The sequence below is a fragment of the Schistocerca cancellata genome, chromosome 11 (genome assembly GCF_023864275.1).
Source record: "Schistocerca cancellata isolate TAMUIC-IGC-003103 chromosome 11, iqSchCanc2.1, whole genome shotgun sequence".
Lineage (NCBI taxonomy): Eukaryota > Metazoa > Arthropoda > Insecta > Orthoptera > Acrididae > Schistocerca > Schistocerca cancellata.
In genome coordinates this window covers 56,913,611-56,985,699 of record NC_064636.1, presented here as the reverse complement: position 1 = coordinate 56,985,699, position 72,089 = coordinate 56,913,611, and the positions used below count along the sequence as shown (strand labels likewise).

Here is a 72,089-nt window from a genome sequence, read left to right as displayed (position 1 = left end):
GCTTCTCTGTTCATGTACAGTAATCATATTAAGAAACGCAAGTAAGACTACAACATTTTAAATAAAAAAAGGCGTAGAGTGACAGTTATTAGACATGTATATAAATTTGATGCAGGTATAATTGCAAGCAATCTGTTTGACATATCACTGATAGTGTAATGGTGAACGGGAAGCATCGTAAATTCATAGTAACGGTTCGAAACGCCTTGAAACACAAATTTTTTTCTGTTATGTTTTGTTATTTATTCGAATTATTTGCGTTATTTGTGAGTCTATAGTGTGCATGGAAATTAGCAGGATGGGTATATTAGCCATACTAATGGAATGTGGTAATCCCAGTAGCATATCTGTTGTTTCTGCAGTTTGCTCCCACCTCCAGTTCCGTTCGTGGTGGTTCTTCTGTCTTCAGCTAAGGCTTTCCTCAGCCAATTGAAAAGTATGAAAGTCACATGACACAAAAGCAGCGCATTTGCTGCAGGAAATACGAAACTGCCAAGACGCCCAAGTGATAGTTTCATACTTTCTGCGATATGATTAGCGCTCTCGCACCTCATTTGTGTTTATATGGACATACTTATACAGTTTACATTCAAGATGATAAAATGTGTAGGTTTATTAGATAACAAAACAAACTGTTTCACTGTTTCGAAACACCGTATCGAAACATTACATTGTACTGTTTCATTTGTTTCGAAACATTTACGTGTTTCAGTTTGCCCATCTCTATTACAGATTAAAAGTTCTTGGCGAAATATCTTTGTCAAAGATTTTGTTAAACTTCTTTGACCAAAGTAGTTCACTGGAATTATGACATTATCATAAAAGTTTTCGTCATAGTTGCTTGGGAATGGAAACTGAACAGTTAATCCTCTATACAACACCATTTAATGTGATGCTGGTGGCGAGTGCATTGCTTGAAAATAAAGAGAAGTGGAAACAGTTGCGTATGATATGCAGATAGCGAGAGGAAATGCTCAAGCTGTTCACCATAATCTGCTTCATTACCCCACATACACTGCAAGAACGTAACTATGAAAACTGTTTGATAATGCGCGACCAAATATTTCAACTGTCCTTATGAAAGTACACCTCATATTTACAAACAAGGTATTTAAGAAATGCCATTTCTTAATTTCATTCATGACAATCGATATAGGTAGACATTTTTCCATACTGAATCTGACGTTTTCAAGAATCTGTTATGATTATCGAGAGTAAATATTTACATAGATGTTTTATTTGATCTTTTGCAGTTAATAGAGGTCTTTCCAGGAAGTATCTGGTTGCAACTAAAAATTCATAATATGAAACCAATGTGGGCGAAACTGTAATAAACAAATCAGTTAGGTATTAGCAGACAAAGCCTCAAGGATGATAAATTTACATCTCTTTATGATAAAATTTTCGGCAAAATTTCTGCTTTACGACATTCGTAATTAGGTTAATAATCCAGAGCTTACTTCATAAGACCCCCGCCAGTAAAAGTGGCTTTGAAGAGCGTACAAGAAGTAGATGCTAGTTCAAAAGGGCACTCAATACATTTTGAAATTATGTTCCTCAATTACTGAACCCCAGATTATCCTTTAACTCAAAAGCTTCCTAAAGGCATGGGAATGAGTTTCTACTTTGTCACTTTGTTTGGTCTGAGTACAAAACAATATGGTTCATTACTTCTTTTACAATATAATGTGTGGAAAGCATAGATATTCTTGTTGCTGTACCAAATTTCTTGAAGAGAGAACGTTTTTAGTTTAGACTTTCAGGGACAGCAGCTGTTAAACATTTCATTTCGTGTACTATGCTCCTGTAAATTCATAAAATGTTTGCGTGATCATACATTTTCGAATTTGTCGCCCTTATCCCCCCTACTCCCTTGTGTCCGCCTCTGCTTGCAACCAGCTAGAAACTTTAGATGCAACACGTGCAGTCTAACAGAGCAGCACCTACCAGACTGACATGATAAAACTATGTCGTCTGATTTTCCACATCACTACCAGATGAATGTGTCATGCTGCACTTTGTCATGCCACACATCTGTTACATATAATGAAAGTTTACAAGACTCTCTCCTTTTGTTTTCAAATTGTCTGTGTATGATTCTGAGGTCAATATTCTTTCTGTTGATCTTGTGGAATATCTACTTACGACAGCAATGTTGAATAGAGAAGCAGGAATGCAGAACATAAAAAGTGAGAAATGGTCGCAAGTGAAATATCAGAGACAGATATATTGTTCTAAATAAATTTATATCGTAAAAATGAGATATAGCACTAAACAGACACATGCAACATGGTTTCCTATGCCCAGATTTTCAGCACTAACACACTGAGAGAACATATGTTAATGGCCTATGGGGAAATGACCTCATTATGCGTTTTGTCAGAACAAAATCTTGATACGCAGCAAAATAAGAAAATGTTCAGTCTTCTTGTGGCTAAGGCATAGAATTCAGAAGAGGGAGCTCACCTCTAACAAGGGAACCTCCCCATCGCACTCCCCTCAGATTTAGTTATAAGTTGGCACAGTGGATAGGCCTTGAAAAACTGAACACAGATCAATCGAGAAAACAGGAAGAAGTTGTGTGGAACCATGAAAAAATAAGCAAAATATACAAAATGAGTAGTCCATGCGCAAGATAGGCAACACCAAGGCTGATGTTAGCTCAGGAGCGCCGTGGTTCCGTGGTTAGCGTAAGCAGCTGCGGAACGAGAGGTCCTACGTTCAAGTCGCCCTTGGAGCGAGAAGTTTACTTTCTTTATTTTCGCAAAGTTATGATCTGTCCGTTCGTGCATTGACGTCTCTGTTCACTGTAATAAGTTTAGTGTCTGTGTTTTGCGACCGCACCGTAAAACCGTGCGATTAGTAGACGAAAGGACGTGCCTCTCCAATGGGAACCGAAAACATTTGATCGCAAGGTCGTAGGTCAACCGTTTCCTCCACAAGAAAACACGTCTGATATATTCTATACGACACTGGTGACGGCATGTGCGTTACATGACAGGAATATGTTGTCCACCCACCTAACTTGTACACTTGGCGAATGGGTAAAAAGATTCTTCTACTCTGCCCGATTTAGGTTTTCTTGTGGATGTGATAATCACTCCCAAAAAAGTGATGAAAACATAAAAGGTTGTCACATAAACTGAAAATAAAAAATTAAAATTTTCACACGAGGGAGGATTTGAACCGAGGACTTCTTGCGGCGCAGCTGCTCACGCTAACCACAGGACCAGAGTACTCGGGAACTCATCTTGTCCTTGTGTTGCCTCACATGGACTACTCAGTTTGTATATTTTGCTTATTTTTTCATAGTTCCACACAACTTCTTCCTGGTTTCTCGATTGATCTGTGTTCAGTTTTTCAAGATCTATCCACTGTGCCAACTTATAACTAAATCTGAGGGGGGTGCGATGGGGAGGTTCCCTTGTAAGCAACATCTTGCCAATATAACTTTGTCTGTATGCAGCACAAGACACACCAGTTGTCCACATGTGTGATGTATTTAATCTCTTCTTTTGGGAGATATGATTCCATACAATGTCATAATACTTTTAAGAACTTAATAATGGGACAATGTGTTCCCAAAACATGTTGTGTTTTTAAATTACACACACATGACACATTTGGTCAACTGATGCATCATATTTTCTGAACTGATACTATAACACAAATGTACCATGGCTTCACAACAGATTTCTTTTAATACTATCCATCACTGTTGCAGCCACACTCCCCAACATCAATTAAATAATGTACCCAATATCATATTTTGAACAACTGCTAAGTAATGTTAATTATGCTGGCTAAAACAAAGAAATTTTCGTCATCCAAAGAAGATGTAATGCCACATGCCACATTACTAATTATTCTCACGTCTGTTAGTGTCTCACATCACTCGCTTGTCATGCCACATATTTTAGATGCATGACAGTTCCATGTACTGCTTGTCCAGCACTTGGTGGTGATCTCTGTGTGTTGACACTTGAAGCGAGCACTGGCCTTGAGCTTCTGTGTACATGCGCACAGCATCTAATAGGTAACAAGTGATATTCATGCAGTTTGCCATGCAGATGCAGTGCAATGATTCATACTGTCCATCCCATCACATCAGTTCGCTTATGCCAGTACTGAACTGTGGAAGTGAAGCTACAATAGCCATCCATGATACAGAAAGTCGGATTGTAGTCTTGGAAATGAAGAACAAGCAGTGATAAAATTTATTAATGGTCAAAGCAAACTTCGTAGCGTATGTTCTTGATCAATATTGTGTTATTAAAGTGGTGAGAAGTGAAACACAATTTCGTAACATCGACATTTAGCTACTAGTGAAAATATATACATACCTATACATAAAACAATATTGATAAAAACATAAATAGAGCTTTTTTATCTTATCCAAGTTGTCGTGGAACATTTGCAATTAGCCAAGAATACAAAGTACAGTAATAAAATAACGATTAAGAAAACACGCAAATGTCAAATCCACTACTATAACATGAGACAGCATGGCGAAAATAGCATAACTTTCGACGTTAGCCACTGTCGAAGCTTTTTTCCCGAGGAACCTAGATGTGACGTGACTGCTAGTTAACAGTCTACGTGGCTCTGAGCACTATGGGACTCAACATCTTAGGTCATAAGTCCCCTAGAACTTAGAACTAATTAAACCTAACTAACCTAAGGACATCACACACACCCATGCCCGAGGCAGGATTCGAACCTGCGACCGTAGCAGTCCCGCGGTTCCGGACTGCAGCGCCAGAACCGCTAGACCACCGCGGCCGGCAACAGTCTACATGAATGCCACAATTGAAATGCACTTTGGAATCTTTTGGGGATAAATTCTAGTGTCTAGGTTCGTTTGAGCAGTTACCAGACAGCGCCACACTACAGGCTGTACTGCGCATGTGTAGCTATGATGACATAGGCAGCCCGTGCTTGGTGCTTGCTCTGCTCATACGCTTTTCGTCACATTTCTGGTGGAATTTTGTGCGTGGTGGGGCATCACGTGACCATGTGCAGCCCTGTGGCATGTTGTTGAGAGGACATACAGAGGTGTACTTAGACCAATTGTTTTATCATATCCCACCAGATAAAGAATGCAAATAAGGTCGCAGATCTTGGCAAAATATCATTTCAAAATTAGCTCGAAGTACCATAACATTTCGCTCTGGGGTGACTTTGACAGATGCTTTTTTTAATTCGTACTCTGCAATGTTGTTATATAGCGTTTCCAACAGGTTTACATCTACACAGCACTGCTTGTAGGATGGAATACAAATTTCTTGGAAAAAACAATTTCTTGTGTAGCTTACACAATAAGGGACAATAAACTTCATGTCTATTTCAAAGTGTGTAAAAAATTAACAAGGTTGTCTGTGAGGCAAAGAAATTATACAACTGCCAGTTTATATTCTAGTCTAGCATTAAATATGAAGCCATGTGGGGTGTTAAAACGATAAAACACGGTATGCTGTCAATCTACAATTTAGCATAGAATGGCATCCTCTAAATTTAAGACGTAAACACAAATTAAGAAATAACTTCAGGCCTGGAAGAAGTACTAGACAAGTGCCTTGTGATGGAAAACCAGTTTTACAGAAGGCAGATTTGTAAAATTCTGCTACAGCTGTCATTATATTTAAAACAAAATATTTAGTTCAGAACTACTGACCAAATTTGCTTACTTAATCATCTTCAAGTCAATATTTACAGTCTGGATGATTGACTGATGTGGCCTTGTAACAATAACCAAAACGGTCTTGCTGTGCGGGTGCTGCGAACGGCTGAAAGCAAGGGGAAACTACGCCCGAAATTTTCCCTGATGGCATGCAGCTTTACTGTATGATTAAATGATGATGGCGTCCTCTTGGGTAAAATATTCCGGAGGTAAAATAGTCCCCCATTCGGATCTCCGGGTGGGGACTACTCAAGAGGATGTCGTTATAAGGAGAAAGAAAACTGGCGTTCTACGGATCGGAGCGTGGAATGTCAGATCCTTTAATCGGGCAGGTAGGTTAGAAAATTTAAAAAGGGAGATGGATAGGTTAAAGTTAGATATAGTGGGAATTAGTGAAGTTCGGTGGCAGGAGGAACAAGACTTCTGGTCAGGTGTCTACAGGGTTATAAACACAAAGTCAAATAGGAGTAATGCAGGAGTAGGTTTAATAATGAATAGGAAAATAGGAATGCGGGTAAGCTACTACAAACAGCATAGTGAACGCATTATTGTGTCCAAGATAGATACGAAGCCCACACCTACTACAGTAGTACAAGTTTATACGCCAACTAGCTCTGCAGATGACGAAGAAATTGAAGAAATGTCTGATGAGATAAAAAAAATTATTCAGATAGTGAAGGGTGACGAAAATTTAATAGTCATGGGTGACTGGAATTCGAGTGTAGGAAAAGGGAGAGAAGGAAACGTAGCAGGTGAATATGGATTGGGGCTAAGAAATGAAAGAGGAAGCCGCCTGGTAGAATTTTGCACAGAGCACAACTTAATCATAGCTAACACTTGGTTTAAGAATCATGATAGAATGTTGTATACATGGAAGAACCCTGGAGATACTAAAAGGTATCAGATAGATTATGTAATGGTACGACAGAGATTTAGGAACCAGGTTTTAAATTGTAAGACATTTCCAGGGGCACATGTGGACTCTGACCACAATCTATTGGTTATGACCTGTAGATTAAAACTGAAGAAACTGCAAAAAGGTGGGAATTTAAGGAGATGGGACCTGGATAAACTTAAAGAACCAGAGTTTGTACAGAGTTTCAGGGAGAGCATAAGGGAACAATTGACAGGAATGGGGGAAAGAAATACAGTAGAAGAAGAATGAGTAGCTTTGAGGGGTGGAGTAGTGAAGGCAGCAGAGCATCAACTAGGTACAAAGACGAGGGCTAGTAGAAATCCTTGGGTAACAAAAGAAATATTGAATTTAATTGATGAAAGGAGAAAATATAAAAATGCAGTAAATGAAGCAGGCAAAAAGGAATACAATCGTCTCAAAAATGAGATTGACAGGAAGTGCAAAATGGCTAAGCAGGGATGGCTAGAGGACAAATGTAAGGATGTAGAGGCTTACCTCACTAGGGGTAAGATAGATACTGCCTACAGGAAAATTAAAGAGACCTTTGGAGATAAGAGAACCACTTGTATGAACATCAAGAGCTCAGATGGAAACCCAGTTCTAAGCAAAGAAGGGAAAGCAGAAAGGTGGAAGGAGTATATAGAGGGTCTATACAAGGGCGATGCACTTTGAGGACAATGTTATGGAAATGGAAGTGGATGTAGATGAAGATGAAATGGGAGATACAATACTACGTGAAGAGTTTGACAGAGCACTGAAAGACCTGAGTTGAAACAAGGCCACCGGAGTAGACAACATTCCATTAGAACTACTGACGGCCTTGGGAGAGCCAGTCCTGACAAAACTCTACCATCTGGTGAGCAAGATGTATGAAACAGGCGAAATACCCTCAGACTTCAAGAAGAATATAATAATTCCAATCCCAAAGAAAGCAGGTGTTAACAGATGTGAAAATTACCGAACAATCAGTTTAATAAGCCACAGCTGCAAAATACTAACATGAATTCTTTACAGACGAATGGAAAAACTAGTAGAAGCCGACCTCGGGGAAGATCAGTTTTGGATTCCGTAGAAGTACTGGAACACGTGAGGCAATACTGACCTTACGACTTATCTTAGAAGAAAGACTAAGGTAAGGCAAACCTACGTTCCTAACATTTGTAGACTTAGAGAAAGCTTTTGACAATCTTGACTGGAATACTCTCTTTCAAATTCTAAAGGTGGCAGGGGTAAAATACAGGGAGCGAAAGGCTATTTACAATTTGTACAGAAACCAGATGGCAGTTATGAGAGTCGAGGGACATGAAAGGGAAGCAGTGGTTGGGAAGGGAGTAATACAGGATTGTTGCCTCTCCCCGATGTTATTCAATCTGTATATTGAGCAAGCAGTAAAGGAAACAAAAGAAAAATTCGGAGTAGGTATTAAAATCCATGGAGAAGAAATAAAAACGTTGAGGTTCGCCGATGACTTTGTAATTCTGTCAGAGACGGCAAAGGACTTGGAAGAGCAGTTGAACGGAATGGATGGTGTCTTGAAGGGAGGATATAAGATGAATATCAACAAAAGCAAAACGACGATAATGGAATGTAGTCGAATTAAGTCGGGTGATGTTGATGGTATTAGATTAGGAAATGAGACACTTAAAGTAGTAAAGGAGTTTTGCTATTTGGGGAGCAAAATAACTGATGATGGTCGAAGTAGAGAGGATATAAAATGTAGACTGGCAATGGCAAGGAAAGCGTTTCTGAAGAAGAGAAATTTGTTAATATCGAGTATAGATTTAAGTGTTAGGAAGTCATTTCTGAAAGTATTTGTATGGAGTGTAGCCATGTATGGAAGTGAAACATGGACGGTAAATAGTTTGGACAAGAAGAGAATAGAAGCTTTCGAAATGTGGTGCTACAGAAGAATGCTGAAGATTAGATGGGTAGATCACATAACTAATGAGGAAGTATTGAATAGGATTGGGGAGAAGAGAAGTTTGTGGCACAACTTGACCAGAAGAAGGGATCGGTCGGTAGGACATGTTCTGAGGCATCAAGGGATCACCAATTTAGTATTGGAGGGCAGCGTGGAGGGTAAAAATCGTAGGGGGAGACCAAGAGATGAATACACTAAGCAGCTTCAGAAGGATGTAGGTTGCAGTAGGTACTGGGAGATGAAGAAACTTGCACAGGATAGAGTAGCATGGAGAGCTGCATCAAACCAGTCTCAGGACTGAAGACCACAACAACAACATATGTATATAGCATTAAGAGATCTTACAGTGTCATAAAAGGAACAGGACGTCAGAGACTACTCCAGCAGCATCGGAATTTCATAAACCATATTGAAATGCTTCCTTCCGCTCTAATTGCACATTTCTCTGTCCAGATGCACTCCGAAGTACCTGATATTCAGCTCTTCATGTGGTTTTCGTGATCCAATTTTCTTGGAGGTCCAGTACTGTATTCTCATGTTTGGTTCTTTACTATGATATAATTTCATTCATCCCAGAAAATGAAAATTTGCACTTGACATTGAACGAAGTTGAATGTAGCCAACAGTGCGGAATGAAACACTTTGTTTCAAATAAACTAACTGCCTCAGCGAAAGAAAATTAATAGAAGCAAATTTCTCCATAAAACATACAGAAATAGCTTCATTAGGACATTAATGGTTGATTGCTAATAAGGTGGAAATAATATAAAAACAGGAAATTGAAACTACAGCTTTATTTTGGTCTTTCATGGTTACGAGAATATATATTAATTCACTTGATGGCTCCCAGCCACAGAAATCTGTTTTGATTTCATTTGATGTGGGAACTGTAAACGAAGAGCCAGCAATATTACGAAGACACATATATATGGGTCAGTTGGGGAAGGACCCCCCCACCCCCCCCCTATAACTCAGCTTGCTCTGTGCATGCGCGAAACTGGCAGCTTGGGCGCACTGGAAAAATTTTTCTGTGTAGCATCTGGCTACTTGCTGCTACTGCTCATAGGGCAAACAGCTATGTTTCAAGTAGCCAGAAGCGGGAAGAAGGCACTGCTCATACGCAAATTCAGCTCTGTGCATGTGGACGAGCCCGCTGGCAACTGCTCATACGAACCTTCTGATTCCACTCGTTAGGTTTGTGCAAAGACGTCATACCTAAGGCAAAGACGCTACACATAGGCAGTCAATGAAAGCAGCAGATCAGACATGTAAAGAAATGAATGTAGCATTCGATAAAATTACAATAACATTTCATTCAGTTGTTTATTGTGAATTATATCGAAATTAATTGCAGATAACGAAAATAATTAAGAACAAGTATTAAAAATAAATTTTCATGTCTCATAAGAATTATTCTCGTACTTTAAAGCACGGAAAACCTTTAAATTACATTACATTAAAGTGATGGTGAAGTCATAATATTATAAAATAGCATTAATTGTATTCTAATAGATTCTAGCGGGAGAAGCGCTGGAAAGTTGGGATCTTGGATGGTTAGAAACTAATATTTAACAGAAAAACGGGAAAATGAAATGAATGACAACAAATATGAAACAGGAGTATGAAATGTTGAAGAAGAGAAACAGTAAATTCTAGAAGAAAATCCAGTATGCAGACAACGAAAAGCCACAAAAAGTAACGAATATTGGAATTGATAACTTGAATTAACCTATATAGGCAAATTCCTGTTACCGAGTCCAACCATTCAATGATTCAAATGTAAATTATATTTGCACCAGTTGTATGTTCTGAAACTTAATAGCATTTATTCTTCTTTTATTGCTCTCTCTGTAGCTATTGTGGTGAAATAACAAAAAATTGGAGACGGTAACCGGAATTGACTTTGTAGATCAATTCTATTTAACAATTCGAATAATAACAACTTTTTGCAGTAGTTCAGAGAACAATTACAAGTGCATAAATCCAATTAGACCACATTTTAGTGCACATGGATGGTGAAAAAACTATCTAATTAATGAACAATTGAATGGATGGAATCGGTAATTAGAATTGACCTATACAGGAGGAAAATTCTAGCTACCGATTCCGACTATTCGATGGTTCATAATTTTCGACGTTTTGAGGTAAATCTGTGGACTAGATTTTTGTAGGATTTCTAGATTTCTCATTGACCTCGGAAGTAATAAGAAAAAGTAACAAATATTGTAGGTACAGATTTTAATTTTTTTCTGTAGTAATAAAGAGAGTAATACCAACTGTAAAAATCCTGTAACACTACAGTTCACATGCTTGTTGTTCAAATGTTCATAATAACAAACAGTGGAATGGTTTGAATCGGTAACTACAATTAACCTATATAGGTCATTTCTAGTTACCGATTCCAGTATTCTTTAGACCCTACTTTTTGCGAATTTTCGTTACTTGTGTGCTAGTCCCCCTAGAGTCAATAATTATTATTAAAATGTAACGCTATTTCACAATGTTATGACTTCATCAAGTTATTTTCATTACCTTCACTTCTTTTCGATATAATTTGTGGCTAAGTAATTAATCACGTAAACTTCCTTTCATAACCTTATCATATGCTATGTTGATTTGCTTTCAAAGAATGTTTCTGTGTAGCATCTCTGCTTATGTACGAAGTCATTCCTCAAAGCCAACGAGTGGAATCGGACACTACAATTAACCCTGCTTTGTCATGATATCACATTGTGGCCTGTGTGAATTGGTCTTAACGACCATCCACAAGTAACACTGTTTCTGCGCAAATGTCTGTACATGGAATATATTGGTGCATCTGTGGTATGTTCACACAGCTCAAGTTCCAATCTACTGCTCGCCCTTCACCTGTTAGATGGAGAAAAGCAGTTTCAGCAGCAAGCAACTAAGCTCTTGTAACCTCAATGTTTACTTCATGGAGGAAATTCTATTATTCTGTATTTGCAAACTGTGTTGCAAACAAAATACTAACAAAATATGAAAATAAAGACCAATCAAGATAGTTTCAGCAGTGGCTGCTTACACAAAGGCAGTTTTGCACATAAATTTACTTCACGAGTTGCAGGAAGAACCTGACAACTGGCGTAATTATTTGAGGATGGTCTTGGAAACATACAATCAATTTTTGAAGCCCACTGCGAAGCTATTATGCTGCCCTGAAGGACGATATCATGAAGACAAATAAAGTACTCACCTCAATTCTGTCAAGTTACATATAATATTTTTACATTTTTGTACGTGTTTGAAATGCATTATATTCTTGGAAAATATATACCTGGCCACTGAGATGTAATGGTTTATGGGTTACATATGGAAAAGAATAAATGTAAGATTGTTTCTGGAATGTTTCATTTCCAAAAAATATGACAATCGATGGCTGCATGAAAAGTTACCTAGGCATTTAGAATTAATACTTAAATCATTGTAAACTGTTATTTTGATAGAGGGCATGCTGGTGTAAAACATTGTTTTAAATACTTCAGCACCAAGTCATGATAAATAACTACAGTCATCATGTTAAATATTATGTGATGTCTGTAATTGTGTCTGACAGAAAGTCACAGAGCGAAATACGGTAAATTGGAGTAAAAATAACTTATTGCTCCCTTCTTTAATGGAGCCAAAAGTTACACCATGTCCATAACAACAAAACAAAAAAATAAAGATATAATTTTATAATGTCATGGATTAAGGCCACACAGAATGAATGTAAATATCTGGTGCACTCACACCACAAAAACTAAAAATGAAATCAATAAAAAACACTCAATACAACAAGCTCACTGCTGTCAACAGTCCCACTCTTGTATAATTAATTTTCTTTTGAGATCATTGACAGAGCAGTTCAGTTTGATACGAATTTGTCTCTAGTTAAGGGTTTTGTGAATAAGTGTGCCAACTTTATCAGAATAAGCATAATAAACATCAATCTCATTATTTTCAACATGTTCACGGATCTAATGGTATTTAATGTCAATGTGCTTGGTATGTTTGTGGAGTTCTGTGTTTTTAATCAGGCAAACATTACTTTGATTATCAAGATGTAGTGCTGTTGGTTTGTCTAACTGAAAACCAAATTCACTGAGAAAACGACACAAGTAAACAACTTCAGTAGCAGCATCTGAACCTTTTATGTATTCGTCCTCTGTTGTTGATCTGCTTACACATTTCTGCTGACGTGAACACTATGTCAAGGCCGATCTGCTAATAAGCTCAAACAGCCTTTTGTTGACCAACGAGTCTCACAGTCACCAGCAAAGTAGGTATCTGAGTAAACCACCAGTCCAGTAGATTCAGCTTTGTACCTTATGGTCAGGTCCATGGTCCTCTGCAGGCACTTTATAATCCTTTTAACAGCATGCCAATGATTGAGACCTGGATTATGTAAAAACTAACTCACCATTCTCACAGCAAATATGATGTCAGACTGTGGGACAGTTACTGGAGACATTAAGCGGCTGACTGCCTGCGGATAAGATTTGCTTTCCATGTCCTTTACCTCATGTTGGTTTGCAGCAGACTGCTCATGTGCAACATGGTTCCAACATGAAAAAGGGACCGATGACCTCAGCATTTTGGTCCCCTAAGACCTTACCTACCACAACATGAAAAGCAGTGGAGTTCGGTTTTGAATCACACATGTTGAACTTCTGAAGTAAACAACTGATGTATCTTTGCTGGTCTATATAAATGTCTTTTGTAGACGGACTTTGTTTAATTTCCAAATGACAGAAGTGTTTTCCATTGCCCATAGTAATTTTAAACATTGATCCCTGTGGTGTCAAAACATTTTCCAGTATTTCTGTTGACTTACAAATAAGCAAGCCATCATCCATTTAAAGTGCCAGGTAAACATCAGTGTCATCCGTTAAAGCACGTCAAACACATTTGTTTGCATTCAGTTGCACAAAGCCAAACATTGTCAGAAACTGTACAAATTTTTGATTACAACAACATGGTGATTGATTGAGTCCATACAGACTCTTCTTCAGTTTGCAAACATTATTTGAGTCTTCTACAACAAAACCTTTTGTTTGCCCCATGTAAACTTCTTCTTTCAAATTCCCATTCACGAATGCAGTCTTAACATCAAACTGCCTAATTGTTAAGCTACTATGGCCGGCCGGCGTGGCCGTGCGGTTCTGGGCGCTACAGTCTGGAGCCGAGCGACCGCTCCGGTCGCAGGTTCGATTCCTGCTTCGGGCATGGATGTGTGTGATGTCCTTAGGTTAGTTAGGTTTAATTAGTTCTAAGTTCTAGGCGACTGATGACCTCAGAAGTTGAGTCGCATAGTGCTCAGAGCCATTTGAACCATTTGAAGCTACTATGGCTAATAACACTCTGATTGAATCATATTGGACCACAGGAGAGAATGTCTCTTCATAATCTATGCCTTCTCATTGTGAATAACCTTTTGCACATAATCTAGCTTTAAAGTGGTCAGTTTTTCCCTCAGAATTCTGCTTCACATGATAGACCCACTTACATCCAACTGCCTTGCTGTTGTATGGTAATGGTACTAGATCTCTAGTTTTTCCATCTTCAAGGATGTCATTTCCTCTTCCATTGCTTGCTTGCACTTTGATGACTCTTTTGGTGCCATTGCTTCTTCAAAAGTTTGATGTTCAAAGATAATGACAGAACAAGCTGTATCTTGGTCTCACAAACGAGCAGGTGCTTTGCAGATGAGACTGATCTCTCAGATTCATCCTTTGATTTTTCTTTCATTTGTTCATCAGTATCATCTTCTTCAGATTCCTCTCAAACATCTTTTTGTTTTTCTTTCATTTGTTCACCAGTACCATCCTCTTCAGATTCCTCTTCAACATCTTCTGGAGCATAGTCTCCCAGCTAAAATTCAGTATAGCTTTGTTCTATATTTAAGCTATGGGTTTGTTCATCATTGTAAGAGACATTGAAGGAGATTGTAATTTTCTTTTACTTAAGATTGTAGAATCGATAATTGGTACTATATCCATCGTAGGCAACCATGATCAATCTCTTTGATTTGGTATCCCATTTTGATATAAATTTATAAGGAATATGTACATAGGCTGCTGATCCAAACTTCCCCATGCGTCCTTAAGAAGGAGGTTTTACAAACCATTTTTTATACAGTGTAACATTGTTGTTTTCTTTACATGGTCGGTGATTTAAGATATATGAAGCACAGTTTACTGCCTCTGCCCACAATTTGTGAGGCAAGTCAATGCTTAACAACTTAGTGTGTGCCCACTCAGCAATGGACCTGTTTTCTCGTTCAAATTTGGCCCTTCTGCTGTGGTGTATATGGACTTGTTTTCTCATATATTGCAACATTTTGCTTGAAATAATCTTCAAATTGCTTATTTATGAGTTCGATTCCCCTGTCACTTCTCAGAACTTTGATTTTGTTTCCAGTTTGTCTTTCAATAAGCTATGAAATTCCAAAACCGCACGGAAAATATCGTGGTTACTTTTCAGAAAATACAGGAACATGTATGAAGTGCAATCATCCTTGAAAACTATGTAGAAATATGCACCTCCAAGAGACGGTTTTCTCATCCATCCACTCAAATCTAAGTGAATAAATTCGCCAGGAAGTTTCGACCTTGATTGCAAATTTGGATTAAAAGATTTTCTTTTCCTCTTGCCATACTGACACGGTTCACAATGAAGATTTTTAACTTTCTTCATAGTGAAACTAGATATTAAGTTCAGATCAGTCATATACTTGCGAGCACTGAAATTAATGTACCAGAGTCTCTCATGGCAGCTCATGGTGGAATTCAGGGAAGCAGGATTTGCCTCAAGGACATCTGGACATTTAAACAACATTTGATAACACTGATTGTCCATCTTAATTCCTGCTACAATTAGACCTGAACTGCGAATTTCTATTCTCTTGTTGTCAAAAATAACTTTCATTCCTCTTTTTGTGACTGCACCCGCTGAAAATAAATCTTTCTTCTGCTTAAGAGTATATAATGTCTTTCCCAAAGTGCAAGGTGGCCATTTGCCCTCAACTAATGACAATACTTCAATTTATCCAATGCCATCTTCACTGACGATCGAGTTGTCTCCTGTTGGAACAGATGAGTCATCTGACTGAACTTTGTTAAATGTGTTGAACCATTCTTTGTGTGATGTCATATATTTTGATGCAGCACTCTCAGCTAACGAAATGTTTTCGCAACCTGGAGCCAAAATATACCCATGTTCTGCACTCAAAGCTTTGTGTTCAGACGTATCAGTTTCCGTATTAAATTTTGCTAAAAGTTTTATGTACTCAGATTTAAAATGTCTCTTTTTGTGACAGTAATAATATTCAACGTCTTTTCTAATAACCATGTTAGACGCACTGTTCTTACCGGTATTTGAGCTGAACTTGCGTGTTTTTCCCACATTATCTGCTGCAAAGACTGTTGACTGTTGCGTTTTCATCACATTGTAAAAGCTTTTGTTCTACTTTCAGTAACCTTAAAGGCATATTATAGAACCTTTGCTGATCTTCAGCTCACGAGTCCGAGGAAGTTGAAAATATTGCAAACTTTGCTGGCAGATTTCCCAAAATTTTAGCCATTTTGTCAACTTCTGTAACAGGTTCCCCAGTATCAGCTAATGCTTGTACCAAGTACTCAACTTCACTGACGTGCTGTGAGCTTGTGTCTGTTGGCGACATTCTGTAATAAAAAAATTTCTCCTTCAAGGCCATTTTATTAACTGCAGATCACTGTTCATGAACAGTCTTTAGTCTGGCCCATATTTCCACTGCAACTGTGCACGTCATATCAGATTGCAGTTCCATCGCAGTATATAGAATGAGAATCGCCTTCGCATTTAAGTCGTCCCAAGCGTTTTGGCTCTCACCAGCTTCATTTGGCTTCAGTTTCTCCTTGTCGATATCGAGCACTTTTTCAACACGAAAAATAATTTGCAACTAATATTTCCACAGGTTGAAATTTTTACCGTCGAATTTCTGGATACTGTACGTTTTCTATTTATCCATCTTCGTGTAGGCTGAATGTAAGTCAGACTTATAATACTCAGTTCAAAATGAAAACGAAAGATTTCCACAATATATCAGCGGAATACGACAGTCCCAGAACTTGAGTGCCACGGTTCACGTGAATGAAACTCCAATCAAAAGCAATGAATTCATAGAACAGAGACACACACCGTATGTATGCATTTGACTGGACCCATAACGTGATGTTTTTAATTATGTTTGACAGAAAAACACAGAACGAAATACGGTACATTGGAGAAAAAATAACTTATTGCACCTTTCTTTATTGCAGCCAAAAGTTTCACCGTAACCGTAACCACAAAACAAAAAGACAAAGATACAATTTTATAATGTCACGGAACACGGCTGCACACAGAATAAAGATAAATATCTGGCGCACTGACACCACTAAAACAGAAAATGAAGCCACTAAAAAAAAGAAAGAAAGAAATCCCAATACAACAAGCTCACTGCTGTCAATATTATGCCCTTTAATTATGATTTTTTTCCATTTCGTTGGACTTGTTTCCGAGTAGTATATACAAGCCCACCGTTTCCAGTTTTGCGCATATCCTATTTGTGTGGGAAATGCAAATCCTCTCCTCACACACAACGATGTATAGACGTGTTAGTAATGTGTGCTGTTTTTGCGCAACATAGCGTTGCGGTGTGGATTACAGAACGGTCCCTCAGACTGTTTGAAAATATAATTGAACGTGTGAGGGCCATTAAAACCATCCTTTATGCATTGTAAAAAATATCAACCAAAGGTTATTAAACAGAACAGAGGGTTTCAGAAAGACAGATGACTTGTTCACATTTTCGATTGCAGCCAGTTCGTCTTTGCAAGACATTCTTTGGCTTCCCGCGGAGAACTGCGCCATGTTCACTTGCATTTACAACCGACATCGGAAGTGTTTACCGCGTGGTTGATTGGAGTAAAATGCGATTTTTGTGGGTGAGTTGATATTTTCCACACAACTGGAATGTGGTGCTATATAGAATGTGTGATGAGCACGGGAATAAGAAAGGAATTGTGCTGTTTTTAACCAATTCCGCCTGTTTGAGTATTTGAATGTTAAGGGCTAAGAACAATTAAGTATTATCTTACAAATCAAATCGTATCAGTTTACAGGGGATGTACATGAAATTGTAAAAAAGAGAACATTTCATTTGTAGGTATATTCCATTAATTTTTCACGTTGTAGGTTGCACGGGGTCACGTGTCTTATCCTGTTACCAAATTTACCGCTTCCTTTTTGTTTGTTAATCAGTTTGTTGTGTATTTGTTTTTATACCATATGTTTTAATTTTTTGTATCCTGTATATAGTCCTTTTTTCAATGATAACTTTTTTGAGTTCGCTTTTGTTACAGTATGTTATTAACTGATCATTTCACCTCTCAGGGTATTTTAAGATGTTTGTTATTCGTTGAAGCATACACATGTTTGATTATGCCTGTTGTTTTTGGGCATGTTTATTTCTTCATTACTCCTTAACTGATATGCTTCCTTGGTGATTTAGATTTCTTCGCTCGCGACTGGTATAACAATTTTTCTAATTTCATAAGCTTTGATGACTGCTGAGTGGCGTCTGATTTCACTATCAGCATACGATATGTATGCTTTTTTGTTGCAGATATTTTTGTCTTATTCCATGTTGTGCTATATCTGTTTGTTGATTATTGTGATGTGTTAATTGTAGTGCTGAGATATAAAATTCACACACTACCTATCAGTACCAATAAAAGCGATTCTGAAAAAGGCCGGCTCTCTCTCTCTCTCTCTCTCTCTCTCTCTGAATTGGATGGGAAGGTCATAAGTGTAATGAAGAGAGACTGAATGGAATTGGGTGGAGTTTTCTTTATTTGTGTGTGCAGTGGGAGAAAGTGGGGTAGGCAAAAATTGTTGAGACAAACCACAGATTGAGTGCTGTAAGCAGTTTACAAGGGATGTAGATGGTGGTAGAGAAACTACACTTTGTGATAAATGTGAAAAGTTACATCAAACCTTTCTTTTGAAAATGTTATTCCAATGTGTGATTCATGTACATTGTAAAACGGAAATTTCTCACTTCTTCATAAAGATCTAAATTTCCTGTCATATGATGCAAACATTGGACACTTGGCACATAAATGTTTAGTTAAATTTAGTAAGCTGTTTTGATGGTTAAAATTGTTTGCATATATGTAGCTAAAGTATTTTTAACATTTGTAAAAGCTGTTCCAGTTACCTTGTAGTTTTGAAATTCATTTCAGTTATAGTGCCCAAACTGAGGCAATGTCATACATAATGGCATATTATAAAAGTCAGCATTATGAATGTCTTTATCAGGAGATGGAGTGAAACATTGAAAGATACAATAGTAGTCTTAATTTTTCAGGTGGCTAACCGTACTACAGATAAAGGCTTAACTTTAGACTAGTCGGATGTTCTGCTGACAATGGGTTGTGTGAATAAACATTGTCCAGAGAATATTCTCAGAGCAAAAGAACATTTTCTGATAGTTGTCAAATTCATATGAATAAAAAATTTAAAGCATAGTCCCTGACATGGGAATTCCTTCTCCCTACCTCCCCTCCTCCTTGAAGAATTTCTTTGAGTTTTTTTCCACATCTGGCACAGAACGCACTAGTTATGTTAACATTAGATTCAGCTCGCTGTAATAAGCGAACTGTTTAGTAACTAAATACAGATCTGGCATCAGTGTTTTGTGGAAGAGTTGCACTAAGTTTAGATTTTACTTTCATGTACAGCAACGATTATGGGCGATTTACATAAATGCATTTTCTGGACGGCCTTGGGAGAGCCAGTCCTGACAAAACTCTACCATCTGGTGAGCAAGATGTATGAAACAGGCAAAATACCCTCAGACTTCTAGAAGAATATAATAATACCAATCCCAAAGAAAGCAGGTGTGGACAGATGTGAAAATTACCGAACAATCAGTTTAATAAGCCACAGCTGCAAAATACTAACACGAATTCTTTACAGACGAATGGAAAAACTAGTAGAAGCCGACCTCGGGGAAGATCAGTTTGGATTCCGTAGAAATACTGGAACACGTGAGGCAATACTGACCTTAAGACTTATCTTAGAAGAAAGATTAAGGAAAGGCAAACCTACGTTCCTGGCATTTGTAGACTTAGAGAAAGCTTTTGACAATGTTGACTGGAATACTCTCTTTCAAATTCTAAAAGTGGCAGGGGTAAAATACAGGGAGCGAAAGGCTATTTACAATTTGTATAGAAACCAGATGGCAGTTATGAGTCGAGGGGCATGAAAGAGAAGCAGTGGTTGGGAAGGGAGTAAGACAGGGTTGTAGCCTCTCCCCGATGCTATTCAATCTGTATATTGAGCAAGCAGTAAAGGAAACAAAAGAAAAATTCGGAGTAGGTATTAAAATCCATGGAGAAGAAATAAAAACTTTGAGGTTCGCCGATGACATTGTAATTCTGTCAGAGACAGCAAAGGACTTGGAAGAGCAGTTGAACGGAATGGATAGTGTCTTGAAGGGAGGATATAAGATGAACATCAACAAAAGCAAAACGAGGATAATGGAATGTAGTCGAATTAAGTCGGGTGATGCTGAGGGGATTAGATTAGGAAATGAGACACTTAAAGTAGTAAAGGAGTTTTGCTATTTAGGGAGTAAAATAACTGATGATGGTCGAAGTAGAGAGGATATAAAATGTAGACTGGCAATGGCAAGGAAAGCGTTTCTGAAGAAGAGAAATTTGTTAACATCAAGTATAGATCTAAGTGTCAGGAAGTCATTTCTGAAAGTATTTGTATGGAGTGTAGCCACGTATGGAAGTGAAACATGGACGGTAAATAGTTTTGACAAGAAGAGAATAGAAGCTTTCGAAATGTGGTGCTACAGAAGAATGCTGAAGATTAGATGGGTAGATCACATAACTAATGAGGAAGTATTGAATAGGATTGGGGAGAAGAGAAGTTTGTGGCACAACTTGACCAGAAGAAGGGATCGGTTGGTAGGACATTTTCTGAGGCATCAAGGGATCACCAATTTAGTATTGGAGGGCAGCGTGGAGGGTAAAAATCGTAGGGGGAGACCAAGAGATGAATACACTAAGCAGATTCAGAAAGATGTAGGTTGCAGTAGGTACTGGGAGATGAAGAAGCTTGCACAGGATAGAGTAGCATGGAGAGCTGCATCAAACCAGTCTCAGGACTGAAGACCACAACAACAACTGAATTTGTTGAAATCTTTTTTGTCATTGAAGCCAGGTGAACATATTATGCAAACAAAATCGTAAGATTACAAGAAATTTTTGTCTACTCCGAACTGAAACTGTTAGTTAAATGCAAGATAATTTTGGTTAAATACAATGCATAGTGGTCTGCTTGCCTGTCCAGTACATGATTGCCTGTGTGGTTCATTATGAGAAACAGATCCCTATGTTTGTAATAAACTGGTATGAATTTTTCTGATCTGCCTACTTATTTCTAATATGACAAAACAAGATTTATACTGTGAGAAGTCATGATGAACATTTGGAAATGTAAGTGACATAGTTGTTTAGTATATACCTAAGTCTTCTCATATGTCAGTATTGAAACTTGAGTCTGCTAAATAGGAACAAAAATGTTTTAATTTTCATATTGGTTGAAAAGTTGCCCACTCTGCTTTCAAGATTTCCTGGAAGTAAGTTCACCAGACAGATGTTTATTAAACCTGTACAAACTTGTACAGTTTCTCTCTCCAGTATTTCTTTTTTTGCCTTCCAGGAAGCATGAATTCTTCAGTTACTACCAAAAGGTTGGTAAAACATAACCTCAACAGAATTTCTCAGCTCAAAGTATGCTGCAGAGCTCACTTCAAAAATTGGAGAATGTTCTCTGCTTCTATAGCTTTATCCATACGAAATCTGAGAATGATTTTTGTTTCGAGCAACTTTCCTCGCCCTTTTATTCATGCTGATAACATTCTGGGTGAAGTGTATTCTCAGACTTGATTTATTCATGTGAACCTAAGAATGTTCTCGGAAATTTTGAGAAAAAGTATATTCTCCAGTTTATTCTTACGACCTAGTGATGTGAAGAGACCAGTTGTGTTGAGCACATCGTGACTAAAGAGTGTTGAATTTTGTGGAAGGCAAGTGTTTTACATTGTGATAGGGACAGAAGTGTGTGTACTGGAGGCTTTTTGGTGGGATCGCTGGTGTAGGCTGAGAACTCATGACAAACCAGTTGGTTATGGGAGGTTGGTTAGTTCACCCTGCTAAGCTGGATTTTGTTCTAAATTTTGGAGCTTTTGGGAGTTTTGGTAATTTGTGTGACTGTCCGTTGGTTTTGACATGTAACGTTAATTTTTCATAAATGGGTTGCTACGTAATTCTCAATGCACTGTAGGTGTAAGTAAATATAACTTCTGGAGTTGTTGATATTTGTTGTTTGCACGCAGATGAATTGACAGCAAATCACACATTGCTGTTGTTTAACTCGGTGACATTGGACAGGATATTAGTATTTAGTATTTTACTCTATGGTTTTGTATAATAATTGTAAGATCTCTTACTGTTTGTGATCTTGGAGTTATGCAAGAAGTGCTAGGGTTGTGTGCCATTGTATCATTATGCAGACGAGCATTGCCAATGCTTACTGTCAGTCAATAGAAGTAATTGCTACATCTACTTCAGTATTCTACAAATCAGTGAGGTCAAGAGGAATGTTAGGATTCGAATAGTAGCCTGTGATCAGGGATGTAATGTTAATGGCTACTGCCATGTCACCCCTCTTGTGCTCATGTGTATTCAGTTTTGTTGCTAGTTAGCGGGCCAGTGGAAATTGAAAACTCATTCTGGTGACAGATTGATCTGTAGCTTAGCCCAGGATGTGGGATAGATTGCAGGGTAACAATTTAGTTGTGAGTTGACAAAGTCAGTGAATGTGATACTAAAAAAAAAATTGTTGGGGTAACACACTGCTCTGTAGTTTAGCCTGTTCGAAAAATTGTCCATAGCATTGCATTATAGATACCATATTGTTTACAGTGTTTTTAGTGTGTTTCCTACATCAGTTGTCAAAGCTGTCGACTTGTACACAACATTCCTTTATATCCCCACTGTGAAGTGCATAACACATGCGACATACCTCCAGGTGTACCAGTTAAGGATAATAAGGAATGTTTGCTGTTCACCAGTGATATTGGAAACAGGTGATAAATGCCGTAAATAATGTGATGTTATTGGCAATTTTTTTTAAATGGGCTAAACCACAAATTTATCACCTTAGTTTCACATTTGCTGGCATGGCCAACTCTCAACCAAACTGTCACCTTCCAACCTAACTTATGCCTCGATCTAAGCTACAAATCAGTCACCACAACCAAATTTATTTTTTTCCCCTACATTTATTGGCTGCTCAAACTGACATCAAAACTGTTAATATATGTTCCAAAAGGTGACTTGAAAGAGGCCTTTAACATTACGTCTTTGGCCAAAGTTAGCGACTTGTATCAAACATTCCTCGTAACCCTCAGTTGTTAGGTCTTCTTGGTATATTTGTGCATGGAGTGTTGGAAGATTTTAAGTGCTGTAACTAATCCTATACTGTCATTGGCCCTGTGGGAGAAATGTGTAGAGGGATGTAGTATATTCCAAGATTCCTCACTTAGTTCTTAAAAATTCGTGTGTGAATGGATTTCTGGCAGCTAATTGTTCGTGCTACTTTGTGAGCCTGTCCTGGGATTAAGCCAGTCTTTCACCTTCTTGCTGCCTTTTTTTGTATTATTGAGTATTCTTTGGCAGTTTATTTGGTACTGGTTCTGTACATGTCAGTGATATCCTAGAATTTTTCTCATAAGTTTTTTTAATCAATAGCCTTGGCAGTACCGAAAATTACAATTCCGACCATCTGCTTTGGCCTGTAACATATGAAGGTGGCACACATCCCTATTTTCAGTGTATATCGTATTACTTATTTCCATGTCATGAAATATACCCATGACCTAAGATAATAAATGATGCAAAATATTTCACTCCAGTCATAAAAGAAACTAGCCCTTATGGGACAACTGCAGGGTGTAGGTAGGTAGCTTAGGGAGGGGACAGGCTAAATATACAACAAAAGAATATCACTATTGCAAAACAAAACCAATAAATAAAACACAAAATCCATGAGAATAATGGAACAACAAACACATACAATGAGACTGAATCTTTCATTTGACTTATATCTCAAACAAAAACAGCGATACCAAGAACCTACAACTAGCAGAGTTATTATTAGAAGCTAATAAGATACTCCATGATACTAACCACAGTAAACTACTAGATACAGGCTCCAATTACAAACACAAACCACAAAATTGTAAAAAACTACTCCAACATAAATTTTGTTACTCATGACTTGAAGACAGTTGTGGAAAAGAAGCCCTCTCCACTTGCAATTAAAAAAAAAATCGTAAAAGCATACTTACCATCCAAAGTCAGTTGCCAGATCTTGACTGGCATGTACACTTTCTCGTGCACAGCGACTGCCCCCCCCCCCCCCCCCACACACACACACACACACACACACACACACACACACACACACACACACACAAATTGTCCCTGGTTTGAGGAGAGACTGCTTGTTGTTGACACTTGACACTTGACACTTAACATTTAGCCAGGGCACCATGTAGCTGGAGAAATTTAATTGTAGGTGCCATATTGTTGCCCATAGCAGCAACCAGCGAGTGTTGTAAGATCCATAAAAAGTACCAGATAAATCCATACGTAGTCCCAAATAAATGACTTTCAGAACCATTGACAACACCATGAACAAAAAATATAAAAATTTAATACAAATAGTAGGTAATAGCCAATGACATTTAAGTAACTCACTGTCAAGGCAACAAACACTCCCAGAATGTTGATTAACACACAGCACTAAGTCCAGTGTCATACTAACATCACCCCGAAACAGTTTAGAAACATAAGCATCTTGCACTAGAGTGCATGACCATTTAGTCAAAGACGAACTCTGCAAACACAATCCATTCAAACATGCCATGCCTTGGTGAAGTCATGTAACACTGCACAGTTTTGTCGCATGTCAAAACAGCTGGGTGCAGTTGGACTTTTTGGTTGACCCATCTCCTTTGTAGGCTGACTGCATATTCCTAGTTTTCTACTGCTGGTGGTAGAAATGTTGACAATGACTGCTGTAAGTTAAATTTTGTTAACTGGGCAACATAATTTGGTAAAACAATCCATGAAAGCTGTGTACTATTCCTGACATACAGTAACTGACATAGTATGACTAGTAAAAAGAGTAAAGATCTCTTGCTTTGACTCTACAGCTGTAGAATTTTTTTTATAATGAATGCCTTTGCCCCCACTCTCTCTCTCTCTCTCTCTCTCTCTCTCTCTCTCTCTCTCTCTCTCTCTCTCTCTATGTGTATGTGTGGGGGGGGGCATCTCTCTGGAAGTGCATGTGTGCAGTTATGTAATGTTAGGCCTTTCGTTTGACTGTTGTAGAATGAGCTTGAGGCAATGGGGATGGATCTTGTGCTGCAACAGAGTCCAGTAGCAATCAATTCTACTCTGACACAGTTTATCACCATCATTAGTGGTGATGTGCAAGAGATCTCTGTTGAACCAACCTCATTCTCTGCAGCAAGATCATGGTGGATGTGTGCAGTTGTCAGGGAGTACTTATGTGAGTAGTAGTAGTAGTTCTTTGTAGGCTATTATTCTTCTAAAACACACACAAACAAAGAAATTGCACATTTGCATTAATGTCCTGTGTTCTTGTCTGCTTGAAGGTGCACTTGATAATGAATGACAGTTGAATATGTGGAGCCCTTTCTCCAACAAAAGTTTGTGGGGCTTGATGCCGGTCATTGAGGGGAGAGAATGTGTAAGTAGTAGTTCTCCTACATCTAACAACCAACAAGATTGCGTGCATGGATTACTAATGTGATATTTGGTCTTGTTTGTTTCTAGATGCACTTGATGAGCAGGCTGAGCTATACCAATTTCTGCTTGAGATAGTGACCAGTAAGATCCCATAGACTGTTAGAGGAAGCTTATTTTGAAGGTTAGTAGAAACACTATAGATGCCTACATGTATCTTTGTTAAAAATTGGCTACGTGAGAGTAGGACTTGCTCTCTAAGGGTTCCCTACAAATGTAATTAAGTATCTATATACTATATACTCCTTTCACACGGACTTCCTTTCACACCGATCACCTGCCACCCTACCTAAAACCTCTTTCCTCATTACCTTAGCCAGCTTCATCCTGACCCACAACTTCTTCACTTTCGAAGGCCAGACATACCAACAATTAAAGGGAACAGCCATGGGTGCCAGAAAGGCCCCCTTGTACACCAACCTATTCATGGGTCGCTTATAGGAAGCCTTCTTGGTTACCCAGGCCTGCCAAGCCAAAGTTTGGTACAGATTTGTTGATGACATTTTCATGATCTGGACTCAGTGAAGAACAACTCCAGAATTTCCTCTCCAACCTCAACTCCTTTGGTTCCATCAGATTCACCTGGTCCTACTCCAAATCCCGTGCCACTTTCCTTGACGTTGGCCTCCACCTGTCCAATGGCCAGCTTCACACGTCCGTCCACATCAAACCCACCAATAAGCAACAGTACCTCCATTATGACAGCTGCCACCCATTCCACATCAAACGGTCCCTTCCCTACAGCCTAGGTCTTCGTGGTAAACGAATCTGCTCCAGTCCGGAATCCCTGAACCATTACACAAACAACCTGAGAACAGCTTTTGCATCGCGCAACTACCCTCCCTACCTGGTACAGAAGCAAATAACCAGAGCCACTTCATCTCCTCAAACCCAGAACCTCCCACAGAAGAACCCTAAAAGTGCCCCACTTGTGACAGGATACTTTCCGGGACTGGATCAGACTCTGAATGTGGCTCTCCAGCAGGGATACGACTTCCTCAAATCCTGCCCTGAAATGAGATCCATCCTTCATGAAATCCTCCCCACTCAACCAAGAGTGTCTTTCCACCGTCCACCTAACCTTTGTAACCTCTGAGTTCATCCCTATGAAATCCCCAAACCACCTTCCCTACCCTCTGGCTCCTACCCTTGTAACCGCCCCCAGTGTAAAACCTGTCCCATGCACCCTCCCACCACCACCACCTACTCCAGTCCTGTAAACCGGAAGGCGTACACGATCAAAGGCAGAGCCACGTGTGAAAGCACCCACATCATTTACCAACTGACCTGCCTACACTGTGAAGCATTCTATGTGGGAATGACCAGCAACAAACAGTCCATTTGCACGAATGGACACAGGCAGACAGTGTTTGTTGGTAGTGAGGATCACCCTGTGGCTAAACATGTCTTGATGCACGGCCAGCTCATCTTGGCACAGTGTTACACCGTCCGGGTTATCTGGATACTTCCCACTAACACCAACCTGTCAGAACTCCAGAGATGGGAACTTGCCCTTCAGTATATCCTCTCTTCTCGTTATCCACCAGGCCTCAATTTCCGCTAATTTCTAATTTCAATTTTCCGCCACTCATACCTCACCTGTCTTTCAACATCATCTTTGCCTCTGTACTTCCGCCTCGACTGACATCTCTGCCCAAACTCTTTGCCTTTACAAATGTCTGCTTATGTCTGTGTATGTGTGGATGTATATGTGTGTGTGTGTGCGCGCGCGCGCGCGAGTGTATACCTGTCCTTTTTTCCCCCTAAGGTCAGTCTTTTCTGCTCCCGGGATTGGAATGACTCCTTACGCTCTCCCTTAAAACCCACATCCTTTCGTCTTTCCCTCTCCTTCCCTCTTTCCTGATGAAGCAACCGTTTGTTGCGAAAGCTTGAATTTTGTGTGTGTGTGTGTGTGTGTGTGTGTGTGTGTGTGTGTATTGACCTGCCAGCACTTTCGTTTGGTAAGTCACATCATCTTTGTTTTTAGATATATAAGTATCTATATAGTTCATCCATCCCATGAATCTAGAATCTCGGCAATTTTTTGCCTGTTATCGACATTGATATTGGCAGTACATCGGTCCCTCGACCTGTTAGTCTATCAAACCTAGTAAGTCCAAAGTCAGATAAAGGATCAAACCCTTTTTTCGTATGCTTTGTGCTAAGTTTCATGATTATAGGTCAACAGGTTTTTATGCGTAACTTTGTGAGTATAAAAATGTGACATAAATTGTCATATCTTTTGATTGCATCAACTTAGAATTTTATGTTTCATCATCTCCAAGGCACCATAGAATGACATAAATTTCAACTTCATACCTCTACCTGTTCCTGCAAAAAAGGAATTGTAATAGGTGGACAGACAGCAAATGACAAAAAAAATATTTTGTGTGATACAATTGCAGATTAACACTTAAGATTTTTTCATTTATGTGTGCTTTTAAAACTTGCTTCTTGACAAATTTCATGATTCTGGCTCAACAGAAAGTCCCCTATAGGTTTTGATGAGTGAGTTTGCAAGTATTGAAATATGTGACATAAATGGCCGTATCTTATTTCATTGGATTATAAGCTTACAGTTTTTACACTGCCAAGGGACCTTAGACCTAAGTAACAAATTTCAACTTAATGCTTCTCTACGTGTTTCTGAGAGAGGGAGGTTCTTAACGGGTGCCTGAATGGAGACAGTCAGATAAGAAAAGCTAAAAAAAATTCTTGTTGTGGTATAATTACAAATTATTCTGTAAAACAGTGTTTTGGCGTATTTCATGATTGCAGGTCAGCTGGAGGTACTGAATAGGTTTTGATTAAGTAGTTTCTTAGGATCAACACATGAGGTGTAAATGGCCTCTTTTGATTGTATTGACTGAGAAGCTACAAATTTTTACATTGCCAAGGAACCATGGACTGTACCATGATTCATCTGTCTGTTCCTCGCCACGCGGGATTAGCCGAGTGGTCTAAGGCACTGCAGTTGTGGACTGTGCGACTGGTCCCGGCAGAGGTTTGAGTTCTCCCTTGGGCATGGGTGTGTGTTTGCCCTTAGGATAATTTAGGTTAAGTAGTGTGTAAGCTTAGGGACTGATGACCTTTGCAGTTAAGTCCCATAAGATTTCACCCGCATTTTTTTGTCTGTTCCATGGGGTTTTTATACAGACAGGCAAACAAAATTATCCTTAAGGGTTCTCTTTTTACAGGTACATATACAGAGTACTAAACAGAAATGCATGCCAAAGAATCCAGCTTCTGACGGTAGCATCCTTTCGGAAAACGATTAATTCTTCTCTTCCCCTCTGCTCAATGTTTCACACTCATTAAGATAACTGTAAGAGACAGTCTTGGAATGTTCCATTTATTGTGTGTTATGAGATATGTGGCCAAGTAGTTCAGTTTAAATACTTATGATTAATTTATTCAAAACACTAATCTGATAAGTCTAGAACAGTGCCAGTGAGATATTTTGCGCAGGAATGTTGTCAGTGCGTGCCATGAGGAATGGGAGAACAAAAGGTGTCAACTTTTTGTGTTGGGATGAGAGAGCAGCAAACAGATGACGTGTATTGAATACATTTGGAAGAGAAATTGAGACATTGCATTAAGTGAGATTATAAATGCAATGCAAGGACAGTGTCGTAACCCACAATTATTTGTGCAGGGGGGGGGGGGGGCATTTCTCTGCTGCAATCAATCTGCGTGTGCACAGCAAGTGGATCGATGTTTTTTCATTAAATCATGGGAGCATTGTCACGGAGGAGGATTAGTAAACAGGAAGCGAGACAGATTTCAGTTTCAGTACTAGAAATATGTTGCCTATGTTCTCATGTCTCAGTGGTTATTTTAAAGTATCTTCCCATTGGATACGAAACTGAGGCATTGCTGACCTATGAGCAGTAGATAAGCTCCACCATGACTGCCGCTGGCCCCGATTTAGACTTTACCCCACCAGTCCATTCTTACAACTACTTTATTCTAGTTACATAGGACAGGTCAGACCTGTTTTGCAGGCTAGTTCATAAACCCAGCAGATCCCCTCGTGTGCTGTATTGTGTTGAGTCACAGTAGCACTCACAATAGAATGCTCTCACATCTCGTATACCGATATCGATCACAGGTCGAAACTAGAGTACTTTCGGGTTGCGAGGAGATGCAGCGACATTTTTGTCCAGTGTTTCGCCTGCAAATAGGAAGTGTTGGGGTGAAACGATAATCTCTATTGGTACCGTATTACTTGTACTGTGTCTGTCCAGTAATGATGTCCTTCATTTAACATCATTTATTTACTGTTGTGATGAATTAAGTGAGAAATAATAAAGAATTAATTACTACAAAATGTAATGTGTAAATAATTAAGGAGAGCATCTACCAAATAGCAGAAGTGTTGAGTTGTTGACAGGCATTCACAAAAGAGTAAGAGAACTAGCTAGTGAAAGTACACTGTTCCAGAGACCTTTTGAAGTCTCAAACATCTGTGACATACGAGGACTGAAGTGACGAATGAAAACTTATACCACAGTCGAGACTCGACGCTGGGTTGATGTGCTAAGTGCCACCTTGGCACAGTAGCCTTACACCACTGCACAGACTACCCTAGCACATCTCTCTCCTCAATCCAAATTCGCCCCTCCATAATTATTAGTCCTTTGACTGCTGGAGACGCACCATCTGCTTGGCGCGGTGTAATGCGGCTACTGAGCTGTGTGCCGGGACCGGATCAGCCTGCGCTGCCCGATCCGCCCTGTGCCCGAATACTTCTCGGTTGATTAAGTCTCGTACAGAGCTAGTGTGAATTTATGGCGACTTCGAGCTGTAATACCTCGGGCAATAGTTTGTACAGAAATCAAATTTGGCTGTCTTGTAAAATTTCATGTGTTCTCTTAAGAATAATAATGAAAAGAATTTTACCAGCAATATTGAGCCAGAAAATTGTAGGCCAAAAATGTAGGCACTCAAAAAAATTTTGAAATTTGGTTTCTTGCATCTCCTGAACTAATGCTATGACGAACATGAAACTTGGCAGGTAGTAGCCTAAGAACACAAGGTACATAAGTATAAAGTTTCATTTCTGTAGCACTTTTTACAGTACTGAATTAATTAAGTGCAAAATTGAAGATTTTGTAAAAATGTCAAATGTGTTATTTTCATTCTGATTTTGCTAAAAAAAACTATGCTCTGTAAAACATACGTAGCTGTATAACTGGAATGAAAGTTGGGCGCAAAAATCAGGCCTGAGAACAGTGTAAACTTTGGATTTGCATATCTAGTAGAGTGAATGCATGATGAAAATGAAATGTACAGTGCAATAGATTGACAGCACAACAAGGAATAAAACTTTCTATATTTGATACTTCTTTTACTAATACTATTTTCTATTGATGCTTCAAAGCTAGTTTCATTTGAACAACAAATTTTAAGCCCCCCGCCCCCCTTCCCCAGAACAATGAGTTTGATCAGAGACATTTAAATGTTATGGAAAACAGGTTTTGTACAAGTAGACCGAGTGTGATATCTATTTGACTACTAAGGATAAAAGAATATAATTGTCCATGTTACATGTTAATAATTTAAATGTATCGTATGTGTTTTGTTATACTAGTGCAATGTACTCGATGTAATTACATTTGCCATATGAAGTACTCAGGCCTCATTCGAATAATTTTACACCTGTTGCATCTATTTCCCATCCTTCTTCTCAATCCAGGCTTTGGACCGACACTGGCGAACATAAAATTAGGTTTATATTTTTTTACATTTTTGCCTTTTTTTAGTAATTCATTCAAAAGTGTCAAATTTTCTCAGATTTAGTTCTCAATGATTAGTAATGCTTCTTTGTATGATAAGTCTCAAAGCAGGGTGCAACACATAATAGAACGTCACAAGTTTTGCATTGGTATCTAGTTTCCCAGTGCACTTTGTTTCGTGCAAACCACGCATCTGGATATTAGCATACTTTTCTGCGAATGTTTACTCACAATAACAGCCGGAAAATGTCTCCCTATGAATCTCGGAGAATTCTTGTTGTCATAGTGCCTTCCCCTACCAGCTTTTCTCCATTCTGTAGCATGTTTTTCTACAATCTCCCTTAAGAGAGAAAGGTGAAACTGTGAGTGCCATTTTTCGCCCTGTTACCGACTGGTGGAGAGCATGAGCATTAAGAATTTACAAATCCGCAATGTGAAAAAAATGTTTTTTTATACCATTTCATAGTCTTACGCACTGATCCCACTGCGCTCAGTAACATGGCACAAAGGTCAGCTGCACCCATACTCGAATTGTAAGCTACAATACATTGCAGTTTCTTTATTTTTTCATCAGTATGTCTGTCAGTTTTCTCTGTTTCAACCATTTGTGTTGTGCGACTTGTGACAAACATGTACACCTCGTATCGCACCACTTGATAGCAAGGACCTTGTCAGTGGACTTAAACTCAGTTTCTCCTAGTGCAGTTTGGCATGTTACATCTATTCTTACAAACAGTTCCTTATGCGGCTGTTCCATTGTTGGGAAGCCAGAGGAACTGGTTCCGGATGGAGTACCAATTATCGACATACAGAATATGACCCTGTTCCAAATACGGTCCCATAAGTGTTGCCACTACGTCGTCACTTTTCCCCAAATTGTGGAACCCAATTTCTGTTGTTGGGTGTATATATACAATAAAATCCAAAGTATACCCACTCTGACAGTCACACAGTACAAATGTCTTTATTCCTAATCTATTTTGCTTGGTCGGAATAAATTCCTTAAAAGATAAGTCTTTTGAACAGCAAGATACTTTAGTCTATACAGAGCTTGTGATGTGGGCGAAATGAATTACAAAATGTCTTAAGAACTTTAACAATCGTCCTAATTTTAAATAGACTGTCACCTCCAGTACTCTGAGCTATCACTGAAGTATAACATTCTCAGAAGTAGACAAAACGGTCTCATGACATAATTTCACTGAAAATTGGTGTGTTCAAACGTGTCTGGACCAATAATCGCTTAATTTTAACTTCTTAACTTGCGCCATTAGAAGGCTAACACCAACAAAACAATACATTTCCTCAAATCCAGGTCTTTCCAGTTTAACAGTCGAGAATTTACAGATTCTGTAGTATTTTCTCTTGCGTAAATGTAAAAACGATATGTTTCATCTGCCGCCATAAGTATAACAAAAAATGAAAGAATGCTTGGGTCAGTATCTAATTGACATTTGTGTCCTGATCTTGAGTCATCGAAGTAACATTTTGACAGCTTGAAATCAGTTTATTTCCAGTCATAAGTGTCACTTTATTGCGCTCTTCTCCAAACCGTTTCAGTGTCACTTTCTGATTCCTTGGATTCAGAGGAACTGCTGACTGTAATTCCTGCTCTCCCCTCTTATGTAAAGGGCTGAGGACTACAGCTTCGAGATTCTGTTGAAGACTCATCGCTGCTAGCAATGACAGATAATTCGCACTCACTGTCTCTTAGTATATTCAGGATTTCTTTATCTGTGCAACCACGGCGATGTAACATTTCTCACATAGAAAACAAGAAAACTGACTGAAATACAGGGATCGAAGTCGAATTTTCAAAAGAGGGAACACAGCAACAAACATATGTGCACTCTTGAACTATGCAGTCAGACCACTGAACAGCTACTGGAAGAGCAGCACGGAAAGACAGCTCTGTGTGTTTACCGCGTCTGTAGTGCTCAGGTGGCTGTGACTCAGCGCGCCTAAACTCGTCCCTAGTGGTGGAAAGGCTGGTGGCGCGGTACACGTCAACATAATCTTAGTGCTGTAGGGAAAACCCACACTTATATGTTTCACGCATGCCAGGGGAACGGCGGGGAATGAAGAGTTAACACATCCCCAGCATTCAAAGGGTTAGTTTTGCACTGCTCACAGTGTTAACTGGTGCATCGAGCATGTGTCAGCTGGCTACATCTTCCTATATTGCAGAGCTGATTGTTACTGAAGGCAATGATCACAGAATTTAACCAAATATATATATTCCAAGGTGCATTACCGAACTCATTTTAGATGGAAGAAATCGGGATTTGTGTGGTAAGTGTTCCTGCCTAGTGTGCAGGAGATCCAGCTTTGAATTCTGGCCTTGATACAAATTTTCTTTTGTCCCTGCCCCATCTCTCCCTCCCTCCCTTCCCCCCTCCCCCCGCCCCATCTCTCCCTCCCTCCCTCACACACACACACACACACACACACACACACACACACACACACACATTGTGCTGTCTGGGCACACAATGTGAGTATTGCTATTTCAGCAGGTGGACTGGAGAGGGGTGGGGGTTTGTCAAGTGAGTGGGTAGAGGGGGAAAGAGGCAATAGGAGAGGTGGGGGCGGGCATTTAGTGACTCTTGAGGAGGGCAGCATGTTTACTGGCTGTGAATGCATTAGGGAGGTGGCAGGTGCTTGGGCAGAGATATGATCTACGGGTACTAAAGCTGGTGTGGTTTGATGCACGATGATATCTTTGGTGGGGACAGAGGAAGGGCAGATTGTTGGGTGACAGATGTGGAGACACTTCATTAATGGAGACTGATAAGAGGAGGGTAACAATTACCTGTATAGTTTGGTAAAGCTGGTAGTGGAGGGGAGGATCCAGGCAGCCCATGTCACAAAGCTTGTTGAACTCTGTGTGGTCAACTTTGTTCTTGACTACAGCTTGGTGTTGCACATTAGTTCTGGTAGTCAGCTGTTTGTCATGTGGACATATAAAGCTATGCATTGATACCAGTAGAGTTGGTGTATGACAAGGCTGCCTTCAAAGGTGGCATTGCATCTGATGGGCACCGTTTGGAATTGGAACAGGAAAGTGGGAGGTAAGAGTGCTACCAGAGGAACACACTCTAAGGTGGCTTGTGGAGTATGGATGTAGAGGAATTGTATCCAGGTACCAATGTATGTGAATTGGTGTTCGGTTTCCACCAGTGGATAAAAGCCCTCTTTGTATCTTTCCTTCCATTATCCACTCCAGCTACACACCCATATTGCTCTTTGTCTAGTGTTGTCTACCAGTGTTCCATCTCAAGCTTTTTGTACACACCAGAACTCGATGGAGATCTGTCTTTGTCCACCTGATGTCTTTTCACCTGGCTACGTGTTCTGTCCCCTGCATTCCATTTTCTTTACACTCATTAGTTAAATTATCCACTCCTAGTATGTTGCCTGATCAATTTTCAGGTTTTGAATAGTTGTTGCATCTGAAGACCATTTTCTTTGCTATGAGTCAAAAGGGTAATGAATAATTGTGAATTTTCCATTTTCAGACCTGTGTGAATCTTAGTTTTAAAGAAAAGTTTGTTTACCAGAAGCTCGGCTGCCTGTTTCTGTAATGTTCTTATCTTGCTACTCAATGTGTCGATTATGTGAAATTTGCTAAAATTGTAATATCCTGCTTTATCACATCTCAGTTCAGCATCTGTGTGTTTAGTTGTCATGGAGTTTGTACTTCGAATTTCACTTCACCAATGACATTACCATGTCGACCATTGGAACGGTGGTATCTGATATGCTGCAGTGTGTTGTCACAATGTCTAAATACGTGTATTGCCTGTAGGTTAGGAAGTTAGGTTAATTTGTTAGTGATAATTGAACATTAGTCTTCTAAAGATGAAATAAAGTGTGCACCTTCATTTAAGAAAATGTGTGTGGGACCTGTGTTTAAATTATTTAGTGACACACAATTCTTGTCTTGTGAAACTCTTGTGTTGAGTGCTCCAGTGTGTGCGTATTTGATTAAACGAGTGACTCACCCTGGCTTTGTATGGGTAACAGTATGTATCTGTGGCCGGGAAACTTGTCCGGGGTAGAGCTAAAAAATAAGGAAGTGTTCTTAAATATCAAAGCTAACAATTCCTGTGGATCCATAAGCGAAGAACATTCATGTGCCTTCATTCAATAACATGGAAAATATTCTACTGAAACATATTCAACAGCTGAGAAATGGAAGCATTCTTTTGAGTAAATTTTGGAAGCACGAATTCGGGCAAAATTAGAAGGAAGAATGAGGGAAGAGCAACATAGCTTCAGAACAGGAATGTCCACGGTGGATATAATTTTTGCTGTAAGACAACTGCAGGAACAGCATGCTGAATATGGAATAGATCTACTAATGTCCTTCGTGGACATGGAAAAAGTGTAGAAGTAAAGTGTGGAAAGCCCTGGAGAACAGAGTAGTGGCAAAACAGATTATTTGGACGTGTGAGCTGTGTGAAAGTAGGAGGAGTGAGTTCAGTTTGGTTTGAACAGAAGAATGGCTTGAGGCAGGGAAGTGCACATTCACCATTACTCTTCATTGTAGTGATGGATGATATAATGAGTACAGTAGCACAAGTAACTGATGAAGGAAAGATGAAAGCTATGGTGTTTGCAGATGATCTGATGATTTGAGGGAATGAGGAGGAGGAAGTAAAAGAGCAGTTGGACATATGGGAACAAACAGTACAAGAATGTGGGATGAAATTTAGTATAAGTAAGAGTGAGATGATTATCACAACAAGAAAAGAGAGAACAGCTGGAATAGCAATTGGTGAGGAACAATCGAGGAGAGTTGAGTTTCAGGTACCTAGGAAGCCTGATACAGAAAGATGGAAAAACAGAAATAAACGAGCAGGGGAGAAAAGCAGAAGCATTTCGGAAGTGTGTCAGAAGCCTGATGTGGAGCAAGGATGTAACCCAAATCAGTAAAAACGTTATCTACCAGTCATACTATGTTACAACATATGCATCAGAAACCTGGGTTATGAAAGGAAGAGAGAAAAGCAAAGTACAAGCTAGTGAGATGGAATTCTTGAGAAACAGTATTCGAGTGACAAAGGGGCAGGTTAAGAAATGAGAGGATCATAGAGTTAATGAAGGTGGAACCATTACAGGAGGAGATAGAGAAATCAAGACAGAGATGGTATGGACACTTTAAGAGAATGGAGGAGAAGAGGATACCCAGGAGGATACACAAGATGAAACTGGAAGGAAACAGACCAAGAGGAAGACAGAGACAGGTGGCTGAAAGGAGTAGAGGAATGCATCCAGGGGAAAGAAGATTGGATCAAGGTGAAGACGGAGAGATGGTGGCAAGACAGATGACAATAGAGGCCTATGTTCCATACAGACCTGGTCAGAGGCTGGAAACTGTCCATGATGATGATGATGTGCAAATATATGGGCAACAGGAAGCAAAATTGTACTTATTGTTGACCTATGCCCTGTACATGTCAATGAAACACAATTTCTGAGGAGTGTAGATCATGTATTCCTTCCTCTGAACTGCACGTCATCTGGGTGTTGGCAAATACACTCTGATAAAAACAAGTACAGAGTAGTAGTTGTGTAGAAGTCAGTTCCATTCTTTGAGAAGAAGGCAGTGATAAGATTCAGGTTACTGCAGGATATGCGTTTGTTTGTTGCTGCATGGAATTTTGTAACACAACAGACTGTTAAATTGTTACACAAAGGCTAGCTGTGGTACATCAGTTGCAGTTGAACATGAAATTGTTCCAGAACAATCTCACGGCGATATGCTGGAAAGATGAAACAAACTAGACTGCTTAATTTTTTTTAGGATTCCATACCTCAATTGATAAAAACGAATCCCTTACAGGATCACTTTGTTGTCTGTTTCTCACTGTCCGACAATTAAAAACCCACCCCCCCCCTGCGGGTCCGGGGATTAGAATAGGCCCGAGGTATTCCTGCCTGTCGTAAGAGGCGACTAAAAGGAGTCCATCCCCCTCACGGGGGTAGTTAGCGCCTGCGTCCGGAGACGGACGATCTTCACGACCTATAATCGTGGTCTTTTTGGTTTTAAACTTCTCGTTTCTTCCTTCCTTTTGTTGGTCCCTTTCTTTGCTCTTCTCCACCTCACTGTCTTCCTTACTCTTTCCCTTGACTTCTCCTTGCCTTCTCATTGCCTTTTTCTCCTTGCCTTCTCATTGCCTTTTTCTCCTTGCCTTCTCATTGCCTTTTTCTCCTTGCCTTCTCATTGCCTTTTTCTCCTTGCCTTCTCATTGCCTTTTTCTCCTCGCCTTCTCATTGCCTTTTTCTCATTGCCTTTTTCTCCTTGCCTTCTCATTGCCTTTTTCTCCTTGCCTTCTCATTGCCTTCTTCTCCTTGCCTTCTCTGGTCTCCGCCTCGGCGTTTGAGACAGTCTGTCCTCTTTCTCCCTCTCTCTCTTCTTTTTCCTCTTCTTCCTTCCTCCCTGTGCGTGTCTGAAGGCCGACCCACGCGTTCGCACGCGTAGCCGGTGACGGGGTAACGCGTAAGTCCCCGCCCTGGGTAGACATGTAAGGCACGCGCGTACCCCCTGGTAAAGGCCAGGCCCGGGGAGGGGTGATTGCCTGAGCTGATACCTTCTGACCATGCCGATTGGTCCCTCCGTCTGTTTCTCGGGAGGTGTGACCTGAGGTGTAAACATTCACCTAAGGCGGGAGTGCCCTCTGAGAGGGTCCCCACAAGGAAGGAGCGCGCCATCGGAGACGCTGGCAATCATGGGGGATTCCTCCGCAATGGATTCTACTCCATCGCTTTCGACTTCGACCCAAAAACGGAAACGTGACCAGCCAACAGTGACAAAAGTACTACCGCCTGCCCCACAGTTCCTCGTAGTTTCTCGCACTGAGGACGGAAAGGATTTTTCCTCTGTCAACCCTTTTGTTATTCAGAAGGGCGTTGATGCCATAGCTGGATCTGTCAAATCTTGTACCAGGTTGCGTAACGGCACCTTATTACTAGAAACTGAGAATGCCTTTCAGGCACAAAAACTGCTTCGGGCCACCCTCCTATACACGTTCCCTGTCCGGGTGGAGGCCCACCGAACTTTGAATTCGTCTCGTGGTGTAGTGTATACTAGCTCCCTCGACGGATTGACTGACGAGGAGCTTCAATCTTTCCTCGCTGAGCAGGGCGTGACGGCTGTCCATCGGGTCATGAAAAAGGTCAACAACGACCTTGTACCGACCCGGACACTCTTCTTGACCTTCGATAGTGTTAAGCTGCCATCGCGCATCAAGGCGGGCTACGAGGTTATTTCTGTTCGCCCCTATGTCCCGACACCTACGCGCTGCTACCAGTGTCAGCGTTTCAATCACACTCGACAGTCTTGTTCCAATGCGGCTAAATGTGTCACTTGTGGCAGGGATGCCCATGAGGGTGACTGTCCACCTCCGTCTCCTCATTGTGTGAACTGTCAGGGTGACCATGCCGCATCCTCCCGCGACTGTCCTGTCTATAAGGACGAACGTTGCATCCAAGAAATTCGTGTCAAAGAGAAAGTGTCAACCTCGGCTGCTCGCAAGCTATTGGCTAGTAGGAAGCCCACGCTGCTCCCAGCGGGGAAATATAGTACTGTCCTCGCCTCTCCTCGGACTACCCGGGAGGTCGCAACCCAGACATGCGATCTGACCTTCAGCACCACGGTCGTCCGTTCGGCCAGTGCTAAGATCGCGCGGTCGACGTCTCCTCTTCCTCCCATCACACCACAGACACCAGCCACTTCCTCAGCTTCTGCTAAGTCGAAGACACCGAAGTCAGATGCACGGTCCTTCAAGAAGGAACCATCCCGTGCAGACTTCCTCTGTCCCTCGACCTCCCAGCCTTCGACCGATACTTCCACCAAACGTCCTTCCAAAAAGGCGCATAGGAAGCACAGTTCTCCTTCCCCGCCACGGCGCATCTCTTCTCCTGCGCCACCCAGCGGTTGCCGCCCCAGGCCGTCATCCGTTTCGCCTGGCCGCACCGCCGGTAGCCGTACATCTGGCCGTTCACCGGCGGAGGAAGCTCCCCCTCCCGGCCATCCTCCCGAGATGGCCGATGACCCTATAGACCCCATGGACGATGACTGTCCGCCTACTGATAGCGGCGGCAGTGCTCGCTCGAAGCCAGGCCCTAAGCGGCCTTCGAGGTGACCCCTTCTCTCATCTTCCTTTTCTTACGATGGCACTTATTCACTGGAATATTCGCAGCATTCGCTCCAACCGAGAGGACTTGAAGTTGCTGCTCCGCTTGCATCGTCCGCTCGTCGTAGCCCTCCAGGAAACGACGCTACGCCCATGCGATCACATTGCCTTGGCACACTACACCTCTGTGCGTTTTGACCTACCCCCTATGGTAGGTATCCCAGCTCATGGAGGGGTTATGTTGCTGGTCCGGGATGATATTTACTACGATCCCATCACGTTGCACACCGGCCTGCAGGCAGTTGCCATCCGCATTACTCTCCCCACTTTTACGTTTTCCTTTTGTACCGTTTACACTCCATCGTCATCTGCCGTTACCAGGGCAGACATGATGCAACTTATTGCTCAGCTACCTGCACCAGTTTTTGTTAACTGGAGACTTCAATGCCCACCATCCCCTTTGGGGTTCTCCAGCCTCCTGCCCGAGGGGCTCCTTGTTAGCAGACCTTTTCAACCAGCTCAATCTTGTCTGCCTCAATACTGGCGCCCCTACTTTTCTTTCGGACACATCTCACACCTATTCCCATTTAGACCTCTCTATATGTACTCCCCAACATGCACGCCGGTTTGAGTGGTATGCACTTGCTGATACATATTCGAGCGACCACTTCCCGTGTGTTCTCCATCTCCTGCAGCATACTCCCTCTCCATTCTCCTCTAGTTGGACCATCTCCAAGGCAGACTGGGGGCTCTTCTCTTCCAGGGCGACCTTTCAGGATCAAACCTTCACAAGCTGCGATCGTCAGGTCGCACACCTCACGGAAGTCATACTCGCTGCTGCTGAATATTCCATCCCTCACCCTACTTCTTCTCCACGTCGTGTACCGGTCCCCTGGTGGACTGCAGCATGTAGAGACGCTTTACGTGCTCGTCGACGTGCTTTACGCACCTTTAAACGCCACCCTACAGTGGCGAATTGTATTAATTATAAACGATTACGTGCTCAGTGTCGTCGTATTATTAACGAAAGCAAGAAAGCCAGCTGGGCTGCTTTCACAAGCACCTTCAACAGTTTTACTCCTTCTTCTGTTGTCTGGGGTAGCCTGCGCCGGCTATCTGGCACTAAGGTCCACTCCCCAGTTTCTGGCTTGAAGGTCGCGAATGAAGTCCTTGTGGCCCCTGAGGCTGTCTCCAATGCCTTCGGCCGCTTTTTCGCCGAGGTTTCGAGCTCCGCTCATTACCACCCTGCCTTCCTCCCCCGCAAACAGGCAGAGGAGGCTAGGCCACCTGACTTTTGCTCCTCGAATTGTGAAAGTTATAATGCCCCATTCACCATGCGGGAACTCGAAACCGCACTTGGCCGATCACGGTCCTCCGCTCCAGGGCCTGATTTTATTCATATTCAGATGCTGAAGAACCTTTCTCCTGCGGGTAAAGGTTTTCTTCTTCGTACATACAATCGCATCTGGATTGAGGGACATGTTCCCGCATGCTGGCGCGAGTCTATTGTTGTCCCGATTCCTAAGCCGGGGAAGGACAAGCACTTGCCTTCCAGTTATCGACCTATCTCACTTACCAGCTGTGTCTGTAAAGTGATGGAGCGAATGGTTAACTCTCGATTGGTTTGGCTGCTTGAGTCTCGACGCCTACTTACAAATGTACAATGTGGATTTCGTAGGCGCCGCTCTGCTGTTGACCATCTGGTTACCTTGTCGACCTTCATTATGAATAACTTCTTGCGGAAGCGCCCGACCGCGGCTGTGTTCTTTGATTTGGAGAAGGCTTACGACACCTGTTGGAGGGCGGGCATTCTCCGCACCATGCATACATGGGGCCTTCGCGGTCGCCTCCCTCTTTTTATTCGTTCCTTTTTAATGGATCGACAGTTCAGGGTACGTGTGGGTTCTGTCCTGTCCGACACCTTTCGCCAGGAGAATGGGGTGCCACAGGGCTCAGTTTTGAGCGTCGCTCTGTTCGCCATCGCGATCAATCCAATAATGGATTGCCTCCCAGCTGATGTATCAGGCTCCCTTTTTGTGGACGATTTTACCATCTATTGCAGCGCGCAGCGTACACGTGTCCTGGAGCGCTGTCTTCAGCGTTCTCTTGACCGTCTTTACTCCTGGAGTGTCGCCAATGGCTTCCGTTTTTCTGCCGAGAAGACGGTCTGTATTAACTTCTGGCGCTACAAAGAGTTTCTCCCACCGTCCTTACGACTTGGTCCCGTTGCTCTCCCAATCGTGGAGACAACCAAATTTTTAGGCCTTACCTTTGACAGGAAACTTAGCTGGTCTCCACATGTGTCATATTTGGCCGCCCGTTGTACCCGTTCTTTAAATGTCCTCCGTGTTCTCAGTGGTATGTCGTGGGGAGCGGATCGAACCGTCCTACTTCGTCTATATCGGTCGATCGTCCGCTCCAAGCTGGATTATGGGAGCTTTGTATACTCCTCTGCACGGCCATCCATCTTACGCCGCCTCAACTCCATACAACATCGGGGTTTACGACTTGCGATCGGAGCATTTTATACCAGTCCCGTAGAGAGTCTTCATGCTGACGCTGGCGAATTGCCGCTCACTTACCGGCGCGATATACTGCTTTGTCGGTATGCCTGTCGGCTACTGTCAATGCCCGACCATCCGTCTTATCGTTCCTTTTTTGACGACTCTCTCGACCGTCAATACGGGTTGTATGTCTCTGCCCTGCTACCCCCTGGAGTTCGCTTTCGTCGCCTCCTTCAACACCTTCATTTTTCACTCCCTGCAACCTTTCGAGTGGGCGAGAGCCACACGCCACCTTGGCTCCAGGCTCAGGTCCGCGTTCACCTTGACCTCAGCTCGCTCCCAAAAGAGGTCACCCCCAGTTCGGTCTACCACTCCCGTTTTTTGGAACTTCGTTCGAAGTTCATCACCATGACTTTCATTTATACAGATGGCTCTAAGACCAATGACGGGGTTGGGTGTTCCTTTATAGTCGGGGCACAAAGTTTCCAATACCGGCTCCATGACCATTGTTCGGTCTTCACAGCTGAGCTCTTTGCCCTCTACCAGGCTGTTCTTTACATCTGCCGCCACCGACATTCTGCTTATGTCATCTGCTCAGATTCCCTGAGCGCCATCCAGAGCCTCAGTGATCCGTACCCGGTTCACCCTTTCGTACACCGGATCCAACGCTCCCTTCAGCGGCTGGTGGACGTCGGTCCGCCGGTTAGCTTTATGTGGGTTCCCGGCCATGTCGGTATCCCTGGGAACGAAGCTGCAGATGCCGCGGCCAAGGCTGCGGTCCTCCAGCCTCGGACAGCTTCTTGTTGTGTCCCTTCGTCCGATCTTAGCAGGGTCATTTGTCGGCGCGTTGTGTCGCTGTGGCATGCCGATTGGGCTGCACTTACCGACAACAAGCTTCGGGCCTTAAAACCTCTTCCCGTGGCTTGGACGTCCTCCTCACGCCCTTCTCGGCGGGAGGAGGTCGTTTTAGCAAGGTTAAGGATTGGACACTGCCGGTTCAGCCATCGCCATCTGCTGACGGCTGCGCCGGCGCCGTTCTGCCCATGTGGGCACTTGCTGACGATTAGACACATTTTAATGTCCTGTCCCGATCTTAACCAACTGCGCCTCGATCTTAACCTGCCTATTACTTTCGATGCCGTTTTAGCGGATGACCCACGAGCAGCTGCTCGTGTTCTTTGTTTTATCAATTTGACACACCTTGCTAAGGACATTTGATGATGCTGTTTTTTAATCCTATGCCTGTCAGTCTGTCTTTTATCGTGTTTTCCCTTTTAGTTGTTGTTGTCAACTTGTGCCTCGCGGTGCATTTTTAGAGTAGTCAGGGCGCTAATGACCATTGAAGTTGTGCGCCCTAAAACCACAAAAAAAAAAAAAAAAAAAAAAAAAAAAAAAAAAAATTAAAAACCCTTTTTCTCATGAACAGGTAGACACATGAAGCTGAAATTGTCACCTACTAAGATATACAGTCCCTTGGTGGTGTAAAAAAAAAGTATAGCTTTGAAGTCAATGGAACCAAAAGATGCGGCCATTTGTTGCATATTTTGGTATGTCTAAACTCACTCGTTAAAACATATAGGATTCTTCCCATTGACCTGGAAATACGAATTTGGAAGGAAGCAAGGTTTCACAGTACAACCAAAGGAAAAATTGTTGCTTTGTAATTTTATCATACAAAAATAGTCATTTGTTATGTGATGTCAGGAATACAATTAAAACATTCTTGAAAGTCTCAAGTCCTGGGACTGATATTTTTCCAATATCAGTGTTAACAGGCAAAAGCCATAAAGATGCTGGGGTGGAATGAGTGAATTGTCTGTACATGAGTGTTCATTTGGTACTCTTTCTGAGACTCCCAAGTCACACCTGGCCAATTTTTTAAAAATAAAGGGCGTGTTCTGTGGAAAGTGTAATAATTGTATGTTTGCTGCATTTAAATTTTTAGCAGTGGAGATTGGTAATTTGTAATTAAATAGAACTTACATCACCCGAACATGCTGCCATCACCTGAACATGCTTGAATTGTCATTCTGTCACTTCATGTGTACTGTGGGAAAAGCCCAATTTAAGGAAAAAAGTGTGGGTCCCCAGAGATTTATGTAAAGGATTTTACTGTATGTCCTATTTTAATTAGCATATGGAGTGAAATCTTGTGACAGTGATGGGAACTGCAACATACAGTCAACCTGACTGCAACGTGAGGTATATTCGAAATTTGGCTGCATGCCAGCAGGCCCGACTACTAGCACTGTCCGGCGTGACTACATTTTGCATGTGACACTGTGACGTTTTCCACATTTCTCTCCATATACCATTAAAACATTCTGTACGAAAAAATGTATCCTGCGTCTCAGGTCTTGTAGGACATTGCTGGTAGCTTGGACCGGCGTGATGCTATACTCAGGCTTTATATCTATCTCGTGTGGGTGATTCCGAGTAGTTCTGCCTGAGCAATTTGCTCACTCTCCACAAGCAGTCTGTAATGGACATAGTATGTGTAAATTTGTGTATTTTTATAATAAGAAAACTTATATTTTACTAGTCGAGATATTTATTTGCAGTACAAAAGTGTATCTGTATTGTTGGTAATAATCTGAGGACAATCAAAATTTACAATCTTCTAAGGCAGTTTTAAAAAATTTGAAAAAAGAGTATTTCCTACTTTAATTTTTGTGTCATATCTGAGCTCTGCGTATATCGCGCAATGTTACAGCATGTTCATTACACAAATGTTTGACAATGAACACATGTTTTTTGCATCTTACAAGGGAATCTCCCCATCGCAACCCCCTCAGATTTAGTTATAAGTTGGCTCAGTGGATAGGCCTTGAAAAACTGAACACAGATCAATCGAGAAAACAGGAAGAAGTTGTGTGGAACTATGAAAAAATAAGCAAAATATACAAACTGAGTAGTCCACGAGCAAGATATGCAACATCAAGGAGAGTGTAAGCTCAGGAGCGCTGTGGTTAGCGTGAGCAGCTGCGAAACGAGAGGTCCTTGGTTCAAGTCTTCCCTCGGGTGAAAAGTTTTCTTTCTTTATTTTCGCAAACTTATGATCTGTCTGTTCGTTTATTGACGTCTTGTGTTCACTGTGATGAGTTTAGTGGTTGTGTTTTGCGACCGCACCGCAAAACCGTGTGATTAGTAGACGAAAGGACGTGCCTCTCCAATGGGAACCGAAAACATTTGATCGCAAGGTCATAGGTTAACCAAGTCCTCCACAGGAAAACACGTCTGATATTCTATACGACACTGGTGATGGCATGCGCGTCACATGACAGGAATATGTTGTCGACCCGCCTAACTTGTACACTTGGCGAATGGGTATAAAGATTCTTCTACCTTGCCCGATTTAGGTTTTCTTGTGGATGTGATAATCACTCCCAAAAAGTGATGAAAACATAAGAGTTTGTCACATAAACTGAAAATAAGAAATTAAACTTCTCACTTGTGGGAAGACTTGAACCATGGACCTCTCGTTCCGCAGCTGCTCACGCTAACCACGGGACCACGGCTCTACTGAAGTCACATTGTCCTTGATGTAGCGTATCTTGCACATGGACTACACAGTTTGTATATTCTGCTTATTTCATAGTTCCACACAACTTCTTCCCGTTTTCTCGGTTGATCTGTCTTCAGTTTTTCAAGGCCTATCGACTGTGCCAACTTATAACTAAATCTGAGGGGGGTGCGATGGGGAGGTTCCCTTGTTAGAATGGTTTGACATACCATTTGGCTGGTTTATTTGCTACGTACATACAGAACATACAGCGATGTCAAAATGCTTACTATGTTTCATGGATCGTTAAATTTTCTCACCGATAATTCGGTTATCTAGTACTGCTCATAACAGCTCAAAAAATGTCAGGAGATTGAGAGCTGTGCCGTCTTTTTCCCACACTTCTTGTACATTCAAATGGTACATTTTAATAATGCAAGCACGTGCGCACACACACACACGCGCACGCACACACACGCACACGATTAGATTTTCGATTTTTCTAATGCGAATATTGATGTATGTAACTGTCAGTCAGCATTTCTTCACGTGCTGAAACGATAAAACAGTCCATGATATTTTTGGAATGTTTTGCCTTAGCTTTTACCCTTTGTCTACCAATATTATGAGAGCATGTCTTCACATTGGAATGACCTGGATTGTAACTTTCCCCTGTTTGTCTCTTTGCTTGATTGAAACAACTGACATAGTGGTTGGATGAAAAACCTCTCTTGATCTTCTTCTGATGACTGTTCTGTCTTGGTACAGTGGTCATTGTGTTTGCTGTCTGTCACTTTCAGTATTATTGGCTCTAACTGATGCTACTTCAGTATCTTCTTGTCCGTATATCTATAAAAATCAAAAAAAAATGTTAATTTATTCACTTCTGATATACTTAGCATTGTAAATAATACAAACACAGTAAACAAAGAGCAGTACACACAAAATGACATATGAATAGTGAAATACACTCTTGGAAATTGAAATAAGAACACCGTGAATTCATTGTCCCAGGAAGGGGAAACTTTATTGACACATTCCTGGGGTCAGATACATCACATGATCACACTGACTGAACCACAGGCACATAGACACAGGCAACAGAGCATGCACAATGTCGGCACTAGTACAGCGTATATCCACCTTTCGCAGCAATGCAGGCTGCTATTCTCCCATGGAGACGATCGTAGAGATGCTGGATGTAGTCCTGTGGAACGGCTTGCCATGCCATTTCCACCTGGCGCCTCAGTTGGACCAGCGTTCGTGCCGGACGTGCAGACCGCGTGAGACGACGCTTCATCCAGTCCCAAACATGCTCAATGGTGGACAGATCCGGAGATCTTGCTGGCCAGGGTAGTTGACTTACACCTTCTAGAGCACGTTGGGTGGCACGGGATACATGCGGACGTGCATTGTCCTGTTGGAACAGCAAGTTCCCTTGCCGGTCTAGGAATGGTAGAACGATGGGTTCGATGACGGTTTGGATGTACCGTGCACTATTCAGTGTCCCCTCGACGATCCCCGGTGGTGTACGGCCAGTGTAGGAGATCGCTCCCCACACCATGATGCCGGGTGTTGGCCCTGTGTGCCTCGGTCGTATGCAGTCCTGATTGTGGCGCTCACCTGCACGGCGCCAAACACGCATACGACCATCATTGGCACCAAGGCAGAAGTGACTCTCATCGCTGAAGACGACACGTCTCCATTCGCCCCTCCATTCATGCCTGTCGCGACACCACTGGAGGCGGGCTGCACGATGTTGGGGCGTGAGCAGAAGACGGCCTAACGGTGTGCGGGACCGTAGCCCAGCTTCATGGAGACGGTTGCGAATGGTCCTCGCCGATACCCCAGGAGCAACAGTGTCCCTAATTTGCTGGGAAGTGGCGGTGCGGTCCCCTACGGCACTGCGTAGGATCCTACGGTCTTGGCGTGCATCCGTGCGTAGCTGCGGTCCAGTCCCAGGTCGACGGGCATGTGCACCTTCCGCCGACCACTGGCGACAACATCGATGTACTGTGGAGACCTCACGCTCCACGTGTTGAGCAATTCGGCGGTACGTCCACCCGGCCTCCCACATGCCCACTATACACCCTCGCTCAAAGTCCGTCAACTGCACATACGGTTCACGTCCACGCTGTCGCGGCATGCTACCAGTGCTAAAGACAGCGATGGAGCTCCGTATGCCACGGCAAACTGGCTGACACTGACGGCGGCGGTGCATAAATGCTGCGCAGCTAGCGCCATTCGACGGCCAACACCGCGGTTCCTGGTGTGTGCGCTGTGCCGTGCGTGTGATCATTGCTTGTACAGCCCTCTCGCAGTGTCCGGAGCAAGTATGGTGGGTCTGACACACCGGTGTCAATGTGTTCTTTTTTCCATTTCCAGGAGTGTATATACTTACGTCGACACTTACGGAATGAGCTAAATGCTGCACAGCGATGACCGGCCCAACCTGATGACCTCTGCTAGCGGCACCTGCATACTGACCTTACGATGACAGTTTGTGTGGGTCGGAGGATGGGTAAAACCCATGAGAACACTAGGGATTGTTGACAGAATGCAGAATGTCTCAGAATTTCTGTGAGCAAAGTACAGTGAGTGCTCGCAGATTAAACAGTAACAGTGTATATAAGAATTTTTCATTTTTAAGTTGCTACTTCAATGACAGCAAATAAACAAGTACATAATAATATATGTATAATAATGATGATGATGATGATGATGATGATGATGATGATGATGATGATGAAGCGAACACTTTCAGTGAAGAAGTAAATAAGCATTTGATGACCAATATCTTGAAAACAATACAGTAGATAGTTTATTAAATAAATAATAGTAACTTCTCTCTCTAGGTTTTATGATGACAATGAAGCAATAAATAACCTTTATTTGTAGTTTTTCGCTTGCCAGTTTTTAGTCACAATGGTGAAATTCCATCCGGCTCCCCACTGTCCATGTTGCTAGAATCAGTGCCAAAACAGTCTTTGTTGGTATCACTGAGACAAATCATTTGCTATTCATGGTCACTGATGTCATTGTCTATGCTGCTCAGATACGTTTTTTGACATGTTTGACCTTTTTTCTCCACAAGTTGCTTCCACATGAGTCTCGTGCAACAGACTTTTTAACTCTGCTATTGTAACAAGAAGTCCTTAATAGTTGTTGTTCCTTATGTACCATCTTCACATGACTGCATACGAAATCAGTGGTGGCAGTGATATGGCGGCAGATTAAAACAGTTTGCCGGACTGAGACTCGAACTCGGGACATTCCCCTTTTGAGGGCAAGTTTTCTACCAACTGACTACCCAAGCACGACTTGTGACTTGTCCTCACAGCTTCACTTCCACCAGTACCTAATTGCCTAGCTTCCAAACTTCATAGCAGCTGCAAAACTTGGAAATCACAGTTTTAATTTGCCAGGAAGTTTCATACCAACACACTGTTGACTGCCTAGTGAAAACCTCATTTTAAAAGTGGAATGGTCCCCAAAAATCGAAACAGAATATTTTGCACTGCTATTTTATAATTTAATGATAACAAATGTGTGGAAGGTGATATTTTTGAACACCTGTGCCATTTCAAATACCGTTGTGGTGATTTGTCTAAAATACCGTCAACGAGAGGTACTACGAAAATTGATCTGGGGAAAGAACTACAACAAACAAAAATGCCAGAACAGACTTATGTTAATGTTGTAAAACAGATTTTTTCCATCTACTATGACAGCCTTTATGGTAGAGAAAAAACCCAACATATAAATACCTTGTCACTGATTAAATAAAGAAAAATGAGCGGCTTTTGCCTACAGCATTGCAGTGATGTCGTCATACACAAAGAATTTATTGCCAGAAAATGGAAATAATTAGTACTGTGAAGAATTAAGTTCTTTCAAGCCACCAGAGGTAGAGAATGTGCGAAGATTGTGATTTGCATCAGGCGAGATTTAAAAATAACAGTTAAAGCCAGACAGACAAGGACAAACTGCTGAATATGATTCACAGCTTTACAGAATCAAGGAGAAGGTACACTCTAAAAAATAAAGATAACCACAATGTCAAAAACAGCCCCCCACACACAAAGTTCTTAATGGTGATCTGCGGAAATGTTTGTCTACACCATTCTTACCATTTGGATGTAAAAGAAGTTTCAGTACTAAGCCACTTTCAAATCTGTCAGGATACACACACATATTGAGAACAGAATGTCACTGTCAGTCCCTATATCGTAATTATGATATCACATACTATTTTAATATGACAACAACAATGGTTGTAAGAAACTAGTACATTTACAAATAGGAGAGTAGCTACTGATCCATGGAGGTGCCCTCAAACTTGATTTTAAAAAGTGGGTCCCAACATCACTAAGAAAAGAACTGGAGGACGGTAGTCAAAACATTGTCTATGATGTGGACTCTTGCAGGGCACACATCAGGGCTGTTTCTGCTGCTTATGTATGCTGAAGCAGGATGATTTGAAAGTCATCCAATTTTTGAACTAAGTTTTGTAACTTAAGTTTCAGTGAAGTATTTTATACTTAATTTTCATTTTGTCTAATTTTTTGTTGCCCGTAGCTTAATGTAATGTAATGCATACATCTATTTTTTTTTCCTTCTGTTTCTTAGGTATATTGCCACCACTAAGTCAAAATGATTGCAGTGGTGGTGAGGTCAAGAGTCAGCTAGAGTTGTAGTCATGTGATTGGCTATTGGCAATAATTGCAAACTTGTTGGAGGCATTCGTGACGTTCATAATCGTAAGTATTTCTGAGATCACATAATATGTAATGTATATAAAATAATGCTGTTATTGTGTGTTTCTTCTTTATTGGTATTTTCTAAGTATCAGAATTTTCTAAACCACAGCATAACAAAGCACAGTACCATGCGAGCCCGTGGTACACGGTGCAGGTTGGTTATGCTCTCAAAAAACAAAACTGGCAACACCGGAACTTCGTGTCACATCTGGCAGCAATTGCTGCATTAGGATGGGTTTGCACCCCCCTGGTTAGCACCTCCTGTTTCTCACTCTCCATTTATTAAATTGGTAACACTGCCAACTTGAAACGCGTACACCAGGTGTGAAGTTTCAGCCGCCTGGATATAGATGTTAGTGGAGTAGTTTTCATAGCCAGTTGTCAAAAAATATTTATAAATTACATACCGTAACCATTCTTGTGAATGAGTCTATTAGTGGAAACCATATCAAAATTCCTACCGTAGTTCTGAGATTAGTCCAAACATACAAACTGCAGCAGGCAACTTTATTTTGTATTTGTATCGATAGATACTCGAGGGGTTCCATGTTTTCTAGAGCCACATCTTCTGTCTCTACTGTATATAATGTCATGCGTTATAGAAGTTGATACGCAAGCATTTGTTTTATCAGGTGCCATTTTTGATTGGCTAAATGTCTGAATACCAGTCTGACAAATAAATGACTTTGAAGTGCAGCTTGTACTGTATGTCAAGATGGCCTTTATGAAATTCTTGTCTCAATTAGATAGTATTTGGACTGACTGACTGCTAACTGTGATCGACATGGGCCCTAAGCTGTAGGAAGAATTGGTGTAGGGTAACTGCTATTTATATCTTCACATCTGTGCTGGTTTTTTATGATGAAATCGACAAGCTATTCGAGAATTAGTAATGAATTGAAAGGAATATGAAGAGTAGTCGGTAAGAAAGTGTGCGGTCATTGGCCTGGTTATGTGGAATCTGGAGACGAGATGATTTGGGAATGTAAAATCTAATCTGCAAGATTACAAAATGTTCATCACTTGGTTCAACTCATTTTTAACGTAATTTCGACAACACGGTAAGCGGTTTATTGCAAATGAATTGTGGAATGAAATGAGATATGTTTAAGTGTGGGATTTGAGGTAGTGATTCTCATCTGAAATGACGCATCAGATCCTCCATAGAGTGCTTACACATTGAAATGTTGTACACAGATCATTTTGGACTGCGAGATGTGGTCGAGACATTACTGTACGGTCTATTAGTACCAAGTGCTAATAGACCCACTGCTACAGAGGTGTTCCTTGCATTCCAGCTTTCATTACTGCTGTACTGCTCACCAAAAGCTGGTGCCTGTGCTGAGAGATGGCGTTCCAGCAGATATGAAAAACTTATCTGATTTTTTGAAAACTAAAGAAATTTGATTTTTGCACATCCTACAGTCTATCTTCACTCAATAAAGGACTGAATTCATTTTCGTTATCCATTATACTTTACTGCACTGCATCCAGTTAAGTAAACAAACATTGCACAAAATTTTATAGAATTTTCAAAGGTAAAAATGCATTGCACAAAATTTGTATATGGTTGGTCTTACCTCATACATTGTAGTGAATTTTATTTAAAATAGTGCTGAATGATACCATTCTAGAGTAATTGGGTTTTATTTATGAAGGACAGTTGTGCACGATGTCCCCATTCACACCTTTGCACATTGCAAATTGTGAGGTCATAACAATTATCATTTCTCATAAACAGTTCAAGATATGGAAATGAGGTTTTTCACAACTGATAGCGAGCAGTGAGGCAGATTGTAAGATAAGTACTCAATTTTGTCATTCACCACGATACGGAAGTAACACATTTGTAGCAGTGAGAGGTAGGCAGCTCAGGATGCATTTGGATGTGCACAGCACTGCAGGAAAACACAAGCAGTGCTTGTATACATCTCCACAACATCTGGGGAGTGGTGTAGCAAGATATGTATACAGGCCCATAGCAGCGGAAGGATTAAGGCATCCACAGCACCACTTCAGGGCACGTTCATTTGTAAACTGGGCTGTTTTCATGGGGTATTGTTTTTCTTAACAATATACTTCCATGTGTTAGCTCAGTCTCATATTGTAATACATACTAATGATATGATCTATTTGATCCTAACAGGATGCGGACTGGTAGTGGTTTTTGCCAGGTCTCGTGGAAGGCATAGGTTTCTTCCGAATGGGGAGTAGGCGTGGTTTGCAGTCACTAGAAGGTGCAGCCCTTCAGGTGACTAGAAGGTGAGGATGCTGTGCCAGGGCTGCAGGAAGCTCTGCAGTGCACTAATTTTTCCTAATTAGTAATTTTCAAACGTACTTCTTGTCATGGTCATTAACAGCTTGAATTTGAAGAATCAAGAGTGTTCTTAACCAAGTAAAAATTTGTGATTTTTGAAGACTTGGCAGAATATCGTTATGGATCTGGCAGATTCCAGGTGAGGCAGTAAGTAGAGCAAACGTGGATGTAGGTTTATACTTTTGTCATTTTATAGCAGACTCATCTATGCCTTTAGAAGATACAGAAGAAATACTGAAATTTCTAATTTAAATTAGTTTTCTTTGGCACAAGAGGTGTTTAATGTAATATTTGTCTTATATTAGTTATTGCCACCATTGTGCAAAATTATTAAAACAGCTTGATTGGATATTTTAGATTGTTAAGTACTTGCAAATGTACAGTACTGAGGAATTTTTATATGCGTTTTGCAAACTTCTGAAAGGTTTAGAAATTGATGTAAACCATTTAGAAAGATTTGTTAACACTACCCTATTTTTGTTCCTTCTTTTGATGGTTACTTACCACTCCAGGTGCACATACCAGAAAGAAAATCTGACTATTTAGAAAAGAGCATGTGAGGAGAAATTTTGACAGGAATTCAGCAAAAAAGACAGCTATCTGCCACACATTGTACTGATTGGTCAAAGTGATGTGGTTTGGGCAATGTAGGAAAGGAGAAATTGGGACTGAGTTGTTATTTTAGAGCACCACACTATGCACCCTGAAAACGAAGACTTTCATTAGTATGCAATTGAGTTTTTTGCAGGGCAACTGCAATCGGACAAGCTTTTCATTTGAATCCTTTGGATTGCGCTCAAAAAGGTTGAGCCTACAGGAGATTGTAACCCCACACTTCACTCGTTTTTCCCAGTATCCCGCCTGCTTTACCTGCAGAGGAAAATAACTAGCATAAGTGTATTTCCCATTAAAACGTTATCTGTATTTGCTGGGGATGCGAGCTCAAGTTCCGTCGCAAGCACAGCAACTCGTTTAATACAGATGTTTTGCTTCCAGCTTGTTCCTTCGCAAGCAAGGAATTTTTATTAAAACTTTGTAACAATTGTTATTTCTGAAAATTTACTAATATATACATACTGTCACACCCTAATTGTTAGTATTGTCTGAAACTGGATAATGTGCTCTAAATAAGGGAATACACCACTTGGCCATTGTGAGAGGTAGACTTGACTTGGCTGTGATGTTACAATCTCTTATGTGAGAGGTGAATAGGAATCTGGCTGTTATCCCTGCAGCGACCTTAGTCTAATTCACCCATTTAGGATCAAAGAATCGCGACTCAAAAACGGTGTTTTGAGATAATTCGATTTAAAGGTTTTGTCCAAAAACCTGAGTACTTCCTAATAGTTTTTCACAAACCTTTCTATGGTAAATTAAAAGTATACTTCATTGAGTGTCGATTTCTACTAGGTGTTACGTATTCTAGTCACTCGGTGGTCACTAATGAAATATTTTATGAAATTATGCACGTATACCCGGGCCGGTGAAACATGTCACTTGACAGCTAGCATGTAGTTGGCAATACTGCAATTGCGAGGTTGCAATAGCTGCCACTGCACACGCCCACAACTCTGAAGTATGTTTTGTAAATGTTACCTACAATCAATGTTTATACGTTAAGTACAACAAAGTACATTTTTCTAACAATGGAGACTGTGTTTGATAGTATATTAAACTGGGAAATAACACCACCCGAGGTTAATGACACAATTGTTTCAAATTGTTACCGTAATAGTTGCATGTAAAATGTCATATAATAACGTAAACCTAAACATACCAAAGAACACACTATCGACACTCACAGAAAGAAATAAAGTAAAACACGCATGGTCTGCTTGTTTGCAGAGAGAATGAATTAATTCTGTATAATCTATTCTCACAAATTTACGATGTCTGGTGCAATTCCATCCAGTTCACCTTCACTATCATCGGAATCGGCGCCAAAACCATTGTCTTCATCATCATTATAAAGAGAAATCATTAATTGTTTGTTTTCATTTACAATCCCGCCTGTAGTGTGTGCTTCTCTTACGAATGTAGCAACATTGTCTACTTTCTTCATAAGGTAGCATCTACAGTAGCAAGACATTCACATGTCTTTCCACTTCTGTTATAGTAAGTCTTGTTGTTACCTCTAATGTGCGCCTTGACTTCAATCCAAACCAGTTCAACTGGATTAAAATTGCAGTGATAAAGCTGTAGCTTAATTACCAAGTGACCCTGTTCCCTTTCAGTTTCATCTATTTTGTTTTATGAGTGAGTATAACAGGAGCTTGTCATGCTCATGCCCACAGCAATGTCTCTCGCCTGCAACCACTGCACTATAGTTTTACAGTCACTAGTGGTGGGCGTTTTATCTAAAATCACTGAATGGTACGATGCATTGTCCTCCACGAACACTGTTGGAACACTAAACTGGAGCAACAAATTTTCAACCTACTGTAGAAACTGTGGATGGTCCATATCCTCGTGATAGTCACAGGCTTTTCTCAGTCTAAAAACTAAAAGTCCTTCAGGCACAAAGCCATTTGAAGACCCTGCCTGGGCCACATTTAATCTTAATGCTCTTCCTGTTGGCTTACGGCCGCTGCTATTTGGAGTATCATCTGTTCAGTATTCCCCAGCTGATTCTCCAGCGTTGATGCAGGTTTCATCTAACCATATGACTGAGTGTATGTCCTTTCCTACAATTTTATATAAGAAAATAGTACAAGTTGCAACAACATGAGGTTTTTTTTTTCCAGGTAACAGTTTTTGTCCATCTAACTTTTTAATACAGAAGCCCATACCTTTTAATACCATCTTAAGTGATGTTTTCCCCTGCGAGAAGTCATCTTTCTTTTAAAGAAATTAACAACTTTTCTTTCCTTCTATGGTATCCATAAAAGTGCTGACAAATTGCATCCGATTGGAAAGAATCAATATCTGTAACAGGACGAGGCTTTTTTTTTTCTCTTTCCAGGAGTACTTAAAAACACTTTTTTCCTATAGGAGCTTTCTTCCACACTGTTTACTTAAGTGTCTTGTAAGTCTTGAAGTAGCATTCCTTTCCTTATAACTGTTCTTTGACTGAGTCCTAGAGTTTTCGAGGCACATTCTAAAACTTTACTGGCAGGAATCAATGTGTGCCCATGAACAGAAACCAATTGTTTTCTTGCTTGTAAAACTCTCACGTCCTCCTTAGCAAATCCAAACCCTGACTAGCTAATGGCACCCTACTGCACGATGGATTGTCGCTTCATGAACATCTCTTTGGTGACACTGTTTAATAAACAGAAATTGTAGTCGAGGCGGTAACACAACTCAAAAGCAGTCTGCCACGCACTAAGATACAATGTTTACATGGAAGCTGGCAACGTAACGTCGATGCTAGAATTGACTTGTTCGATGCTGTTATTGGCTCAGAAGATGCAGTGCCTCGCGTTCCTCACTTGTCAGTTATATTGTCAACTTTATGGCAATTTGAGCGACCTTGAATTGACATGTTTCAGTGGCCCAGGTAAAGTTAACTTCATCTAGTCTTTAATGTAATGGCTGCTGCTTTATAACATATGAAAATCAAACAAATAATATGAAGTTTTAAGCAGTATTACGGTATTAAAGATTACTGCAGTTGTGTTAATAATGTTTTTATAAATACAGATTATCTGGAACAAGGTATGGAAATGTATGTCAATGCTATTCAATGAATACTATAAGCAAGAGAACTGTTTCTCAGGAAGTTTATCATCAGTCTGTGCTGGAGAATGCATAAAAGGCATTATTATTTTCACTGTGCATTTTCTGCAGTAATATTGAACGTACATTCAATAATTTACAGGTAACAGAAATAATAATCTCATTTTTTAATCTTCACATAACAAACATAGGAAAAATCCTTTTAACAAAACACCGTGATCCCTCACACCTGTTTTTCTGGTTGTGGATTACTGTTTCAAAAATAGTACAACACGGGCATTTAAATGAGCCAAAGTTAGTGGTTTACATGAAATAGCTAAGGTGATGAACTAGCTAAAAGAATAAAGGAAACAAAAACAGAAAATATACATGAAGTCTATTCCTGTGATTATTGCATGTTTTCTTCCTTTTCTAAATCGTTAGCAGTATTGAGTCCTTGATAGAATGTGTGATATCTAGGAGGATCTTAATACATAAATGTATAATATATTTTTTTCTTTACTTACACTGAGAAGACTGTCATGTGCTGGGCACAGTGTTCTCTTCAGGTCCTGAATTTGAAGAATTTCGTAGGCCAGGTCTCTTCTTGGTGTGCAAAACTCGAGTCACAATCATCATATGAATACTTGAACATCGTCAGACTTCTTTCCTATATTGCATCCAAACAGTCTTAAGCCATTTCCCAGTTTCTCAATTCACAGCAGTTTTCCTGTTCAGAATTATTTTCTTCTGAAGCTGGTTGAAATTTAAAATTTGAGTGTTACCCATTTCTGTCACTGTACTTCTTGATCATTTTTACAATTGTATACCAGCCAGTGGGATCAAAAACATTCACATGTTTACTTTTTCTTTCAATGCTCGCAAGCATTGAGTCTACTTCCATTTGATGTCCACTCTCAAAAGAACATTGGTCGATAGTAGGCTCAAAAAAGTATTGGTTGATAATTGGAATGCCCAGTGCATTCACAGCATGAAAATGCGTAGTGCTCGTGTTGGCATTCCTGTTCTGCCCCCACATGTATTAGAAAACAAGGTTTTCAAAAAATCCCACAGACATGAAGCCACCTCCATGGATCCCCTTTTTGCTGTTTTGTCCCACATGTAGCAATCTGTTTTGTTTTCTCCTACATTAAGAACTGTGAGAGCCTTCTTTTGAAGCATACTGCCTTTGCATCCACTTTAGGGCATTTAAGCAAAGTTCGTAAGTCAAATTCAGCTAGCAGAAATTCGCCTTTTCTTGCACTTTCTTCCTTAATGTTCTTAAATTCCCTTGTCATTTCTTTCCTTTATCAAATGCTCTTTCTGTTCTCTCTCAAAATCTTTGTCTTCCTTTTCCTCAGCCAAAAGGTGTGAAAACTTTAAACATTTATCACGCATATCCCTTCATGGCCTGTGAAATTTCAGATTAAATTCCTTTGTTAATACTTCCCTATACAGCCATAATTTCTTGACTTGTCTTTCCTTCCTCAAGACATTCTTCCTGATATAACTCGCACATTATCGTAACACGTACCTCAGCAGGTAAATAATCTGCTGTACATTCTTTCGTCTTGTAATGAGAAGGAAGGGTAAGAAAACCCTTTAATTTTTGTTTCCTTATAGCCTCTTTACTTTCTTCTGATTTCTTTGTACCTGGCTGATGACATTCTCTTCACTCTTTCTCAATATCATGATGTTCATCTCTCTTTTTTTAGTAGTATTTCTTACTAAGGTTTCAGAAATGTCAAATGTCTTGAGAAAAAATTGCTTACACACTAGAATCTTATCAGATCCATTTATTAGATCAATTTCTTGGTCCTCTTCCTTTGTGAGTTTTCTGATGATGTCCTCGCACCTTGTTTCTCTCTTTCTTCCACTAACTTATTTAGGTACTGCCTTTGTAGTAGCTCAACTGAGCTAAGATCCCAGTAGGCTCTACAGATATTTTGTCTGTCTTGTTCAGTAAACTTAGTGCTGCACTGTCGTGGACATTTAGAGCATCTTTTGGCTTCAGTACCAGCATTGTCATCTGCAATTTCCCCATCCTGATTGTGATGATTTTACTTGTGCACTAGTTGCATCCTCAGTTTTCGTGACATTCTTTACAAGGGACGTTCCATGTTGAACACTGCTGTCTGTAACAACACGACAGGTATTCAGAGGAAGGGGAAAGAAATTTAACGGGAACTGCTATAGTGTCTAGTACGTGTTTGGTTACTCGCCAGAATCTGTAGTGTTGTCCGGTTCATAGGAAGCATCATCTGTATCACCAATGAATGTCCTGAGCACCTCCACATCACATTCTTCCATGGTTATGAATATAAACACTAATAATAATAATAATCTACAACCCTTTAGATAACATAACCTCAACAATTACAAAGAAAGTAAATTGGAAAAAGAAAACACTGTATGGCAAGCACCCATATCATCTAACACAGCCGCACATCGATCAAGACACATCCAACACATGGCTAAAAAAAGGCAATATACAGGGTGTTACAAAAAGGTACGGCCAAACTTTCAGGAAACATTCCTCACACATAAATAAAGAAAAGATGTTATGTGGACATGTGTCCGGAAAAGCTTAATTTCCATGTTAGAGCTCATTTTAGTTTCGTCAGTATGTATTCCAACGTGATCAAATTGTAAATTTTCACAATCAACATGTGTGGGCTGACGAGAATCCGCACGCAGTTGTGCAATCACGTCAACAACACAGATTTTCTGTGAACATTTGGGCAGGCATTGTTGGTGATGTCTCGATTGGGCCCCATGTTCTTCCACCTATGCTCAATGGAGCATGTTATCATTTCATACGGGATACTCTACCTGTGCTGCTAGAACATGTGCCTTTACAAGTACAACACATGTGGTTCATGCACGATGGAGGTGACCGATGGATTGGTAGAGGTGGACCAATTCCGTGGCCTCCACGCTCTCTTGACCTCAACCCTCTTGACTTTCATTTATGGGGGCATTTGAAAGCTCTTGTCTACACAACCCCGGTACCAAACGTAGAGACACTTCGTGCTCGTATTGTGGACAGCTGTGATACAATACGCCATTCTCCAGGGCTGCATCAGCGCATCAGGGATTCCATGCGACGGAGGGTGAATGCACGTATCCTCGCTAAAGGAGGACGTTTTGAACATTTCCTGTAACAGTGTTTGAAGTCACGCTGGTACGTTCTGTTGCTGTGTGCTTCCATTCCATGATTAATGTGATTTGAAGAGAAGTAATAAAATGAGCTCTAATATGGAAAGTGTTTCCGGACACATGTCCACATAACATATTTTCTTTCTTTGTGTGTGAGGAATGTTTCCTGAAAGTTTGGCCGTACCTTTTTGTAACACCCTGTATACAGTGAGACGGAAGGATTCATGATTGCAATACAGGATCAAACAATACACACCAGATACTACAGCAAGCATATTATTAAAGATCCCAATACCACAACAGATAAATGCAGACTTTGCAAACAACAAATAGAAACAGTAGATCACATCACAAGCGGATGTACAATACTAGCAAATACAGAATACCCCAGAAGACATGACACCGTAGCAAAAATAATACATCAACAACTTGCCATACAACATAAACTAATAAAACAACACGTTCCCACATAAAAGTATGCACCACAAAATGTACTGGAGAATGATGAATACAAATTATACTGGGACAGAACCATTATAACAGATAAAACGCCACCACATAACAAACCTGACATCATACTCGCCAATAAAAAGAAGAAATTAACACAACTAATCGAAATATTCATACCCAATACAACAAATATACAGAAGAAAACAGGAGAAAAATTGAAAAATACATCCAACTGGCTGAGGAAGTCCAAGGACATGTGGCATCAGGATAAAGTTGGCATACCAATTATACTATCAACTACAGGAGTAATACCACACAATATCCACCAGTACATCAATGCAATACAGCTACATCCAAACGTATGTATGCTACTACAGAAATCTGTAATTATTGATAAATGTTCAATTACCCGAAAGTTCCTAAATGTGATGTAACACATACCGTACAGTTAAAAGGAAGTCACGCTTGATCAAGGTCCGCGTCACTTTCCATTTTTAACCAGCCATAATGTCTGAGAAAGGAAAGAAATAATAATAATATAGTACTTACTACTGAAATAATAGGCACTAAGAAACAGGTTCTAATACTTAGAAGGTTCCATTAAATTCTGTTCCTTGTCCACCCACACTTTCACCATATTTCTTCCTCTGGACTCCATAGTGCTCCTACTTGCTTGTAAACCCATTCACTACTGAAACAATATTATCCTTGCTAGGAAGTCCTGTTCTGATCGTTACTATTTTTTGTAAAATGTAGATACGTTGACAACTAAAGCGGAAACCACTTGTTGGATCGTAATGTAGTTCTTGATTCTGTGTACCTTACAGTACTAACAACTCAAGTGTCAAAAATGTAGTTACATCTATCTGATCCTAAATGGGCAAATTCTTCTCCGTCTACCTACCTGTGATGTCTCACTTCAATGACGCCTAACTTCCCTGTGACTCTTTTCGGGGAATTCTTCTCAGTAGTTTCACTCACCTTTCCCCTTGGAGGGGTAGAGGTGCCTTTATTTGTATAGTCACAAACTGTTTTGTAAGCCCTTCATTGCCTTCCATGTAGTGGCATCACCACCTAAAAGCCCCCTTTTTCCTCTGTCTTGTCCCATACACTAAGCAGAGAAATGTTAGGCCTTACTATTATTCTATCGTGATGGTTGATGAGAAAATTTGATTTGATCTGATGTGTTGCCTATGAAGGACTTGCTTTCCAGTTATGGGCCACTAAATTTTGTGAATGCGTGCTCGCCACCACCCAGCAGCCTGGTATCTAGCAAGCACACGTGATGACCTGTGGCTTCTCTTGCTGTGCCCTAATATAGGGTGGCACAGAAGAAACTTGGGAATTTCAAACTACTAAGATTTAATTTATTTTGATCACATAGATAATATGTTTACACTGGCACAATCTGTAAGTTATCCAGTTTAAGAACTGCAGTTATTTATTTGAAGATGGCATCCTTCATGCACAGACATTTAAAGTCTTTCTTTAAAGTTCTGCTCAACTTTCAGTGTTCTGTGAAACAGCAGCAATTTTTTCATGTTTTGCAACCTTCAGATTGTTGAGTGAATGAGGTGTGGGGCAATGAACTGTAAATTTCAAATGATCCCATAAGCAGAAGTCACAAACCGACTGATATCGCCAGCGTGCGGAGCCGGTGGAGATCACCAAAACGTGAGATGAAATGTTGAGGAAACGTTTCTTGGACAATTGCCATTGATGCATTAGCCTTGTGAGCTGTGATTTCATCTTGTTGGAACCACATTTTTAACAAAGTGGTTCCTCAGAGCATCAAGTTACGGCTGCAGAAAAATTGCGTAGCATTCTAACATAACGTTAAGAATTTATTGTTAAATTAGTATTGGCTCCTTTTTAAAAAAAAAAAAAAAAAAAAAAAAAAAGGCTGACAATCCCCACGTTAGAAGCTAAACACCATACTGTTATTTTAGCACTGTATATTGATTTACAATGCAATCCTTTTGGGTTTGAATGAGCTCGTGGATGCCTATTATCATCACTCATTAATGTTATCACTTTACCGTCCCCTATAGCTAGTGTGCATTACCAATCTTCCTGTCAATCTCCTCAGTTTTTGTTTCTAATTGTTGGATTTTGCCTTGTAAATGTTGCATATCCTGTTCAATCCTCCTATTCTCTACTTCCTTCTGCACTGCTATTGTGTTTTGTATATTTGGCACTAATTCAGTCTGTCTGTTGCCTAGTCCCTTAATAGCTGCTTCGCACTGTTGTTACTTCTGTGTGCTCTTTGATCCTTCCCCCTAAATCTTCGTAAACTTCTTGAACCTCCTCATGTGCTTCCTCTTCCATCTTCTTTTTATCTTCTCGGAGCAAGTTTATGCTCTGCTGGAATCCTCTCTCCTCGCAGTCTTTCCTCACCTCTTCCTTACAATCCTGTAATTCTCTCTCCAAATTTTCTTGTACTCATAATGTCATCTGAATCTTCTCACTGATGGAGTCAGTCTTTTCTTGTGTCATTCTGTTAGTTTCCTTGATTTTCTGATCACTGGCTTCAATCTTTTCTTAGCTGTTTCATTATCTTCCTTGATTTTCTGATTGGTGGCTTCAGTCTTGGCATCAGGCTTTTCTGATATCAGCAGTAGCATGTCTTCCTGCCCTCCCTCTACAATGTTTGATTTACTGCTACTAATTTTAATTGGTGTCTCGAGGTATTTGGTGGAATGTGCTACTGAGCTTTCTATTGACAGTCCACAGCCACTGATTCCTGAATCACTCCTATCCTGTCCTATCTCCTTTTCAGTTTTTACCTCCAGAATGTCCTGCTTGTTTTCAGTAGACATGTTTGGTTACATATATTATAGACTAGCGATACTATAAATCAACTCTTGGGTAACCCAAACATACTGGACTATCTAACAATTTAAACAAAATAATGACAGCACCTCAACTAGCTCAAAACAGAAAAAAATACCTATTCACACTAGATATAAAAAAACTCTCCAACTTACCTGAATTAAACACTAATAGTAACATTTATCTCCTCGCATAAAGCATCAAAAATCAAATATCAACACTATAAAACCTGTAATCAACAATCAATGCTACATCACAAGTCTTAAAATCTGTTTGCTACTGCCTTGCTGGTGAAAATACGCAAAATGTGCCTACATAGACACACTATTGCAGAACCAGAAAATTCCGAAATGGAAGGAGAAATTACTATACAGTTCTTGTAGCATTACAAATTGTGATTGTATGCTCAGCAGATAACGTAATATAAATTATTTTTGTGCCGGCAGGTTGTCTTCACTCATCGCACAACGCTAATACTGGCTGTGGGATTCAATGTGCACGCTGGTTTTACTGGTCGCCAGTTACCCTACTAGTCGTGTTGGCGCTGCTGCTGTCTGTGCTGTTGGCTCATTCCATGCGGCGACTGTTGGCCGATGTGTTGCTGTCGCGGGCTGCCCGGCGTGGTGCGTGCAGATGTTGTCATCAGAGTTCACTGGTTGGTGGCCAGACAGTGCTGTGGACAGGAACTTCATAGCTTCGCCACGAGATGTCAGCTTCAGTGGCATGTTGGTTGCTGCTTGGTGTAGCTTGTCTGCTGTCGAAACTCACGCGGCTGGAACTGGTGCTGTATCGAATTACTTCCTGACTGACATTCTTTGACACGGCTGCTGAGCTCATCTTCGTGATGTCATGATTTCACTCAACAATAACATTAGCCATTTGCATTATCGCCTTCGTATCAGTTTATGGGTGCACATCAATTTACACGATCTTAAAAAAACGTATTAATGTCAGTTCGTGTGTAAAGTCACAGTACAACATTTCTGTGATACGCTTGTAATGAACATGCGATTGGTTATGTCAATAATGTCTACCTGGGCATCTCTTTAGTATTCACTTTGCTCTTTTTTTTTCACAGGAATTTATGCGCTTGTACTCCACAGTACAGTTTATTAACACTATCCCTGTTGCTTGATACTGCCGATTACTTTTAATTATGAGGGGTTATTATGTTCTATTATCCTCTAATTTTGTCGTAATACCCTGTCTGAAGTTTCTTACAAAGATTCTCAAAATGAAAACTAAGATTGTCTTTCACACAATTTTTAAATTGCTCGTCCATATGTAAACTAATGGGAAGTTTTCATTACCATTTGAACTTTTGCTTGTTGTCTTAACACTCCCCATGTTCTTTCACGATTTGTAAACCATTTATTGTTCTCCTTCTCTTATTGGCTGTCCAATAATTGCACAATGTCCTTTCATGGAATGCCAGAATGAAACGCTCTTTTTTTTTTCTTTTTTAACCCACCATTATTGACTAGTGAATTATAGGCTAATCCAGGAAAGCGTTTCTGAAGAAGAAAAATTTGTTAACATAGAGTATTGATTTAAATGTCAGGAAGTCGTTTCTGAAAGTATTTGTATGGAGTGTAGCCATGTATGGAAGTGAAACGTGGACGATAAATAGTTTAGACAAAAAGAGAATAGAAGCTTTCAAAATGTGGTGCTACAGAAGAATGCTGAAGATTAGATGGGTAGATCACACAACTAATGAGGAGGTATTGAATAGAATTGGGGAGAAGAGCAGCTTGTGGCACAACTTGACTAGGAGAGGGGATCGGTTGGTAGGACATGTTCTGAGACATCGAGGGATCACTAATTTAGTATTGGAGGGCAGCGTGGAGGGTGAAAATCGTAGAGGGAGACCAAGAGATGAATAAAATAAGCAGATTCAGAAGGGTGTAGGCTGTAGTAGGTACTGGGAGATGAAGCTTGCACAGGGTAGAGATGCATGGAGAGCTGCATCAAACCAGTCTCAGGACTGAAGACCACAACAACAACAGCAGTTTAGAATAATTTGACTGTGTGCAACTGATAAAGGCTGATCGGTTAATATTTGCACAGGAGTTGTTTCGTATCAAATCCAACAAAGCTGATTAGGATATCGGGTAGCGGTAATCGGTACATACTTTGTTGTTAACTCTTTTGGTTCCATGCAATTTTCAAGGTATCAGCTGAAAAGTGCCAGGAAATTTTGTAGTGAATTGCAGAAGTTTGTTAAACTTACCATAAAATCTGGTCCGTTTATCATAGGACCTTAATTTTTTTTTCTTTTATCGCTGATCCGAAAAATGGGCGAAACATCTACAATTTTGTCACTAGTTCCAACAGAAAACAACATAATACAAATTAATTTTTAGGATCATATATTAATACATAAATGTTGACAACACATACGGGATGTAATCCCTTCTTACAGAATATACATATTGTTCTTGATAGTCGCCTCGTATCTGTTGTAGAGCATACAACACAGGCTCGCTCCTTCTTTCCCGGTAGTATTTCTACACTATAAACTTATGGGGTGCTGCATTTGCACTTGATGTAGTGGGTACGAAGTTCTGTATCTTGAACCAATCCTGGGACAACGTGCAGATGATTTTGCTGTTGAATTTCAGGCGTGTGAGTGGTTTCTCGGACAAAGATAGATTTTCTTTATAAAGAATGTAAGCATTCAGAAACATTCTGCCAATTATGCTGAAAACCACTTTCTTCCATAATTTGTCTTCCTCTCATCCAGATAACAGTACATCATATCTGAGGAGTCGATCACTCCTATGTGTTTATTAAAATATATCAGGTTTCCTTAAAGGTTGTCGTTTGGGAATATTTCTCTCTGACATTGTTGCAGAAGAGGAACTGATCGACAAAACTGGATTTTTCTGTGACTTCTTTTCCCTGTAGCCACAGAGAAGCACAAAGGTCTTTCTAAAGAATTGGACTTGCCCAATGTCAAATTTCGAAAGAAGATTAGGTGGGAGAAATTTTCTGTTCCTCCATATTGTGCCAGTGAGGAAGGCTCCCATGGAATAGTTTTTCCACTACCGGAATTGACGTGAAAAATTGTCACAGAAAATGTGATACCCCTTGTTCATGTAATTACCAAGAGCAAGTAATTTTGTAATAACTACATAGCCTAATCCGTGCTCTTTTACCTCCACTCTGTCAGCTTTCACATCTTGCTCCATGGTACACATGAAATCCAAGTCAGTAGTTCACCACAGAATCACATAGTATCCAGAACTTTCCACCCCATCTGTGGTGATGTTCATTAGGGAGATACTGGATGAATTGAGAAAGAGTTTTAGAGCCTACAAGATTTTCGTCAACCCTCAAGCTGTTGAAGAGCCGTATAATGGTGACAAAACACATCATTGGCAATGTTCAGCATAATATCAAACTTTGCGAGGAACAACTGAAATCTATTTCGCGAAAACATCCGGGAAACCATCGAGTTGACATATTTTCGTCTGTGGACCAGTAACTAAAAATTGTCAGTTTCTTTAAGAGTCCCATATTTAGTATTACTGCCACAAAAGCCCTCATTTCTGGCACTGAGGTAGGATACCATTTTCTCACACGAGAGTTCACTGATAAGTTTACATTTGCTTCGAGAAATAGCCGAGCATATCTGTTCGTTTCCGTTGCCATTATCGTCAACAGTTGCAATGAAACACAAGTTGAAAAAATCAATTGGCGTAGCATTTATTGGTACACGTTCGGGGCCCGGTAATTTCGAAAACGTGAAGCAATGAGGAGCATGATTGTCTAACTCATCTGTTCAAATTTCAATAAACGTATCGCTGGCTGCAGTCAATTCTTCAACATCCTCTTCATCGTTGCTGGGTGCAGATTCGGCTATTGATGACTCGCGTGAGGAGGTATCACCACTAGACCACTCACAGATCGATCCACTGTCTGAAAAACCTACAAAATCGTTCTGTTTCACTACTTTCTGTGGTATACATCACACTTAGATGAGACTTCTTGCTTGGCAGCGCCATTTTACCTTCAAAATGAATGAAAAACAACCTTGTCTTTGGAACTCCAAAATATCGATTATTGGCATCAACTTTACGACTTTTGACCTTCATTTGTCTTCACAACATCAATATACCACGATCTGTGCACTTTTTTGAAAGAAAAGTGTGTGAAAACGGCAGTACGGTCAGATCGTGCCTGGCACTTTTCGCGCGTACCGCACAATTCAATTAGATCATATTTGGAACTATAAGGGTTAATGTTCTATATCTATTGGCCATGGTTTTGGGCACAATCTTGCGGAGTATAACACTGACATTCAAACCAGCCTTTGGATTGAGAACAGCTATACAATTCAGTGTGGGAACGTACAGTTTGGGAATTTCATTCATGCCCCTTTTTCATTTTGTATGTGCAGTTGGGGGCAGATTGAGAGAAATTTTTCAGACTTCAAAGTAGGCACACTGGTAGAGGTGTCGTCCTGGGTACGACGTTAAACTGCCCCCCAACCCAAGGTGTGGTGCGACCCGTGCCGAGGGGTGCGTGGCACAGGGGAGCTGTGCCTCGAACGGGGCCTCTGGGATATCGGGTGCCCTCCCAGAGTATCTAGCCTAGCCCGGGCATGCGGGGCTCTGCTCGGGTGGTCCACACTTTCCTCAGCGTCTCGTGGGATCATAGAGAAAAAAACTGAAATTAGCTCCAAGCGAGCAGATGCCGAGAATTCCAGGGGACCTCTCAGTGAGGCGACCCAGGAGTCAGAACAGACCAAATGTGAACTTGGCACGAGGGGACCTCAAGGTGAGGTGACCCCGGGCCTCGTAGTTGATAAAGATACGGTTGCAGAGGGAGATTCTTCTAAACTCGCAACAGGAGGGACCTCGGCTGCTGTACCCAGCGTTGGGGAAACCGACACATCCAAAAACAGCTCCGAAAGAGCAGTCGGGGGAAGCGGCGATAGTGCTGCAGAGGGGGACAACTCGAACCTCGAAGATAAGACTGTGGTGGATGTCTCCGTCACAAAGAAACGGAAACCGGAGGAAGACGTTGACAACCCTGAGATGAATAATGGGGATGTTAAAAAATTAAAAAGCGGCACTGACGGAGGGGAAGTGCCTGTCCAGCAAAAGCAAAAGTTGAATGAGTTGGAGTCCAATGAATCTGTAAGTGAAGAGGTCAGCGAAAATGGAACTGGTGTGTCAGGTCAACAAAAGAAGGAAAAGTTTGTATCCATGAGGCTAGCTGTCGTGCTCGAGGGTTTTCCAAACGATAAGATGACGGAGGAGCAGGCAGAGGTGCTGGAGACTGCTCTGATAGAGAAGATTAACCCGACGGAGAAGGGGGAACCTATCCAGTTTTCTGAGACACAGTACGAGAATGGCGGCTTGATTTTTACTTGCGTCAACAAAGCGACCAAACAATGGTTACACAGTATAGTTTGGAAGATCTCTCCGTGGTCGGGTGCCAAGCTGCGGATCGGGCAACCGGAAGTCACATTGAAGGGTACCAAGTTTGTACTATGGGTGATGATGGGGATGAATAAGAGAACTAACAGGCAGATTTTGGACTTATTTCAGAAACAAAATGAAGACCTCTCAACTTCAGAGTGGAAAATAATTAGGAGAGTGGTAGAATCAGATAAAAAGGAAAGGCTGACTCTTTGGGTTGATGACAAATCTTCTGAGTATTTAAAGGCACACAATTTCAAATTATTCCTCGGTTTAGCTAGACCTAAATTCATGCTGTTGTCCGAATGGACGAAGCAGATGGGCAGTACAACAAAGCGACCTGACCTGTGGCCTGCAGTTTGGAATCCTGCACGGCCTGCGGTTCGCAGTCTGATGGGGCCTCCCGCATCTCACGGTTTTTTGCGTCCTCTGGTACCCGGCCTGGGGCCTCGGGCTCTGCGTCCTCGCATTCCCAGATCTGATCGTCAGGATCGGCCTCTGCGTAAGGAACTCGAATTTGCCAATACGGGCACTCCTCACTTTCGAGAAGCACAGTTCCCGGCCTCTGGTCGACCCTCACCACGAGAGCGTACGTATACAGAGCATGTCGTACTGCAGAATCGTGAGTCTAGATTCCCGGCTTCGGGACGCCCTCGTGAACGTGGATTCGGCATGTCGGAACGGTCACAGTTGCGAGAATCGGACGAACCCCAGGAAAACAGGTACTTTGCTTCAGAAAGCCGACAGCCTCGTGAGTCGGGTTACGGAGCCTCGGATACTCCCCGGCTCAGTGAGATCAGATTTATGGGTTCAGATGAGTTATCTCGTGGTTCCAGGTACACACCTCCAAACCGTAATCAGTCAGAGAAACTGGCATTCAGAGACTCTTATCGGCCATCGGCCCGTGACTCGCGGTTGAGAGACCTGGATGAGCCACCTTTCCAGGATTCGAGGGGTAGAGGCCCAGATCAAGGGCAGTCGAGAGACGGTAGATTTGTGGAACGAGGTAATCTTAATTCGAGTGAATCTAGATCGAGAATGTCAAATCCCCAGCAGTTCCGAGAGTTTGAAAATATGGGTTCTCGCATGTCACGTTCCTGGGAAGACAGATTTTCTGATTCAGATTTCTCACCTCAGCAATCGAGGTCATCTTACATGAACTCTGCCCGTTCTCGTTTCTCGAGACCTTCACAGTCTAGCAGAGCCAAATGGTAGATATTCCCCAGGCATAGTCGCTCTGGATGGATAGTTGCAGATAGTAGCTTTTGATTTTAACATCTAACATTCCAAATTGTCGGGACGTTTGCAGAATAATACTAAATTAGTTTTAGGTTTAAGTTACTATGCACTGTCTTGTGCCAGACTTACACGTACATTTCTGTGAGCTCCAATTTTGTCTATGATCCGAAATATTGTATGAGAATATTTTATTTTAATTCTCTTCCATATGTATTGCCTGTTGAGTTACTGTGAACAGGCCTGTCCATTTGATCTTAACTGTAAAATTCTTTAAACAGTTCAATATCACGTTTTGTCTTACATTCAAATTGTGTAACTTTTTTGCTAGTGTATGTAGTTTAATGAATGGAGTAAGTTTAAGGAAATATGAAACTTTTTGTTGACGTAGTGGTGTGAGTAACCTAATGTGTAAAGCAATAGATTAAATATTCAGACTGTGGTTCCAGCATATGAGTGTTTTCCTTAGCTGAACATTTGTCATTCAAAATATGTACTTTACAATTTTTTATGGTGCATGAAGTGAAAAAATTATTTCTGAATAAATAACAAATGTGGAATAATACAGTTATTACTGTGTGTTCTTTTTTAAACGTGAAATGCTCCTTGTGAGGAATTAGGGAGGCACTTGTGAATTCCTGAAGTGCAGGATTACAGAAAAGATACGGCTCGCATCGGCTTATCTGAACAAGATTTTGCCTTATTATGTAACTAAATCTGTTTTTAGGCCACTTGCAGGGTTTTGAAACACTCCAAATATTAGTGCAACTAGTAATGAGCATTATATTTTGCCTTTCATATGAAAACAGTCCTCTATTCTTAATTTCACTACTTAACAAATGTCAGCCACAAAGTAATTGAATGCCCCCAAAGAATAATGGGCCAAGATCATAGCAATGTAAAAAAAAGGTTGCGTATGAAAAATGCAGAAATATTGTTCTTAATGGTGTGGCCTAATATCAAAAGGAAAATTAGCATTAGAGGCGAAGTTCCAGTACTGCTGATCCACATAGTTAAAGTGGAAACACTATTCCTAGCTTTTCGAACTATTCTTTCCTCCCATTTATTGTTTCCCCTTTCCTACCAGGGCAAGCACATAGTGGTTCCAAAAGCTAGGATTAGTATTTTTTTTTAATTGGGTCTATTGCCGGTATTGGATTTAGTACTGCCAACCATTGTTTTTCTTTGTTTTTATAGTGTAATATATTGGCTCACAGGCGTGAATAGTTGGAGCTATTTGACTGAGTCAGTAAGTTCAAAAATGATGATGGGTCAAGATCAAAATTTTTTGGTATAAGTAAAAACTATTTGTATTTGTGGTGGCAAAATTTATGTACTTGATTTTTCATAATTAAAAGCAAAAGTACAAAACAGAACTTAAATGGAAGATATTTTTGTTACTAAATATTCAGAAGTATAAAGTGTTCTAGAAAATGGTTAAAAAAGGAAACCAGTGACAAACTATTGGACAAACTTTGTGCCATCAAACCTCATTTCAGGATGCCACTAGAAAATGAAACTTCTTAAGTACAGAACATATAACTTCTTAGCCATGTGACCGATGCAATGTCACTGCAGTGAAATAGCACCATATCGTTTGTGTTGTTTAAATGTAATTGAATACCGTAGGTTGAAAGTGCACTGATGGCAGCTGAATCTGTGCATGTTGCTCTGGTATCAAGCGGAACTGTTGGTAGGTGGGATTTCACAAAGCACGGTCTACACGGCAACGACTAATTGGAAGATTAGTAAGGTGATTCGTGGAAGTATAGGGGAAAGATTTCAAAGTCTCATATTATCAAATATCTGCTGTGGGTTGGTGAAGTTGATCTTTTTCAGGATATATCCCAACAAAAAGTTCTCTTGCCTGAAGAGTATATCCAGCAGTTTGAAAAATTCTGCAATAAACACTGCTTCAGAGGATTGAGGATCATACATTTATATCGGAAAAGAAATACAGTTTAAATCAATCCTGTATCTTAGTACAGTTACTGAAACCAAACCCTTTGAAATATCAGCTATTGAATTAACAGGATTGGACATTGGGAACAAACTAATCGTTTCCATGTTTATTGATCACATAGTGGGAGTGGGAATACTGTAGTACAGCATGACATTTTGTTAGGAAATGCCCTGGTACATTCTAGGCTCTTCGAGAAATGTAAGATATTCATGTGACTGTAGAGAGAAAACTATGAATTTAGGTCGATTGAGCTAGAGTGGAACAAAACAGTCAGTGGGCTTCTGTTTATGCAGAGCCAAGAATATACGGCAGAGTTGCACCTCCTGTGGGCGTTAGTGGTGAACGGAAGTTGTCACTTGGGTGGTGGATGTGTTACTCTGTGTAACTATTGATGGAAGGTGTTATTGTGGGTCACTAAGGAATAACCAAAGAACCTGCATTAGCAATGGCCTTACTCATATGTAACACATCAGACTTACTTGATTGTAAACAGACCAGAGAAGAGGAGCCTGGTGCTTGTTATAAAGTATATTGTGTTGGTGGTTAATTTGACAATATATGGTTGAAATGATGGAACTCTGGTTATGAATGCATTGCGTTATTTGTGGAGAGAAATGAGCTCGTTTTCCAGCTAATTCACAAAACCTTCGGGGAAGAGGATCTGAGCACGGTGACGAAGATTATTAGCTGGGGCTGAACAGGAGGACCAGCTCTACAGGATAAATTTACAGCCGACTGTTGCATCCAGGAGATATTAGCAAACAAATTGGATGTAAAGGAAGTTGTGTGTTATTCCAGAAGGATGTATGTAACTGGTAAGTTTGATGTATCCTTGTGAGCACTAGGTACACGATGTCAACCATAGCCAGGACTGAGTGAAGGGGAAAAAGGCACACAAACAAACTAAAAAAAATTGCAAGAAATGTTGGAGAAATAAATGTTGCTAG

The 72,089-nt window shown here is 40.8% G+C and overlaps 1 long non-coding RNA gene across 1 annotated transcript; it reads left to right on the top strand.

Annotated features, from left to right (window-relative positions):
* The first annotated feature begins 25,303 nt into the window (after window positions 1–25,303).
* LOC126108975 (uncharacterized) lies at window positions 25,304–52,316 on the top strand. Its single transcript, XR_007523670.1, has 4 exons — window positions 25,304–25,398; window positions 25,485–25,578; window positions 49,969–50,099; window positions 52,246–52,316. It is a non-coding gene; the product is annotated as an uncharacterized LOC126108975 (long non-coding RNA).
* Window positions 52,317–72,089: the final 19,773 nt, after the last annotated feature.